At 40.3% G+C, this 72,089-nt stretch overlaps 1 long non-coding RNA gene across 1 annotated transcript; it reads right to left on the bottom strand.

Moving 5' to 3' along the window:
• Positions 1 to 20,775: 20,775 nt before the first annotated feature.
• LOC116784764 lies at positions 20,776 to 65,294 on the bottom strand. The gene is made up of 3 exons (XR_004356236.1): positions 65,196 to 65,294; positions 26,775 to 26,892; positions 20,776 to 20,899 (listed from the first exon to the last, which is right to left on the bottom strand). It is a non-coding gene; the product is annotated as an uncharacterized LOC116784764 (long non-coding RNA).
• Positions 65,295 to 72,089: the final 6,795 nt, after the last annotated feature.

Here is a 72,089-nt window from a genome sequence, read left to right as displayed (position 1 = left end):
TTATTCCACAGCAATTCAGTATGTTTTCTATCTCCCTCTGTTTTTCTGGATTGTGAGTGTTATTAGTTATATTCTCCTGTACTGTTAGACACTGAAATACACTGGGGCTGGGGGTGCAGGCAGAAGGTTGTTAATTGCCCACTCGATATTCTGACTGCCCTGCGAGGAACTGAGAGTAAATTGCTAGAAGGAAGCTGGTCATGGAAATATAAAAACAGGCTGCAGGTTTTGTTAAGTTTCACCTGTGACAAGGACCCATCAGAGGAGAGAGTGCAAGAGAGATCCTCCTCCCTGGGACAAGTGTCTTTTGGTAGTTGCCTAAGGAGTTGAGAGACCTGTGATGTTCTCCCCTGAAAATGCTGCTAATGGACATGGGATATGCTTGTAGCACTCTGAAGCTGTTGCTTGCATATTAGACTTAAACTATTAGTCCCAGGGCAAAGTGCAGATGAAATGTTTTCACTGGATGGCCCTGTATATTTGGAGCTTCTTCTTTTCTTGGTTTTGAGAAAGGCAATATTTCATATGATCTTGTTGAGACCTTGAAGTGTCAGAAGCATTTGAATCCCAGACGGGAAAACACCTAAATGTGAAGACCATATGTGCACCAGTTTAGTTTGTGATTTTAAAAGAGTTTTCTCTGAATAGCCAAGAGAGAAATGTGATTTTGAGCCTACTTTAATGAAGACAAGGGAATAGGGTGCAAGGTCATTTTTTCCTTAACAAAGGAAGAACATAGAAAACGTGAGAGTCTGAAAAATCACATGGCTGACAGTGACATTGCTATTGTGCTGGCTCCCTGTCCAAGTAAGGTTCACTGTTACCTTTATCAAGATAAGCACGATTAGTTCCCCGGAGAGTGGAAGAGAAATAATAGGCCAGGTCACCTATATATCTAGCTTTCGACATAACTAAAGAGCATCAACAAATTTTGCTTACACAGATCTCATTGGAGTGCTTTAAGTTTAGGATTATACCTTGTGGGACATGTCTTTGGTAGATGACAGTTATCTCTCTTTGTCTGATGGATAAAATAAGCTAACTCTATAGGGAGTAATTGGTTGTGCATGATGCTGATGTTGGCATTTTGAATACATTCTGAAGCATAGAGGGTGCACTGAATTGCACAGCACTCTGAAACACATCTCAGTCCCTTGAAAAGACTGGGTCAGCCACAAGCCTTACATGAGGAAGAAAGACGTATATCTGGGAAACCTCAATGGAAATTTTGACTGACGAAAAAATTGTCCCTACTACCAGAACCTATGCCTAGTCCATGGGTAGCCCAAAGAGGACTAAAGATTGAGCAAGGCTGGGACATGCCATCTGTGGGACATGGCTACTATATCTGAAAACAGCCCTGAAAAGGTAAGAACTAAGCTGGGGTGCCAAAGGTGTTTTTGGATGTGATTCATTATCTACGCCAGCATCAAAACAACATAGAGCATTTGAGGGTCATGGAGAAAACATGATGGAGCTAGTAAATTGATAAAGGTGGAGGAGGAAAATACTGTGAAAGGAAAGATCTCATCTCCCCATACAGAACATAGCTTTTATTAAGACTATGAATGTCAGTCATTGTTTATTTATGCCTATAATTTGCTAAAGGGTAAATCTAGGCAAGTCAAGACCTTGTTACCATTAGTGGTACATTAATTGAAATATTTTGTTTTGCTTCAGTATGCTGTCTGGATTATGTGGCAGAGAGCTGTATGTTTGTGCCAGGATGTTTGATGGGCCATTGAATTAGCTCAGCATTAGAAGACAGCAGCACCTCACTGTTCTTAAATCTTTCTTGTTCCTTCAGTACTTCCTGCTACATTTGTCTGAATCTGCCCTTGCTCAAGCTATTGACACAGAAAAGCAAGTTTTGCCAAGATTATTTCCTTACACCTAATAAATTCTAAAACGTCTAAAACCTTGTTCTTTGCGTGAGTTTTCTTCTGGTATAAGGAGAAAAATAGCATTTTGAGAACAAAATCCTTTATTCTTGTTTTGTGTGGTATTAATTTCCTTCCCAGACAAAATCTTTTCCTAACAGCTCCATCCCACATAGGCACCATGAAAACTTTTGAAGGCAGTGCATTTTAAATGACTTAGTACCTCCTGTTGTGTTTGGCATCTACATGTCTAAGTAGAGACGTCTGGGAATTTCTCAAGGAAAGGAGTTTTATTTGAAAGTGCCCATTCATAGGGAAAGTACACCCAAGTATCAGGAAGGACACCCAAGCATCAGCTCTGCCTACCCCAGAACCATTACTACCATAGCTGACCTCTTTGGGAAGGAGTTTGTTCCCATTTCGAGTCTCATCTTGTTCATTTCAATTGTAGCTCAGTTATTGGTATGAGGAACTCAAAAGATATGGCATGTCTCCAGTTTTGAGATGAAAAAAAGTTTTCATCCAAGTTTGAATTACAGTCCAAAAGAATGGACCTTGAAACCTACCACTGCTCTGGGTGCTCAGCAAAGGTTGTTACAAGTTCTGAAACTCTCATCCGCAGTCCGCATCACACATTAACATCCATGGTCCATTTAATATTATTTTTTTCTCAACTTTCTTAAGGGAGCACTGGAAAATGCTTCTCTTCCTTCCACTCCCACTTTTGCAGTCTTGCAAGCTGAGACTCTACTCATCAATCAGATGAGCTACTGTTATAAGTGTAGTCATATTCCGCTTTAATAAAGCTATAATGAACCTATTGGGGACCTGACTTCCAATTACATGGAGATGCTAAAGTTTTCTGCTGGAAATAGTGACTTTTGGCAGTACAGCTCTAGCAGTCATCATACTGTCCTTGACCTGGAGCTTGTTTTTTGGAACTGATGGACTCTCAGATCTCTCACATAATCCAAAATGTTGGGTTTTGGTGGTGAGAAAACCATAATAAGAAATATAAATAGATGTAGGGTGGAGGCAGTGCACACATAAAGACATGTTCCTGTGAGCAAGGCCTGAGACATGTACATACCTTGACTGATTTCCCACCTAAAATGAAATAAATGATAATGTTGACCTTGTTTTCAGTAGGATGTGGTTTTCATCTCTGCATGCTATATATCAACCATTTCAGTCTTCACTACACATTTTATTACTGGTTTTGTGTTGAGACAATATGTGGCCAAGCTGTATATCCAGGTTTTTCAACCTAGCCACATTTCTGTAGAAAAATAATTTCTGAAAAAATATGAAAGAATATGAGTCAACATATCTCATGCAAGAGATGTTAAGATTGCATATTTAACATTACTGTTTAGTTAGCCAATCAGATTAACATTTCTACCCTGTTTTTACCTCTGAAGAAACCCACAAATTTAATACTAATCAGTATAATACTAATCAAAAGATTGTATTCTGCAACAAATATCAGTGTGTGGACTGGTATCAATGAATAGGATTAAGAGAGGATTGTGATTCTGAAAATCCTGTGCGTAACAGCAAGATTGTTCTCTCAGCAATGAACATTGCCAGCTGGAGCATGAGAAAACTCAGAACTTACTAAGTGCACTGAAAGCAAAGGTTTCCAGAGAGCTGTGACAACTTCTGAAGATTAAAGCAAGTTTGGGGTCCTGTTTCCCCATGGTTTAGTAAATTTTTGAGAGATACTGTTAACCCTCAGCTCTAAGACATTTCTTATGACATTTTCATTGAAACCAGTGAAGTATTATGGAGTCTGACAAGATGCCCGGACCTAATGCTGCAGAAGAAAGAACTGGGCCAAAGAAACTTGGGAAGCATGGAAGGACCCTACTTTTAAGGAATTTACTTTCTTTAAGGGAGGTGTTCATGTGCTGTCTGTCTTTTTGTATTCCTAGTGAGAAATGGAAACTATAGCAGAGCAGACTATCAGGAGAGGAGTCGGCCCCTCCACAGCCAGTTGGGATTTTTCTGAAAAGGTCTAGATTTGGACGATTTGGTATCTCTGCAGATCAGTAAGTGACGGGTCTGGTTGTGGAAATGCAATAAGTAACAACATGCCAAATGAAGGACAATCTGAATTATTTTTTATCTACTTTGATTAGAAGGGAGCTGAGCAGAGAGCAAAGGGACCTATCGTAGATTGTTTCCCTATGCTGTTTTGTTTCTTTCTTTTTTTTCTTTCCCAAATAATGTGCTGTTTGAATAAGCCTGTTTGATTCACTGCTTGTGAGCAGGGAATATATTGCTCACTAACTATTCTGGCAGTTTGATTTGTTTTCTGTCTGGTTTTGGATGGTGTCTCAATATGATGTTAAAAGTGGTCATCTAGATGCAGAACCTGGTGCTTGCTGCTGCCAGTTGTGGTTTGGCAAATGGTTTGCCCAGTTAAGTTGTATACATTAAATGAAGCTGTCACCAATGTGCCAGACAGCTATACTAAATGTTCAATTAGAAATCCATCCAGTTTTTTAATTCCAAGGAATATTTTACAAACACATCCTAATACACAGGAAAGCATTCACCTACTGTAATGAAGTTACTTTTGGAGTGCAACACAGGAGTTGTAACCACTTGAAGCTGTGAGAAGAGAAAATATATCAGCAGCACACATCTGATTCTTCTCATTTTCTATGCAATTCCATGCCAAAATTTCTACAGCTAAGCAAATAATATCAGACAACATTGTATGGCATCTCCTTCACATGGGTGGCAAGAAGAAGCATAGCATAAGGGTTATTATAAATATTGTGAATCTGTTTGATAAAGAAGTTTTCTAAGCTAATGTTCTGAAGCATATCAAGTTAATATGACTATTAATTTTTTTCAAATACCTTTACAGCATCCTGAGAAGGAGCCAAGAAATCAATTTTTCTTATTTTGTAGCATTTGTCATACACTGAGGTCTGCAGGCAGTTTGCTAGAAATACCCTTGTAAATACTGTCTGAGTGAAGACTTTATGGAAGCAGAGTTTTCAAGTATAGCCTTGTGAAATCCTGTGTTGGTTTCACAGATGCTTTCTAGAGTGGTCCCAGTGGGCTCAGTTCACAGGATTCTTCATCTTTACCTGGAGGCTTCAAGTAGCCTCAGTATATACAAATTTAAACTGGGGCATTTTTTTCTTAACCTGCTATTGTTAACACATACCCCAAAAATCCCAGTTGTACATTTTACTTACAAGGACCTCTTAGGTTTTATACTAGAGGTCTTTAGTCCCCTCTCCTCACGTTTGTCACACCTGAGATTTTCCAAAGAATGAGTGTCAGTCCCATCGTCATATGACATTGTAGAATGGGGAGGACTGCTAGGCTTCCCCCACAGCCCCAGAGCTGCCTCACTTGCTTCCTATTTCTCTATAGGAAAAGCAGGGATGGATCCTGCTGCAGAACTATCCATGTTATCACTCTTTAAGATCTCCCACTGAGGTGGACGTATTACTTTGGATTCTCCACTAGCCTTGAGTCAAGTAAAGTCAGAAAACTCCCAGTTTTGTCTTAAAAATCTGTAACTTAATGTGTCCCAAACACTGATTATATGTAAAGTTAAAGCAAATGGACAGTCAGCGATAACAGCAGGTGATGATATAAACCAAATGACAGCACTGTCTTTCATGCCCTTCGTATATATAAATGCTGGGCTGGGGAAAGGAAGGAAAAAATGGTATTGTGTTAGAATTTGTTTAGAACGTCTTTCTTGGTTGACACTCACATGTAAGTAGCATTTAGGTGAAATATCCATTTGCCCTCTAAAAACAATGTGCTCCCATTTAATATTTTTATCAGCAGTACTGAAGTACAGTGTGCTTGCTGGAAGCCATGCAAACAGCCCCAGCTCTGAACTGAATGGGCTTTTGTCTCCTTTAGGAGCAGAAGGATTTTCCTTATCCGGGGAAAGAAAGAAGTCTTTTCAGAGAACAAGACTTTGTGCCAGGTTCTCTGCCAGGAGTCATGGGGTCTTTTGAAGGATCTGGAGAGGCCAGATCACATCGGTAAGCCTAGCAGGCCGTGAGGGCCAAGAAGATAGAGGACCTCTCTGCAGCTCCAGGCATTGGCATCCACACTGCCATGCCAGACAAGCTCACCATGAGCAACAGGTTGCCACCTCAGGGAACACAGCATCCTCTTTTGTTCCCTTCCCACTTCTTCTGTTTACTTTCACCACCTGCTCTAAACATCTCTGACAGTCCCAGTTTAATATCCCTGCCCTAGTAAATTCCCATTCTGCAGGCAAGAGAAGCAAATCCAAACTCTCTCCTGAGCCCGACAACACTGCTTATTAGTCAGCCAGACAGTTCATGTCTGAGTGACATAAGGGCATTCCTCTCAGGGGGAGAACATGCTGCTTCCAGAGAGCTCTCTTCCACCATTTACCCATATCAAATCTAGGAAACAGGATATTGGGAAGCAAATTCAGCACAGATGCATAACACATGAAGGTCTGTTGACTTCAGGGTATATTTGTATTGCATTTAGCCTCGGGAATCTAAACCAGAGACAGCCTTTCCTCCCCTCCCCATTACCACTCTGATGTAGATGTCAGTAGACACATACCATGACACCTAATTCAGATTCAGCATGATCGTCAGTGGAGTTGCATTATGTTTTTCATTTACTATTTGATTGTCTGCTTCTGCAAGGAAATAGTTCACATGGTAATCATGAGACAGGCAACCATTATAAAAACTGTGTTGTTTTACAAAATTGAAACTCAACCTGTATGACTTGGGGGGTCACAAAGCTCTTCCTGACCAGAAAATATATATCCTTAATATATAATTCCTGTCAAATGTGTTTGGAGAAGTATTTCTGAGTTACTTCTTACTCCATGCTGCAAAGGGCCATAAAACATCATCCATAGCAATGTCATCATAGCTATTGTGGTTGGATTATCTCTGGGTTTGATTTATAGAGTGTAACACATCTTTGTTAACTAATGCTGGTTTGGAAGAAGAAGTTCAAGGAATAAGAAGCATCCAGCAGACAATCCATTCTTATTTACTCATTTACTCCACCATGTCTGAGTCTGCACACATTTACCTAGTGCAAAATGTTCCTCTTTTATCTGCCTGTCTCTCAGACAGAGATATATTTTTAAAACAAATAAAGGAGAAAATAAGACATTCTCCCACATACACCTGTCCCACATAAGGTAAAAGCCCAAACAGTACGTGGAAATGTTAATTGTGTTGTTAAATACACTTCTGGAAGGAGCTCGATATGGCAGTGCTGACTATGGAACAAGCACTGGAATAAAACATATCATGAAGACTAAATTTAAGCAAATGTGAATGTAGGGGGTTTTTTTTGAAACATCCTAAAAATCCTGAGTTTTCTTTGGTTAGCACCCACTAAATTAGATTATGTGCAAACTAACTGGGAAATACTATCTATCTATTAGAGATTAAGCCCCCTTATCCCTGTAATTAAAGAAAGCATTTTTTCCAATTCAGCAATCCTTCAGCAAAAACAAAGATAGAACTCAATATTCTTGATAGATCTTGGATAAAATGAAGACGGGAAACAAAACCTTTCAGACTGATTTTATGGTCTGAAAAGAAATAGGACTGCATATCTTGCCTTATTTCAACTCTCAGTAGCACAGCATAACCTTGGAGGAGTCTGCTGAAGTCAATGGAGTTGTGACAGGGATTGGTACCAGAGCTCATGCTCTGAAACTGCCGATAAATAAAAGGCCAGATTCATATTTCTTCACTGTTTTATGTTACACAACTTGTATATGGCAGTAGAAGAGGGAAGGAATTTTCATATGCATTTTCATGTAGCTTACTACGAACACAGAAACATTGTGGTTTGGCAGATGTTCAGCCTGGTCTCTCAGAAGAGGAGCGGTGAGGGGCTTCAGCAACTGCCCTTGGCCATTTCTTGTTTGGGAGCAGGGGGGACCAGACTGCCTATTTCATTGTCTGCGGATGGGGCACGTAATCACACTGTGAGCACACCCTTTTCAGTGCCTGTGACAATTTAGCTTATACTGAATATACACCAGCTGTACATGCAGTCTCTTATTGTGCCCCTATATCTAAAATCTACTTTTGTGTGGTTTTGTGGGGGTTTTTATTTGTTTGGTTTTTTAATATGATTTCTGACTGACCGGCAAGGAAAGTGGGACTTGAACTTTAAGAAAAGGATCAATAATCAACAAAAGGAGTTTAACTTCCAAAGTTTGTGTAATAGTAGTCTTCTGGGCTTTTGGGGGAAGTGTGCCATTACATTTCCAGAAACGCTGGGAGTGGCACATTGCCTGAAATAACTGTAAGAGGCAGCAGAACAGGAATGAACTTTCAGCACCTGAGATTTATGTGTCAAAGATGCTTCAGCCCTCGTACATGTTTTATGAGCATTAAAATAGAAAGTACAGTCCCTATGTGTCAGGTGGTGAACGAGAAATACTTCTATAAGATTTAGTTCTTTGAAGTCAATTTTTGAAATTCCTTAAACCCCTGAAATTCTGAGTGATTGCTCCATAGGTGTGTGAAGGTTATAGCTAGACTTCAGGCTGAGTTTCAGTTGTTGGCTGTAATCGCAGGGGAATTTTCGGTGCCAGAGAGATCCTAGGAGGCCATGGGGAAAAAGGAGAGAAAAGAAAAAAGCAATTGTATTTTGAAACATAGTTGTTTAATAAACATGTTTTTCCAATAAATAAGTCTGGGAACCTCTTCTGCTACACTGTGCCAGTGTGGGTATGCCTGCGTTTACACACGGAAGCTTGGCAGCATGGATGCTTGACTCACTAAATATACAGTATAAACTCTGTGATATGCTGAACGTGCCAAGCTGAGATGCAGATTTTGTCAGCTTTGCTCTCAGTGAGTAGGACTATGCTCTGCAGGCAGCACCTAACTATTTGAGAAGGAAACTACTACACAACAGAAGAAGGTTGTGTTGACCAAAATAAGCATGGGTGTTTTTTTAAAACTGCTAATGTGGGCAGAGTTTCCTTAAAATGAGGAGATTTTTCAATGGTCTTTGAAGACTCTTTAATTTTTATTTGTTTCCCATGTCTATCTCATTTTAAGCAAACACCTGCTTGCTGCTAATCTTTTGCAGCCATATTCTAAACATCCTGTATGCAACACTTGTCACAAGCATGATGCTCTGGCTATGTCAGTGTGCATGACCATCTAGAGATTCATTTTTAGAGCAGGATGGTAGTCCAGGAGCTGTTCTTTCAGCTGCATCATGTGGGCTTACCCAGAGAATATGCAGACTAAAAGAGGAGGGAGGGCTCAATTAACTACCTCCAGGGACCTAATGTACAGCATTGCACCCATTTGTGGCAAGTTTCACTGCAGTTAAAAAGGAAATCTTTTCCACAGTTTTATTCAAGCTCATCAGTAATTTTATGGAGAATTAGATCTCTGGTTCAGCACTTTGAATATCAGTTTAAGTTCTAATTTTAAGAATACAATGTTGGATTTATTTCTATAAGTTCTGTTCTACCCTTCCTTAGGACTTCCCTTACTCCTGAAAAATGTAAAGGTCTGTTAACAGAAAGAATGGAGAATCCTCATTAAAAAAATACATGTACTGCTGGTTCATCTGAGAGGCAGAGGTGGAGGGGGCAAGGATTCACTGAGTGATTGCTTCATGAATGTGAGTCATCCTTGCTTAGGATGTTAGAACATCCTTCAAAAAGAACAGAAGGACAGTATTTTGAACAGCATCTACTTTTGCCTTATGGGATACATAAAAGTAAACCAAGTTCAGGCTTCCTTTTCTTTGGTCCCAGATGGAGAAGAGAAGACATCCACCTTGCCTGCTTCATCTCTCCTCTTTCCTTGGGAACCCAAAGTCCAGTTAGGGTCAGTACTGCAGCAAATGGTGTTGACTTTTGCCAGACCTGCACATCAGGTTTCTTCATCTATGCTGTTTCAGAGAGTAACAGTTGTTCGTGTATCTTTGCAAACATGATGGCATGCTCTTTTGTTCAGCAAAGGTGATAAGCAAAGGAGATGCGTTGGTTAATGATCATCCACTCACTCCTGTGCACAGGAGCACACACATTTGGACCCTTTCCTGATGGCAGTTCTTGCTGTGGAAAGGAAGGCTTTTCTTGCATGTAGAAATGTTAGTTATTCTGAGATGGAAGGGCCTAGTAGATTCTTTATATTCAAAGAGCAAACACTGCCACTATCATTATGAATTACTATTCCTGATGAGTCTAATTCTTTTTACTGCCATTACAGCAGATGCTCACATATCTATCCTCAGTGGCCAAATCAATCTTTCCAAACTTCTCATAAATATTCCAGGAAGAATACTAGATATTAAAAAAACATCTCCTGGTCTTGGCAGGAGAAGATAGAGTTGCTCCTCCCAGTTGGCTTTTCAAACAGTTTACCTGCAAAGCCTAAGGGACACCAGATATGGATCCCTTGCTGAACATTGCTGTTATACAGGCAGATATTCACAGTGACAGCATACTCCCCTGTTAACAGCCTTTAGTGAAATATTTTTCTCTCTGTGTCTATGCCTCTTTTTTCAGCTTCATCCATCTTCAAGCGTGTGAGCTCTCTTGGGGTTAATTTTAAACTTTGGAGACTTTCAATATGGGGAATTTCTCAGAACACAAGTCAAGTGAACAAAGAGGCATCCCCTGGCAGACTCTGGAAAATAGAAAGCCTTGGGAAATAAAACATATGGGTTGCTCAAAAGAGTTGATCTTCAAAAGAATTCAGATTCGTAATTTCCCAAACTAGCTGGATTATCTGCAAATAGATTTCTTCTTACCTGCTAATTTCTTTCTCTCTGTCATCTATCAGATTAGCAACCCTGAGCTGCTAATCATCACCAGTGTGTCTCCTAGAATGGTTGCTCCTATTTTCCTGTCTCCTCCTGGAAATCATGTTCCCTATGGTCTTGTTTTTTACATCACAAATTACAAAAAGCTAGAAAAAATTATTTCCTGTAAGTGTATGGCTTTATGGTGTGTGGTGGGGAAAAAAGTGCTTTTCCCCCTGGAGTTAAAAAAATAGTAACACCCAAGGGGATGGTATCACTTGATGTTGACCCCATCAGTGCCCCTGCAAAATTTAAACATATCACACCAGATTGGAAAAGAAGGATGATGATATAGTTGGAGTAGTAGTAGCCGTGTTTTAAACCACGAGGAGAGAGAGAGGGGTCAGGAGCCCCAGTGGGGGCCTAGCCCCCCCCCAGGCCCTGACTGGGGGCTGCAGAAACTCGGAAACAGTGTTAAACTGGACCAAGTTCTGTGGCTAAAGGGCTGAGGGAGTCTTTCTCCGCTGTGAGTGGGCAGCAGGAGTGGTGGCAGAGACAGCAGCAAATGGAGAACTGTGGCAGAAAGCCAAGAAGATAAGAAATGAGCAGCAAAGACAGCATGCAGCTAAACTGAGAGACACAGAGCTATCCGACGGAGAGAGAGAGAGAGAGAGGACTAAGCTCAACAAAGACAGTTTTGGGGTAAGACTGAATCAAATCTCCCTAAAATCCCTTTGAGACCCCTCCTGGGAGGAGGGGGTGGACTCCTACTTGATGGAAGTCCTAAAATGCAGCATGCAGCAGAGCGAGAGGAGCTAAGAGCTCAGAGACATCCTGGAAGTTGGATCGGGACAGCCGGATGGAATAGGGGGGAAGTGGCCTTGCCCCTGCTGCTGCTGCCACACTGGCAGTTTTGAGACAGAGCAAAGGAGCTCTGATAGGATGCTTAGGGCAAAGACTGAACTGAAAGCTACCCTAAACGTTCTAACTCAGGGGGAGCTTAAATCCCCTGAGGAAGGGACTTTCACGAGGATGCTCCTGCACTTTGTGATATGCCTGTGGTGAAGTGATTTTTGTCCCTGCTGGCAGTCCACGGGCAAGACCTTCACTTGGAGTCGAAGGGCCGAGAGGGGTGAGAGGAGACGCCCTTGTGTGTGTGTGGAAAGAGATCCAGCTACAACTCCACCTACGACTGCTGCATTGAAGAAGAGAGAGACTGCTGCCCTAAACGTGGAAAGGATCTTTCCTACTTCCCTTCTGGACTTCTATTGGAGGGAAAAGAGATTTGATCCAATGTAAATACTGCTTTACCATAGGAGAGTTAGTTAGAATTGTGTATGTAATGATCTGTAATATTTATTTGTGTAATAATTGTAATATTTATCCCCCCATATTGAATCTTGTGTTGTGTCTGGAAAACCTCTCTCACACTGGGGTGAGTTGTGGGAGGGGGGCTTGGACTCGGAAATTGGATTTTTGGGGGTCTCAAACCACCACATGGTGTTAGCTTCTGCTGGTTGCCTCTTTGATCTCATGTTTCCTCTGGTCTTAAATTGGCTCGTCTCTTCCATTGCCATCAGAAAACAAGAAGTCTTAAAGGAAATAAGGGTTGAGACACAATTAGGAATGAACCTATGGGCAGAGGGTAGGTACATGAAAATAGGCAGTTCCAGTCCCAGAAGGTTGTCAGCCTGTAATGCTGAGTCTGGAAAAGAATGGGACAGGAAAACCATGGAGTGATTTGGCTAGGGGAAGGCAGTTGCCTAGTAGCTGAGTTAAGCCCTGTTCTTAAGTGAGTTTATTGTTTCCTATGCACTAGGCAGAATAGCCTCTGAAATGCTTGGGGATAAAGGAGGTGAATGAAATATTGCCTTTCAGATCAATTTTTGGCTTGTATCCTTCATGTTCTTCAGTTTGTAAGTGTTCTTCAAGGCTGCCTGAAGCCTTGCATTGGCTGCTTTTTGGCATGGAGTTTGGATAAAACTGAAATCTAATTAAAAATATAATGAAATTCTGAAACAGTTGAGCTATTCTTAAGATTTGCTTATGTTTAGTTATAATTTCATTTATAGAATACTTGTAAGGATTAGCACAGAACAACCCAAGAGAAACATATATGTTATGAGATAGTATGCTTTGGGTTCTATAGTTGCTGCTGGCAGATTTCCCTTCTCCGTATCTTTTTGTTTTGGTGTGCTTTCTTTCAGTCAAAAAGGGATCTTTGCTGGTGCCAATACTGTTTTGAGAAAGTAATCTTATCCAATGTCCTCCTACAGCATGAAGGCACAGCACAGATAGCAGGTGTGGTTTACAAGGGCATGAAACTACGTGCAGCAAAAAGCATTTAAATCCTCTCTCTATATCTTTAATAAGGAGAAACATAATTGGAAAGCAAAGAGTGAATTCAAAGGAGATTGACTAGGTCAGATTGGATGAGGCATTGAGAAACCTGGTGTAGTGGAAGTGTTCCTGCCCGTGGCAGGGGAGTTGGAACTAGATGATCTTTAAGGTTCCTTCCAACCAGCATGATTCTATCATTCTATGACTATTGCTCCCTGTTAAACTCAGTATGTTCCAAGGCTTATGCCTCTGGAAAGTTCATCCAGTTTAGGATGTGGGGCAGCTGGATGAGTACAAGCACATAATGTATATCCAGTGAGTCTCATAAGGGCCACTTTAAGTACCAGTGATCGCAATCAAATCCAAATGGATTTGAGACTTCACCACCTAATGACGTTGCACTTGGGAAGCATTTGATTCACTGGAGTTCAAATAATGATGGATCAGCATTGTACATTAGCAGGACAAAGGTAATATTTTCTTTTTTTTTTTTTTTTAAACCAGGATGCTCATCAATAACTGAATAACTTTCTTGATTGTATCACCTCATAGTGCCACAATAACCCAGTCGCAGAGGCACAAGAACAAATATGTTTAGGTTTGTGTTCTCTCATGCTGCTGCATGTGATTCCTTCCCATTCTACTGCCAGGCAAACAGCCTGATTTGTTTTCCAGAGTTATTGTCTTCCCTTGGAAAGTGAATCCTTTCTTCTTCTTGTGATCTTGTGTTTCCAAGTTTGTCTCTATGATTAGATGGAAAATGTTGTAAGGAGTTTTAGAGGGACACTAAAACTCTAGCTGGGAAAGTTGCACCTACAAACAAGGGAGAGACTAAGGCTCATTGTTACCTGATGTTATGCGTGAATACCCCACTTTCCATGCTTACATTTATCTTTCAAAATAGATTAATTAAAATTTTTTCATAATACCTTTTGAAAACATACTTAGTTAAAATCTCCCTTGTTTAGAAATTTTTTCCACTCAGCACAAACTTCTGTGATTCTACGGTTAGGAGATTGGAACTTCCAATGAGGAAAATCTGAAAGAATTTTTTACTGTTGACAGTATGGAATCTTTACTGATGCAATATAATGAAATTTTGGAATACCTTTAGGTTTCTTGTAGCCCCAAATGATTCACAATTCCAATTTAAATATATAGGTTTCTTATGAGACATAACGATTTTCTTGTCCAAGAATTAGATCCACAAGAGGCAGCATATTGAAGGGGGAGTAGGACTGTTGAGAGAAGTCAGAAATGAGATAGAGGAGGTAATGGTGGTACCTTTCTCCTGACAAAAGTGCTCTGACCACCAGAACATCCTGAGCCAGGTGTACTTTCATTCTTGGGTGTTTCCTGACTTTGGACCATGCATACGGGACTGATAGAGGGAAGCGCTCTCCTGCCTGTATGTGAAATTGCACAAACTGTCAAAATTAAGGCAAACTTGCTCGTAAACTGTATATTGGAGGTTAGAGTGACTTTGTTGTAAAGATTGGAGAAACCTCTCAGAGCACATATAGTTAGCTGAACTGAGGTTTGAAGAATTTCGCATTTACACTGAGCCACACACAACTTGGGTCCTAAGTCTTATCCCAATCTATTTATGAATGCAACCCAAAAGCTCTCCCTCATCTGCACCCTTCCTCCTTTCAACAGGACCAATCCATGGTCCAGTGTAGGTCAATTAACATGGCTGACAGGTTTCAGATGGTGTAAATTGTCACAGGATAAAGCCACCTGAGCTTCAGCAGCATGGCAGAATGATGATTTCAAGGAAGACATTTCTCAATCATAAAGAGGTTGGAATTCCAAACCAACATTTCACTATTAATTTCTCAAACAGGAGACTGTTTGACTGCAGATCCTGGAAATTAGTCTGTAGAAATTCATTTCAGTTACCATCAGCATTATGGTGTAGGTAGACTCTAAGTTATAGTATGTAATATAATTCAAACAACTAAATATTCCATAGTCTAGTTATATCTTATGTTTCTGAAGAAACCCAAACCAAGCAAATGTGCTTCATCAGGTACATAGCCAATTTTACTGCATGTGTGTATGTAGGACCTTTTCCTCATTACTGCGGCAACCTTTTAAAATCCTAAAGCCTAGAGGATAATTCCAGCTGCCCACAAAAGCAGTCAACCGTCCCTTCTTCCGTGAGTTTATGATATATTTCCATGGCTGGATATTAATAATAGACTCGAGGAAACATGGAAAATTTGCCAGCACCTCAGAAATAGTTTCCATAGGAAATCCACAGCAATGCACTTGATACATATACAGGTGAGAGGGCATACACCATTCAGTATTTTTTGTTAAAGATCTTTCTTATTTATTTCCACTTTTCCTGGTCTTTATTAAAATCTGCATTTCATAAAAAGGAGCAAAAAGCCAGTTTGAAATAGCATAAACCAACAATGTGTTACTCATAAATTTCAAAACATTCTCACCATCCAAAGCCTCTTTAAATGGGGGCCATTTTGAGTCTTTACTGTCCCAGTCTGTTGCTGTAATTAATTTTCTAAGAGCTATGATCCTGTTCTATAAATCAGAGAGTTTGAACCCTAAAAGGGTGTGTTGCCAAATCTTGTGGGGCAAGATTCCTCTTTCCTTGCAAAAGCACAGCTCCTTATACTCGTCAGTAAAGTTACAGAGGTCAGTGGAATAAAGCCCAGGCACTCAGTGTCTCCCTGGGTCCAGAGTAAGGCCCACAGCCAACAAATGAATTTTTCCATTCCAGCATAATGATGAGGATGATAGGCTATGTATACATCAAATGCATAAACAGAGAATTAAATTAAAAAAACATAATAATTATAAAAATACATTTTTAAACTAAGACATTATGTGTGGTTTCAAAATTTTTTCATTCAGTTATTCATGGCAAAATAATGTTTAGAGAACAGATAAAGGCAAGCAGGAGGCTGCAAGTAATGGATGTCTAGAAAAGCTGTCTTAAAAACAAGTATACCTGTGAGGAACAATTGGTAGACTGTTGGGACTTTTATGGATAATTACATTACACAGGCTTTCATAATGTCAGATGTAATATAATAAATAGGCTGCTCACTTTGGTGTTCCCTATAGTCAGCTAGAGCTGTCTGGAAGACAACCGTTCATTTTTCTGGTTTGTGTGAAAATTATGCCTTTTTGTCAGGAGCTCTTTACTTTGCTAAACACCCCACAGCCCAGCAGTTGCTCATCACAGTTTTAATTAGATTATACCAAACTGTCAGTGTTAAAACACTGGTGGTGTGTTGTCTTGCTCAGTCCTAACTCTTGAGCTCCTCCAAAGCGCTGAGCTAGCCACAGTGCTGCCTGTTCGGGATGGACTTTTCCTTTGGAGGTCTTAAATACACCAGTCACCACTTCTTACTGTGGGGCTACCCTCTGCAGCTGGTGGTGCTCTGCACTTTGCAGAGAGTACTCAGAGTCTGGTAAGACTGGCTATCTACTCTGTTATTTTCCTATGGAACCAATGAAATTCTTCTTGGATTTACTTTGTGTGTGTGCACGCACACGCTTTTTTGGTTGTTTTGTTGGAGGGTTTTTGGTTTGGTTTTTTTTTTTAAGCAGTATGGGAGTATTGGTCCCCCCCCAAAAAAAGGTGGAAATACATATGGAGCCTATTTGCATTTTGCCCTTTCCTAGGCACAAATAGCTCATGAAGTCTTTCAGGAAGGCATCAAGGGAAAAGAAGTGACAACTCTCGAGCTGCTGTGAAGTAAGAATTGCATTGGAGAGGCAGATCTCAGGCCCATGCTTCTCATCGTATCCTCCCCTGCATGCCCCAGTGGTGGATACATATGGTAAAAAGGCATTGCTGGTTTGCATTCAGCTGCTCTGCACTCAGCTGGGCCCTTCTTCACACCTGAGTGCTAAAGGCAGACTCCTGGACGGATGCAGGAAGGAAAGTGGAGCATCCAGCTTCAGCTGGAGGTCCGCCAGGATGTGCTGATGCTTGAACTACTGCCCAGACAGGCACACACAAAAGACAGAATCTGGGAACAGAGGCTGGGGTAGATTTTTTCTCCCTGTTCACACAAGACAGGGCTGGCAAACTGACAAGCACCACTTGTATGGTCTTTTCTCCCAGCTTCTCCAACATGATCAAAATGGTCGTTCTACCATGATATGGAGGATCAGCTCTTTCCCATCAAGTGTCTCTATCTCTTTGAAATGGCTGCTGACTCTGATGGACTAGAAATATGCTGGACACTTAAGCATGGTGTATTTCACTGCATTTATGGACACAGCCTGAAGCAAGTGGATTTTTCAGGCAGTGGGGTGAGGAGAGTACTGGTGAGGTTTTATTGATTGGGTTTTTTGTTTTCACTTGTGTATTCATTATTACTTCCCCACCCTCCCCATCCCCCATCTGCAAGCCAAGTGCCTGTTCATGGGATAGATCTGTAAAGGGAGAAAGCTCACAGTTTGCCCAATATTTACCAGGAACAGAATCTTGCTCTAGGCATTTCTGGTTGTCGTCTGAGGCAGAGAGCAAAATAAATGTAGCCATCTTTCAGAGGCTGCTTGAGGAGCCAGTCATTTTATGTTGTAATGACATGTGCATTTAATAAAGATATAGAGTATTCTAAGGAGAGTAAAACTGCACTCTTATCTTAGAGACATATAGACATTAAGAATGAAGATTTCATTTAATTGTGGCTTGCTGCTGTGCACAATTTACCAAAATGGCAGTAAACTGCTATTGAACTGTAACATCTAAAGATGTCTAAATGCCTGGATAATTTGTGGTTTTTTCCTCCTTTGGAAGATAGTAATAAAATAGCTAAAAGATAGGAAGAAAAAATAGCATCAAGGCCTTCAAAGCAAAGAGAGCAGTAGCCACATACTCAGGGGCTCTAATCACAGGAGCCATCACCCACAGGAGAGGTACACCTTGACCCCTTTACCTTTGTTCACAGAGGCATTGTAACACAATGACCATTACAAATAAATAAAATGATGAACTTTTATCCCAGAGAGAGACAATCCAGCAGTACTGGTTCTTTTGTAAGTTTGTGAGCACTTTAAGGAAGTTCCCACAGGTAAGTTATGGGCTTAGTCTTCCTTAATTGGATTTTACAGGCCTCTTAAAAGTAGTGTGTGATCCTTTCCTCTCCCTGTCCCATGTTCCACAGCCAGAGGTAAAAGACAATGGCTGTAGTTGCACAGGATTTGTGTCCCTAGTTGAAACACTTTGCTGTCACTTAGTGGAACTCTGAGGGTCCTGGTTCTGCCCAGGTGGCCCAGGGAGCTCCCTTTGATCCTTGCTCATCAGTGGGGATCCCTTGGGATTCAGACCAACACCCGTTGACTTGCCCATGATGATTATCTGGCTGTAATATTTGAGCCCTATGGGACTGACAGAACCATTTGCATGTCTTAGGAGTGTCCAGTGGGGCTTGGTTCAAAATGACTATGATAAGATGTAAATCAATGGAGCTGACAATATTCTGTTTAAGTATAAGATGTAGGAAGCACTTCATATCCTGGCATGGCATAGAGGACCTCAGGTCATGATGAGGAGGCATGGCATCCAAGTGACTGGAAAACATTGGCCTCCTTAGTAACAAAACTGGTAGCAGTTGCAGCTCCAAGATAAGTGTGGGAGAAGATCCAAACAGGCAACCAGTAGAGGAGTTCAGGAACAGCACAGACAGAAGGAAAGAAGTGGTGGAAATTCAATGAAGGAAAAAGAGTCCTGAGTTTTATTCAGGTTTTTTCTTTCTATGAAAGTTTTCTTGTTTGTTTGGTACAGAGTTATATTTTTTTTTGTGGTTTGATGATTTGTTTGTTTGTTTGTTTGTGTGGGTTTTTTGTTTTTAAAATATAATATAAACAACATGATGCAAGCTGTGATGATCATTGTGTACACTGGGCAGGCAAACTTTAATCCCAACTGCAGCAGATTTTTTTAGGCTAAGGAAGGGTCTCCTGTTCCTTGGAGTTGGTAAATGAAGGATACCCAGCAGTCACCTCTGTGTAGGGATGAAGCATACAGAGCAGAGATTTGATAGATTGCAGTGTTATGGCATCAGTGCAGAACTGCCTGCTTACAGTGACAAAGAAAATTGACACCTGGGTAACATTTATCAAATGTACTATTTTGAAGCACAATCCCAGTACTGTGGATTATTCTTATGAATAGAAAGTGTAATCTATCTCCAGGAGATAACAAATAAGTAAAGTTTATAGCTATTATTACCTTCCGATACATTCAGTGTGAGCATTTCCCACTGAAAGTTATCTTGCATTCATGTAAATTACATTGACTAGAAAATACTAATTCTGTCCCCAAGATAACAAATGTATATGTAAAACATTCTAATCTAGCAGTGCTAATGTGTGTAGGGAGGGTTTATTACATTATGAAATTTAGATGAATCACAGAAGTGAATGCTGATGAAATTAACAGGTAGTGAGTCTTCAGTGGTGTGCCCAGGCAGGTGAATGGCAAACTTCAGAAATTAAGAACTCGCTCTGCCATGAGAATCCCTCTTTCAATGATCATCTGAAGATAGGACTGTCCACTTTCCTCTGGATTTGCAGTGGGATCAAGGAAAGACAATAAATTGCTTCTTTTATTTTTCCTTACCTTCAGACTTTTATTCTGTGTATTTGTTTTGCTGTTTGAAACGGAGCTAGGGCCTGAAGAGGTAACTCTGAATACTGAGCCGAGGAATCTCCTGCTCAGAAGAATGCAATGCTTAGCTAGCATGTACTGCTTAGCTAGAGATAAAAACCAGAGCTTAAGGATTACATAAATAAAGATAAGGGGCAAAATAGGGGCTGGAGTCCAAAAGTCTTGCAAAATTCACCATAAAGTCAGCAAAAAGCAAGAAAGTTGAAAAGTTCAGCCGAGGAAGAAGAGTAAAATGCGACCTCGTGAGGCTGAACAAACAGGAATGACCACCAAACATCACCCCAAAAAGACAACTCTGCCCCAGACTCCACCTATTATGAATATTATAACTAGATGTTGCAATTATATGAATATGCATGTGAAAATATTGTAATCACTTGTAGAAATTGTATATAATCCTGTCTTTTCACTGAAAAGGCAGAGCAGTTTGTCCAGTGCGAGCTGGCTGCTCTCCAACATTACCTTGAATAAATACCTTGCTGCTTAAAGACTAAAACTTTGTCTCTGAGCAGTTTCTCTGCGCCTTTTGGGGCAAAATTCGGCATCAGTTAGTATTGAGTTGTTCATCTCTGACACGTCTGTTAGAAAGGGATGAATAAATAGTCAAATGAGTTGAATGCGTTGTCTGAAGATTAGTGTGAAATTTACTTGAAAAATCATTCAGCAGTTGTTTGAGACAACAAAGAAAACTGAGAAAAGTCAGTTACATATTTATAGAAGTGTTGTCAGGTCGGTCTGGAGTGCCTTTCCTGATTTGCCCACATGAAAATGGGAGGGCTTGCAATTTTTTGCCAGGCCGCTGTGCAGCCGTCTATTACACTGAGTCTGAGCTGGCTCCAGGAAAGCTGTTCCAGAGCTCAGGAGAAAGATTTAAAAATCAAATTTCTTAGTTTAACATGCTACTTTCTAAAATGAGTTTTGCACTTTACTCCCGGGGCTGAGAGTTCAGAGATCACACCCACTGGCTACATTGTAAACAAAAATAATGCCTTGCCAAACTGCTGGAAAAATAAGGAGAAATTATTTACCTCTGTTTCTTTTTGTGCAACTTGCTGCATTTCTAGTGGAGGTGTAAGGTGCTGGGCTGGCATCTTTGGACAATAATCTCCTTCATCAATTTGTGTTAGTTTGCTGCAAGGTTTCTTTCACACCAGATTCACCAATGGACCACATTTCTGGCCAAAGGGGCTACTCTAGAGGTGCCAGAGTAATTCTGTCATCTGCAGCTTACTCAGTCCTTGGCCACCTGGAAACTCACAGAGCTGTTAATTAATGTCATTTCTGGTCACAGTGTTTGTAATGTATACAGCATATACCCAGGACTGTACTGAACCAATCAGGTGTTTCACACAGACTCTAAGCAGCTGTCAAATGGTGATGGTGTTCAGTCACTACTGAGCTTGACCAGATCTAAGAAAATAACCTTGAGAGCTAAGGCTCAGTATGGATTTGCAGCCTTGGTGCACAGGAGACAAAAATATTGAGAGTGAAAGAAAAAAAAAACGCTTTTAGCTAAGAATGAAAGGCAAGTGCTATGAAAAATGTCTGAAAACATTGATTCCACTTCTAAATGCTTGCTTAGTTAGCAAAAATGATTGTTCCCATTTCTTATTTGATGTTGACAAAGTCAAGATTTTCTGAGCTTGACCTGGTATCAGAAGATAGAGATATTTGAATTTTCATATCAGCAAAAAGGCAAGGAACAAGGACTGAAATCTGAGGCCATTGAGGTTAATGGAGTTTTGTCATTGACATTCAGTTGAGGCAATTTTCTTCCTCGGGTACGTTGTGGATCAAGAGTAAGGCATTAATCCTCTGATTTAATTTTTTTTTAGTTGTCTGCGGTTTAGAAAATATATTTATCAATCTTTAACCAAAAGGAAGGGGTTTACAGGCAATTGAAGCACGTTCTTTCAAGATTTACAAAAAGAATAAACTAGCAAAGCCAGTATTTGTCCATGAATAATTTTAGCTAAGAAAAAAGATGAAACAGTAAAACAAAACTGACATAATTTAGAGGATTTATTGGAATTCTCCACTAATTTTTTTAAACACTAGAACAAAACTTGCTTTAACAACAATAACGTTTTCTGGGTTATTTATATGAGTTTCTTTCTGAAAAAGCTGACTCCATACAGCAGATATATATAAAAAAATAAAAAGAACATTTTATATCTTTACCTTTTAAGCTTTATATTACTTTTTGTCTTGAATCATCAGTCTATCCTCCAAACCTTTTGTTGTCATTAGTAGTGGAGAAGAATGAAAATATGGTTCTTGAATATTATGTTCATTCTTAAGAGAACATTTATTTAAAATTTATTATATTGCATGACTTTATTTTTCAATCTTATCAGGTACCATTTACTTTGAAGAAACCTCTAATCCTTTCTTTTCTCATTTTCTGTCTCTTATTATTTTGACTCCAAAGAGGGAAAGAGATTTCTTTGTTCACATTTTTCTTGATTGACCCATGAAAATGATGTATGATAGAAACATTAAAAAGAAATATGTCTGCTACTCCCTTTGAAAATTTGTTCTTATGGTTGATGTTTTCATTGCAGAGCCATGATCTGTTATGTGTGTTTATTTTAAAGATTCAGTTTACCTTTCCTTATTCCCCTGCAACTCCCAAAGTCTGGAATAGGAGCACAAAACCTGAGAATTGGGCCTGTGAGAACCTCATGAAGTTCAACAATTCCAAATGCAAGGTGCTGCACCTGGATTGGGGTAGCCCCAGGCTTAATTACAGACTGGGAGAAGAACTCATTGAGAGCAGTCCTGAAGAGAAGTACTTAGGTGTTCCGGTGGATGAAAAGCTGGACATGAGCCAACAGTGTGGGTTAACAGCCCAGATGGCCAACTGCATCCTGGCCTGCATCAAAAGAGGTGTGGCCAGCAGGTCAAGGGAGGTGATTCTCCTACTCTGCCCTTGGGAGACCCCACATGGAGTACTGTGTCCAGCTCTGGGGTCCTTGGCACAAGAAAAATGAGGATCTGTTAGAGTGTGTACGGGGAAGGGCAACAAAGATGACCAGAGGGATGGAGCACCTTCTCTAGGAAGACAGGCTGAGAGAACTCATCATCCTGGAGAAGAGAAGGCTCCAGGGAGCCCTCATTTCGGCCTTCTAGTACTTAAAGGAAAAAAAGAGGAAAACTGATATTTTACATGGGCAGACAGTGATACGACAAGGGGAAACAGTTTTAAATTAAAAGAGGAGAGACTTAAGAGAGGAAAGAAGATGCACCATTACATGTAAATTTCTAAATAAGAACAAATAGGCGGAGTAGATAAATTCACATCTGACTGCAGGATGTATAAATTCAAATCTTCTCAGGGCAGTTATCAAAAACCTCTTTGGTCCACCACAAAGCCTATATTGCTTATAAGAACTATACAAACACATGCAATAAATCTAGATTTGCCCTTTTGAGTCATCTTCAAATCATCATCAGCTGATATTTCAAAAAAAGATGTTACCAAGTCACATTTACTTAAGTGAATTTAATATTAGTAGAACCCATACATTTCAGTGAATCTGCTTTTGTTGCAGATAGGCACTTGATACCCTTCTGTCTTGAGAAGCATCTATTCTATTGGCCTTAAGAAATCCTTTGATATCAGTAGAATTCAAGACCAATAGAGAACTAGCACCTGAAATTCACAGACACTGATGCTGAACAATTTTGATACCTTTTGATAGGCACCAATACCTTTCAAACTTGATAGGCTTCTATACCCATAGGTCAGAGAATCATAGAATGTTAAGGGTTAGAAGGGATCTAAAAGGTCATCTAGTCCCAACCCCTCCCTCCTGTCATGGGCTGGGACACCTCCAACTAGACCAGGTTGCTCAAGGCCTTATCCAGTTTGGCCTTGAACTCTGCCAGGGTTGGGGTATCCATAAGCTCCCTGGGCAACCTGTTCCAGTGTCTCACCACCCTCAAAAGTAAAGAATTTCTTCCTAATATCTAGCCTTAATTTCCTCTCTTTCAGTTTGTACCCATTACTCCTTGTCCTATCACTACAGTTCCTGACTCTCTGGTTTCCCTGCAGTCCCCTCTCAGATACAGGAAGGTTGCTTTGAGGTCTATATGCAACATTCTCTTCTCCAGACCAAACAGCCCCAAACTTTTTCAGCCTGTCTTTGTAAAGGAGGTGCTCACTTCCTCTTAGCAATTTTGTGGCCCTCCTCTAGACTTGTTCCAACAGTTCCATGTCCTTTTTATGCTGGGGACACCAGAACTGTACCCAGTATTCCAGGTGGGGTCTCACAAGATCAGATTAGAGGGGGAGAATCACTTTCTTCAACCTGCTGGCCACACCCCTTTTGATGCAGCCCAGGATTCCATTGGTTTTCTGGGCTGCAAGCACGCACTGCCAGTTCATGGTGAGTTTTTCATCAACCATGACCTCCAATTCCTTTTCTGTAGGGCTGCTCTCAGTAAATTCTCTGCCCAGCCTGTAGGTGTGCCTGGGCTTGCTGCAACCCACGTGCAGGACCTCACACTTCGCTTTGTTGAACTCAATGAGGTTTCCATCAGCCCACCTCTCAAGTGTGTCAAAGACCCTAGGAATGATGTCCCAGCATGTCGACTGCACCACATAGCTTGGTGTTGTCAGTGAAATTGCTGAGGGTGCCCTTGATCCCACTGTCCATGTCACCAACAAAGATGTTGAATAGTATCAGTCCCAGTACTGACCTCTGAGGGACACCACTGGTCACTGGTATCCGTGTGGACAATGAGCCGTTGACCACAACTCTTTGTGTGTATCCATCCAGGCAGTTTTTTATCCACTGAGAGGTCCATCCATCAAATCCATGTCTCTCCAATTTGGAGACAAGGGTGTCATGCAGGACAGTGTCAAACTCTTTGCATAAGTCCAGGTAGATGATGTCAGCTGCTCTGCCCCTATCCACCAATGTTGTAGCCTCATCATAGAAGGTCATCAAAATTTGTCAGGCATGATTTGCCCTTAGTAAAGCCATGTTGGCTGTTTCCAATCACCTCTTGAGACTGATTTTTATATTGGTAGACATCGGGACCTATCAACAGCAAGACTCTTGGATATCCATAGGTGTCAATGCCTATGAATGCAAACACCTATTTTTTAGGCACAGATAGTTACAGCTATTGATGGAAGATACAGAACAGAACACAGATAACTTATAATCTCAATAGATGACTATCCCTATTGGTCTAAAGACCAATTTTCATACCAGTAGACATCAAGAACTATAGATAGTTAGATCTTTTGATATTCTCGGGCACCAATGTCTTTCAATTTCAAGACCTACCTGTAAGCATCAGTATCAATACTGAGTGGTAGACCTGTTGTTCTCAGTAGACATCTATGTCTATCAGTCTCAAGAAATTTCTTGTTATGGCTAGACACCATGACATACCAGTAGTGAGACCTTTTGATATTTGTGGGCATCAATGCCTATCAATTCATACGCCTATAAATAGACATTAATTTCTATAGGTATTACCCAGAAGCTGATTTTGATTTTGTTAGTACCAACATCTGGTGGGGAGACCTTTCAGTATCATTAGTCACTCATCAGTTTCAACACCTACAGGTGAACATCAGTGTCAGTTAATAGATATTGTTGTCTTTTGAGTTCTGTAGGTGTCTACCTCTACTGATCTAGAGAGTGTTTTTGATCTGAGTAAGCATTGAAATCTATAGATAACAAGACATTTTGATATTCATAGGCATCAATACCTTTCAATCTCAATAGGAATCCAAACACTTTGGTGTCAAGAAACTTTTTGATACTGATAGCAATCAAGACCTGCAGATAGTGAGCCCTTTTGATGTAGATAGGTATTGGGGCCTATCAATTTTGATATATATCTAAACGTGTTTATATCAATCAGTTATTAACACATCAATGTCAGTAGATGTTTATACCTTCTCATATCAATAGGTATTTATTTCCTTCAGTCCCAAGAATTGTTTTCATACAGTTACAAATCCAGACCTAAAGATAGCAAGACCTTTTCATATAGATAGTCTTCAGCACCTGTCGATTGTTTACTTCATATTAATTAAAAGAAATTACATTTTCTACAAAATTTTACTGATTGCCTTGTAGTGTACTAAAGTTTAAAGTAAGACTGTATGGTCCCAGCTAAACAGTGATGCAAAATTGTATTTCCCCAAAAATGAAGAGCTTAATAAGAAATGATGTGAAATAATTAAAGTTATTCTTAGAATAAGAAAATTAGAGAATATATTCCAGTTAACAATAATTTTTTCATGAAAAATTATTATGTAAGTGCACATGAATTTCCTGATAAGTATCAGTGTAATTGTTAAAGATTAAATCATATAACATGTAAGAGTAATTGTAATGTAATTAACCACTGATCACTCCATTTCTTTTCCTCTGTTATGCATGTGTATAGGAAGACAGAACAATTAAAAAGTTATAAAACAGTTCATGTTGATTTGTACAGCTCTGATTCAAAGCAGAGCAAAATCCCAGATGAGCAGAAAAATTAAAATTGCACTGTGGCAAAAAAAAAGTATTAACTTTGCTCTATTTTTTTTGCCCTACTTCTGAAAGCCTGTAAATTAGCTGCTACTTAGGGTTCTAATACAGAGCAAAGCATTTGTTATCCACTTAGCAGTGCTAGTCATCTCTACTATGGAAAATATCAGTGTTAGCTCACTTCCACTAAAAAGCACTCAAGTATTTTTAAAGAAACAAACCAGAAACAATTATGTTTGATCTAAAATCCAGCACTTATACATAAAAGAAATACAACTTGAAGCTTACTAATGCATTTTCTGTGTCCCCTGTATTTGTATTGAAATAAAAATAAAGTCACTTCCAAGCAAATGCACTTATTAATTTCTCATGTAGCTGTGTTGTTTTCAGGAGGATCTAAATTTCTTTCTATTTTTGTCATATTTGTTAAGGTTTGCATTTGCTGGGCTCCACTGACAATGTTTCAGTGAAATAATACTGAAATAGCACAACCTGGTACTGTCTGTGGATCACTGGCTTTAACTCACTAGTTGTTTTTTAGGCAGTGATATTGTTCTTTTATAAATCATTACAACTTGTTACTGAGATGATGAAAAAAACCTAGGAAGTCTCATGTACCTAGATATACAAGAGGGTGAGAGAATTAGGTTGAATCCTGAAAAGATGGGAGCATCCACAACTGGCAGGGCTTTATAGGGATTCAGCTCTCTTATGCACCAGTCAGCTCACAGCCCACCTGATGGTAAGCAAATAAATTATTCATTGAAACAATAGTTTTGTTTCCAGATAAACACTGACTTTTAGAAGTGCTTTTTCTCTCTCTCTTGTTTTGGCTTTTTTTTTTTTTTTTTTTTTGTTTGTTTGTTTTTAGTTCACTTTTTGAACTGTAATTCCATGTGATTGAAGAGAGAGGGCTGAAATCATCTCTTTACTCTCAGAGTCCTAAATCTTGACCTGGGTTTCTGCTTGGAAAGAATTTCTTCACCATTTTGTTTTATTTCACTATATATATATATATATATATCCTTTTAATTAAATTAGGTACTTGCTAAAGTTTCTCAGTTTGACCCCTAATATGTTACAGAAAATGTAACTTCCTCCTTATTGTCTGCTCTGCCTCAATGCTGACTGGGACAGACAGTGTGAAGTGATCCCGATTTATGGACTGTGAAGGTGTGTTTTGCTCCTGGGTCTTGACTGTGGTGGCTCACTGGGGACATGCCAGCAGGAAGCAGTGCTGGGCACTGCATTTGCACAGGCTGTACAGATATTTTCAGGGCGCTTCCGTTAATGTGACCAGTCATTAGATGTCAGCCTTAAGTCACGATGAACTCAGCAATTCAGATCAAGATGAGCTCTGTAGTCATCTGTCATCCTTTCACAAAACTTCTTCCTCAGGATCCCTTTTATGTCATGGTATCATGGAGGGAATGTGTGTGCCAGTAGCTAACTATGTATACAAAGAAAAGACTTGTTCTCTGTGGTTATAATAAGATCATCAGGGCTGCTCTCTGCAAACTCAGCTAACAGGTCTGCCTACATGCTTAAATCAGTGCAGTTTGTTTTTCCCCCCTCATTCATATGGGCCCACTGTGAATTGCACATCATCTTTCTTCACAGTCTGTACAAACAGTATCAAGCACTTGTATATCACTTTGAATCCTGAGTGGCTTGCTCCTCTGAGGAGGTTACCTCTTACCTATTCCTCTCAGCCATCCTATATTGCTCATTTTGTCACTTGCTAATTTTGACTCACTGAGTGCTCTAAGAGCATGAGTAAGTCAGGTTGTACATGTATTCTTTATTTCATTTGAATTACTAAAACATGATCTCCTTGGATATATTACATGACAAAGCATAAACAAGTCATAGGTAATAAATTGAGTATGGTATCTGAATGCCCTCTGCAAGGTTTTCTCATCATGTCAAGAATGCCTCTCCATTTTCCCGATGCATTTACAGTTGCTGTAGTTCTATTTATTAGGAGCTATGGTAAAGTCTGTACAGCAGAAATGTTATACAGACTCCAGCATTTGGAGATGACTGAAGGAGAAACTGTTGGCTTCAATGGTCTGTTACTGAATGTGCATGTCTAGCAAGTCCCTTCAATTTTGAAAAAAAGGTCATAAATAATGCAGATCCCCCAGGTGCACCTTCTCTTCCTTGTGTGCCATTTCAGACTGAGGTACACATATATGTAACGCAGAGCACATTATGAAAAACAGTCTCTAGCTGACAGAAAGCTGTGGCTGTAGTGTGGTCAGCATCAGAAATCCAATCTAAGTCCTTCTGTTCAGACATATATGTAGACACTGCTCAGTCTGGATCTGTTTTCTTTTGCTGATCCTACAGATGCATCCAAATGAATACATGGCAAGTCTTAACAATGTACATATGTGTGAACTTCCTAACAGACAAGTTACCTTCTGGAGGTGTCACAGGTCACACACATCCACTTCCCTTGGCATATGAGGATGTGATGGCTCTGAGTTTGGCAGGACACAGTCCCCAAGGAAGAGGAGCAATTCCTTGAGTTCATCCTCTAGGATCTCCCAGCAAGAAAGCCAGTAAGTAGTGACTGATTCTCTCTCCTTTACAAGGGAGTCAAAATATGTACCTGCTCACCCAGAACTAGTTTCCAAACTGGAGAATCCGCGTGGCCATATGACCTTTTCTGGTTGTCATGGAGTCTTAATGTGTCAAATATCACTGTGAATTGTGGTTACTTAACAGGCACACCAGAGAACCAGCTGCTGTCCTCTGTGGAATTTGTGTTAGGTGCTGTACAAACACCTCAGGGAACAAAGTCCCTGCAACAACTCTCTCATTCAGTGGGGACAAGTCACATTATGCCTACTGCTGAAAGCTGCAACCACATTGTTCAGCTTTTAGTGCTCTGAAGTTTTTATTGCTAGTTAAATAAAAACAAATTCAAGTCTTCATCTAAATGAAGCCTCTAATTTTGTGGGACCCTGTGTCTACATTTTTCACATGGTTGTAGGAAGGGAATGAAATCTCTGGACAGCACTTATTATCCATTCTCCTAGGCATTCATTCCATATTCTGATAAAGATCAGCCTTAGGCTTTCAGGTTATTGATCTCAGCCAAAAGGCAGATCTCTCAGCTCCAGCAAGTGTTTCTGCTAATATATTTTCCTTCCAACATTAATACGCTTTCTAATTTCAACCTCAAGAAGCAGTAATAAATTGCAATCTGTGGTTTTAGCTTGTAAAAGCAGAGTGGACCATATGAATATGTGTTGGACAGCTTGTCACAGCCTGCTGCAAAATCCAATTATTTCTGAGGTTATTATGCCTTCCTTCATTACAGCTATTCTAATAATCTCAAATAATTAGCTGAGATGCTATCAAACTTTCCTATAGTATCTGAAAAAATGCATTGGTGAGTTTGAACTTGTTGTCTAAACTGATAGGTAGAAAATACCGATGCATTCCTCAGGAAGTCAATAACTCCAAAAGTTACTTTTAAATACAATTGGGCCAAGTGCTGGCTTCTTCATTGGATGGGACTGTTACAAATTTATACTTCGTCTGGTAAGCTATTTCCCCATAAGCCAGGTGCTCTACCCACTTGAACTCTTTGAGCTCATGGTATTACAGGCCAGGGAAGGCAACTCAACTGTGAATGTTGACTCAATCTCCCCACAGAGACCTGCAAGGAGAAATGGGTCTGTACTCTGAAAAGAGAAGGTACAGCCTTGCACCTGAGATGATGTTGGCTTAAGACCAAGATACCAAACCAAGATATCATTGTTGGCCTTGTCCTGGCGCAGAGCACCCACGTAGCCTCTTCCTTGGGATTCTGTCCAGGTACATGGGGTTTTACTCTACCTCAAGTCTTAAGCAAATCAGTTGAAAGTACCTAAAGGCAGGTTAAAAATAAAAGAGTGTTGGGCCTGCTGTTCAGTGAGTCTGATACAAAAGAGTATCAGATCTTTTTCTGCTTTTAACATATAACTTTCTGAATTAATTCTTAAATATCTGGAGGAAGGTGTTGCAGTTCCTACAGACAGATTCAAGGAGCAAATCACACTTTGGCATTATTATGTACACTGGTATTGTAAAATCACAGTTAATTACTGTGAATTATTTGCTTATTATGGATCCTTGGAATTTATGGGACAAAGATCAAGTCTAAACAAATCTTTTTGATCTTTTAATGAATTTTGTAAAGGCAAGGGTATGAAAATCCCATCTGTATTTCTACATATTTGAACATTATCAGAACTGAGTTTTTCCTAAGCTGTTGATGTAGGAAAAAAAAAAAAGAATTTTCCATAAGCTACAGAGCAAGTATCAATCTTAACATTAAATGTTGTTACACAGCTCTGTGAATTATAATAACCCTTTTGCCACGGTCCGCATGGTATGGGGGATGGGACCAGGCACTGCAATTAGGGTTCTGACACAGTTGAGGTCTCGTGTAGCAATACCGGTTTATTCAGGGGATACAAGGGTTTAAATAAACGAGGTTTGAGGGGTGGATTCCAAACCAGGGAGGCGCAAGAGATTGACAGCTCAGGGAAAGATGTGATAGGGGGACAGGGGAAAGATGGGTGGAAGTCCCGGGTCTCGGAGGGAGCTGGCCAATGGTAGCTCTCCCTGCACTGTGGTAGCTACAGCCAATCAGTGGCAGATGAGCGGGAAAACAGGGGAGACAAAGAGACAAACAACTTTCGAAGGGAAAATCTGAGGGAGGAATGGGGACAATATGGAGGTACAGCAGGATCCATAAATTTTGACAATAAACTGGGGCGCACAAGGATTCATAAGCACACAACAATAAACTGGGGAAAAACTGTCAGTCTGCTGGGTGGATTGTCCGGTGAGTAAAAAGTCCATTCAGATTCCATTAATGCTTCTCCAGGCAACATATCTCTCCCATTCTGTCTTTTCATCCATCACACCCTTTGTTTCATTATAGAATTGCATCAGTTTTTTTAGATGATACTAACAGAAATGTTTCGGAAGCAGTTAGTGTTAAACAAATGGTCTGGCCCTTGGGTGACATTAGCTAATCAGATATAAATGAGGGCTTGAAAAATAGGATAAAACCAACTTAATTTGTAGACTGAATATTAGTCAGATGGCTTTTACTTGCCCTTTATATTCTGGAGGAGTTTTGTCAGAAACAACCTAGCTAGATGAAGAAAGAAGACAGTGATATTTGTCTGGATCTGATCACAGTCAGCTGAATTTGTATGCACCGTATTCAATTTTTATTTTTATTATGCAGTTCAAGTTCACAGTCCTGAAGAAACTGAAAGGCTGGAGCTAGCTTCTGAAAATGGGCTACCAAGTCAGCTCAGGTCCATACAGATAGCCATGAAATAGGCACTTCACAATTGAAGGGCTGAGACCAGACCAGGCCTGGACAATTTCTGGTGTGGAAGAGAAGCGGCAATGGGCAGAAACTGAAACAAAAGAGGCTCTGTCTGAACATCAGGAAACACTTTGTTTTCTGCAAACACTGGAATAGGTTGCACAGGGAGATTGTGGAGTATCCCTCCATGGAGATACTCAAAAGCTATCTGGACACAGTCCTCACTAACTGGCTCTAGGTGGCCCTGCTTGAGCAAAAAGGTTGGACTGGATGACCTTCACAGGTCCTTTTCAACCTCAACAAGTCTGTGATTCTGTGAAGAGGGGTAAGGACTCAGGGAAAGAGCCTGCCTCATTTTATATTACCTGGGAGCTAGAGACATAATATGCAGTAGTTTGGCATAGTGACTCTGCCAAGAGTTGCTGTGCCATTGTCATAGCCCATAGTCCAAACTCTTCCTCAGCATGAGAAACCAACCTGGCTATCAGTAGTTCTGCAACAGGAGCCTTTGACAGAGACAAAACTTACTGGCATAGGCAAAGTTCCAGCAGTCTGCCACCCTAAGCAGCTTCATACCCTGCTCATGGCTCAAGACAGTCCAGTCTACAGTTCATTTTGGTTATGTTCTCATGAATCCAAATTCTGTTTCTTCTGGACTGTATGCGTTTTCATAGCCCTCTTCCAACCACAAATTTTTTTAGTAGCTTCAGTGTGTCCTGCCTTAAGGATCTCTGAAATCTATTACTGGATAATATGTTTTAACAGAAGCATAACTAGAAACACATTATTATGAGTGACACTTTTTTAAAACTAGAGTTACTACAGTGAATACGTGTCCTACAAGGTTCAAAGGGTTACTAAAGCTTTTCTATAGCCTGTAATTGGGTATCATGTTTTCCACAAGCTCACTATTCTTCACATTATCTGTGAAAAGTGATTTAGTGGTAGACTCAGTAGTGACTGTGTAATCCTTGCACTCAATGATCTTAAAGATCTTTTTCAGCTTAAACAATTCTGTGATTCTATGATTTTGTGACAGCTAACATGAGTTCCCTTCCTATTGAAGCCATGCATACTGCAATGACCCCAGTCACAGCATAAGGTGCTGCAACCAACAGAAATTGTTGCTGACATTTCATGGCAAGCTGAGTTCAGGTTTGTTGTGCAATACAACCAATTGATAAAAAAATTGATCATGGGGCAGATGTGACCTCAAATTGAGCTTATTAATATCCACATTTGAGAATATTTTCATATATGTATTTACAATTCTGAAGAGAGAAGAAGAATATAATCTTTGGAAAGCTGCCAAGTTGTCCAGTAAGTTATTAGTGATTGAATAGTACCACCAACCCAATCTCTTCATCACTTAGACCCCATGCAACTCTGCTTAGGCTTGATTTATGACAATTAGTTCTGTCTAATGATGATAAACATGACAAGAAATATCCTCCAAAAACTTCATGCACTGTATATGGCATCTGACCTATGTACTTCATCAGCTTGGGACTTTCAACACATCTACTTCAGATATGTTTTACATTGCTCTCAGCATGCCTCCCATGCAGCAAAAGGATGTGAGTGCATCTCAGAGGCAGGAAAAGGTTGCTGTGCTCTGATTTCCAAGTTTACTCATGCCTCTCAAGATTGTTCATACATATATACCTGCAGTTTCAGAGCAATCTCTCATGATAGTAGTCACATAGTTAAACTTTATAAATCCTGCCCTTAGATATTGTAGACAATGAATATTTACCTGGATTCAAAGAGAGATAGGAAAATTAATGGCACCTCTAAATTCATACAAACCATGGATGCATTAGGAAGTGTGTGTGATGTATAACTACTGGTCGTGGGTTAAAAAGTAACTGAGGAAGAAAATTTAGATATGAATGTCCTGATCTTCTGCTATTCCCTAGGCATCTGCTGTTGCCTACATCAAAGGCAGAGTGGTGGCTTAGCTGGCTCTTTAGTCTGACCCACTATGTCTGTGTTCATGCTATAGAGCTTCATTTACTCAAGGGAAAGACAGATGTTCCTTATTTATGCACTATGAATTGTTCCCCAAGAAATATGCAAAGGACCTGGGTGCCTGTATTAGATGCCTGCAGTTTGAAAGTGTGCCTCTACTGCAGGAACCTTGGTGAATGAAGAGCCATCATAGCAGCGGAACGAATCTGCTCAGTTTGGCCTGTCAGTGTGTTGAAGGTCTGCAGGAAATTATTTGTCCTGGATTTTAATTGCTGGCATGAGATGTTCCTTCCTTTTGTAAATCGTCTCACCCTCCTCACATTGGACCTGTTGTCAAGGTGTATGAGATGGGGCCTGAGCCCTGAATCTGTTTCTGTGACTCAAAGCTGTTGGAATATTAATCAGAGCACCACCCAGAGCAGGGACTGTGATGTCTCTTGCCTCTAGCCACTGCGTCAGCTCCCACACCCAGGCCAGGAACAGTTTCCCTCAGTGATATGAACTGATAAATGTCATCACCCTTCTTTAAGGTTAGAAAGCAATGTGAAAAGTTTTCCAGGACTGGAAGTTCAAATTTGTATGTCTGAGTTTGAATGTTTGTGACTCAGTCCTTTATAGAAACTATCTGTAAGTAAATTAATTTAATTATTATAAAAAGTTGACATCCGAAGACAGAAAGATTTAACCAAGATGACTTAGATGACATTATTCTGGGAATAAAATTCAGCTTAATTGTGATTTGTGTGTTTAAATAGAAAGACCTTTAAATTCTGGTTAATCTGATATAAAGTTTTATTGCCATTCCCAAGCATTGTAAAATATTGAGGCAGGCTCCAAACATCCCTGATAAAGTTTCAACCATTGCTTGTTCCTTTTTTCCCCTTAAACAAAGGTTTATTTTTTAATTTTCTTTCCCTTTGATTGTTTTTACCTACAGAGATCATATCTTTGTGTTCTTCTCTGATATCAAGAAAGTGAAGGGAAAAAAGGTCAAAGTCTCATATTGACAGTTGGGTTTTCTTTGTGGGAGAGGGGAAAAAAACCCCTAGAGATTTCCATGGTCCTCCTCCAAACTAGAGAATATAGCAAGATTTGTCATGAGCACTGAGAAGTGTAAAATATTAATGGAAATCTGACAGTATTGTTCTCTGAAATGGAAAATTTCATTTTCTAATGCTACCATAAGTTCTCTGAGGGGGTGAGAGGTTTGCTTTTACACTAAAAAAATATTCATAAGTAGTCCCCAGAGAGGGATGGAGGGAAGGAGGGAGAGGAGAAGGAAGGAAGGAAGCAGGCAAGCAAGCAAACAAGCAAGTAAGCAAGCTATGATCGGGCTGCAGCATGAGGCATGGAGACTTTTTCTTCACTTTCCTGGAGAACAGGAAAACACACATCACCTCAATAAGCTCTGAGCTTTATACCAATACTTATTTAGTTAGTTTAGTTAGTTACCCATAGAGTAATGCTTATTGTTAAGTCACTTGCAGAGTATTTAAACATGACAGCACAGCCTTAGCTCTGCACAGCCTTAGTTCTCATGCTACGTTTAAATTGGTTAGAAAATAAGAATGATGAGTAATTTTAACATATTTAAAGGGATGAGGAAGATGAAGATGTCTATTTCTGTGGCCTCTTGGAGACAGCCCTGCCACAGCCTTGACTCTGCAGGGGAGAGGATAGCCTGATTTCAGCACAGAGAGTGGGTGGTTCTCTGTTAAGATTGCTGCTTTGGCCAGTCCAGCAATTAATGTCACTGAGGTCATTAAGCAGACATGGAGTGGTAACAACTTTCAGTTGCCACTGACCTGTCTGGATCCTAGCCAGAGACCTAGAAATCGAAATTTTTGCAGGCTGCTACCAGACCTTTTAGCTGCCTTTTACTTAACATATTTCAAACTGTGGAACAACAGAAGAGGAAAAAAAAATCAAAGGCAAGCAGATGTTGCAGGGATGATAAAGAGTGAGGCAAAAGAAATGGGAAATTAGGTTGAGAGGTAAATGATTTGGACAGATACAGACCTAGAAAGGAGTAGTTTCAGGTGTCTGTCTGTTACTGGTTATTGGCTGTGCATCCATCCCACATAGTTTTAATATTGAAAGACCATGAGTAGTGTTTGGTTCTCAAATACACAGAGGTTATTTTTCTACAGCTGATTCTCTAATCTGCAAAGCAGACTTTTTTTTTGGTTGACAATTAGTAGTGCTGTGGTGAATCACTTCTCTACTGGTGCTTCACTCCCTCCCTTTCTTCCATAAATGCTTCTAAGAATAGCTGCTATAGAAATAACTTTCATCTAGGGAAATAGCCCAAAATAGCAAACTCTATCCCTAAAAGTTATCAGACTGGTTAGTCATTAGCAGACTATTAGACTGGAAAGAATAAAAACCTAAAAGTAGCTAACAAATGTGTTCCTTATCAGTTTATTTTACTATGATTTATGCTTAAAAAGTGCAACAAAATTTCAATACATGCATGTTTCTATAGGTAGAAGGAAGTTGATTTCCTTAAGGTACTTTACAGATTGCTAAAGTCATATGTTGACAACATTACACTTACACGCAAATTATCATTATATCACAAGAAACAAAAGATTTGAGTTTCATTATATTCTGATCCTACTGGATTTGGTTTTGGTTTTTTGTTTTGTTTTGTTTTGTTTTTGAAAAGCAGTACATGGACCAGAAACAGATGCAGAAGCTGCAGATGTGCTGAATTTTGCAGACAGCTATGGTGCTTTAGTATCTCATTACAGAACTGGCATAGAAATTTTGCCTGAAAATCACAACACAAAAGACCCTTTTTACTATAGTATCAATGAGAGGAGGACAAAAAGTGCACTTTGTCCAGCAGAGAGAGTAGTGTCCAGTGGACTGAACTTGTAGACTCAGCCCATTTGGATCAATGTAGTTTACCACGGTCCTGTGCAGCTCAGTGGGCTTGTCAGTCTCTTTAGGTTCTGTGCTTTAGATAACAAAGAAGATTTGCCATAGTGATGCTTGGCAACTGGCTAATCTCCAGGGAATTAAAACCAATTACTTTTTATGTAGCACTTTTGTTACTTTTCTTGCCCCCTTGAGAAGGCTTGAAGGTAGCTAACAGGAGTAGCTTGTTTATTTAGCTAACTAAGAATTTCAGAGTTCTCTTCCTTCTTCTGGACTTTTACAGCTAAAAAGCCCAGGTTAAGCCCTCACATGCACTGGGGTCTCAGCTCACCTGCGTGTGAGTTCAAGTCTCTGTTCTTCTGCAAGTAACTTCTCAAATGCAGTAGCAGTGTAGAAATAGCCTCATCCTCTTCTTAAAACAAGCAATCTGTGTAGGTTATAAAAAGTAACTGAGTCAAAGCAGCTGAAGCCAGGAGATAAGCCTCTTAGATCAGAAGAGGTACACAAGTGGCAAATGAACAAATGTGTGTAAATACACGTTGAAGAACATGGGGTGGCCAGTGCCATTTTCCCTGTACTTTATGCTCTGTAAGGTGTATGTCATATTCCCAGGAACGTGTCAGGGGGGAAATCATAACAAAGAGAAAGATGCACTTCTTAGCTATTTTTCTGTCTTAGTCTTGTCTCTGAACATACTCTGAATTGTTGGCCTGCTTAGGATGACTGAGTGTGGTAGCAGCACAAGTTGTCACAAATTGCTCAGTTCACCATCCTGTGGCTTGCTGTCCCCTCAGGTGCACTTTAGACACAGGCTAGCACCATCCTAGGCAAGCTGAGAGCTGTATTTAATTTCTAACATAATGATTTATTCACTGTAGTATTGCACAGTCATACAGACTGACAAGGCTGAAGTTCACACCTTGTGGTATTTTTAAAGGCAGGTTTACTAGTTCTGTGCTCCCTCAGCTTGGCAGTCTTGTTCACTGGGTTATATATTCTGCCAGGCTAGCTGATGTGAATCACCAACCAGTTTGGTGCTTTACCTCTTGATTGCTAAACCACAGTGCTTGCTGCTATGACAAATGCTGATACACTTCTCACAGACCAAACTTGTTGCTGTCCTCACAGTTTCATTGGTACAAGTTCCTGATTCAGGAATGCATGCAAATTTGATAATTAAGGACTAGCAGGACTGTGTGGTGATTCCCTCCAGAAAATTGAAGGACTGGTCATGTCAAGAGAACACAAGAGCAGCAGATGTGCTACTATGCTACAGAAAACTATGGCGCGGCAAACAGCATTTGTTTGAGGTGTCAGTGGCACCTATCCCAACTAGGGTATATGGGATTATATCTAGGGAGTGAGGGGAAGTACAGTCAAGGTCATTCATTCATCAGATTTTATATACTGGCTGTATAAAGTAGAGTTAATAGGACTGTTAGTTGCTGTAACACTGCTACCCCATTTCAACAGAGTTCAATGTTTGAAAACTGAAAATTAGGACCTGTCTCTGTATTATCCCTAGGGTCAGCACTGACATATTTATTCTCTTTTAATTAGTCACAGCTAGCTCTAGGGTGGGTCAGGGGAGGATGGAAGTGAGACTCTCAGAATGAGCATTTAAATCCTGCCTTACTGCACAGGGATAAACAGAAGAGTATCTCTGACTCTGACCTCCAACACTGTGTAGACTTAAGTATTAATTCCTAGTACAGTATTTGCTACAAAGGGACACACACCATAAACTCTCAAAGACAGAAAAGCAGTCTGGAAGTGACAGCAGAACATGTATGTACATTTATTTTTGGTTACACAAAAGGCAGGCCAGTCAGTGTGTGGACACACTGCCCCTCTCATTCCCACTATGTTCGCGGGAGGTTCCCCTCACACACTCAGGAACTGTTCCACTCACAGGTTTGTATTGTTACAGGGGTCCTGAGGCTCTTATCAGTCGATGGTAACTAGATATGCCATGTAGCTATCCCATCTCACCACGCCTGCGGTGAGTAGAGGAGCTGCAGTACCAAGAGGCCATCAAGGGGAGGAGGTTTTTCAGTTGGCACAGCAGGTGTTGAAAAGGCCAGTTTACTTACATTATTGCATTCATTATAAGGTCATCCCCAATGATAATGCCATATATGGGGGCTTCACCCTCCTCTAGTGGAGAGAAAAGGACAGGGGAGCATATGAAAGATTTGATACTAAAATTGTCTGCAAATCTCTGTTAGGTGTGGCAGAGAGCAGATCAAGTAGAAATTTCCCTCTGTGCCTTCCTTCGCATAAAGATAAATTTCAAGAAGAGAAATTAAGCACTACAGTGATTTGCAAAGAACATGGCTTTGGTTAATGTCCTCAAATTAACAACTAGAATAGGGATTCTACACCCTGCAAGAAGATAATGAACTACTGCAGTTTTTGGAAAAGAACTGGCAAAGATTTCTTCAGGGTTTTTTACTGACAGTTTTTGTGTCTATTTTATTTTTGCTTCCTATAAGTATTCTAGCAGAAATATTTCCTGGCAAGAATGTGCTTCAAAGCAGTCAATTTTTTTAAGTATTTACTGATAGCAGATTTGAAATCCCTGAAATTTGAACCAAACACTTTCACAGAGACATAATTATTCAGTAGAGGCACAGAAAAAGCTACAAAAAGCTACTCACAACCCACAGTTTTTGGAAATTATCCTCAGAGTAAGCAAAAATGAAGAATAAGGTAGGAGTCTTCAAGGAGATTTGTAGACAGGAAAGAAATTACCTACATGTCCGAGTAAACTATTTAAATTTTTATTGCTTAAAATTTAGTTATTCAATTCTACTGGTAACTATAAATCTATGAAGTATCCATGTCCCAATATGGTAGGCATTTCAAAATTATTCTTCCTCGTGTTTACCCAAGAGGTTTTCACTGAAACAAAGAGATGGTATAAATGAATGCAGGGAGAAAAATGAGCCTCCCATCACCATTTTAGTGACACTACTTTTTCACAATTTTCAACAGTGACTTCTAAGCTAAACTTGTTGTATATTTGTGTTACCATTAAACCACCGTATCAAAGCTATTCCACGTGGTACACTGGACAACCCACACTCTCTGTGGGTTTTCTCTGACCTTATGTGGCTTTGGTGTAGGTCTATCATTAGCTCTTTTCTCGAAACTGAGTGCTGATCTCAGAACATCAATGCTTCCTTCAGCAAACTGTTGATCCCAGTAGTCTCTTCTCCCTTTCTCCCATTCTCTTCATCTTTCTAACCTTTTTACTGGTTTACTTGTTCTTCCTTTCTAGCGTATTAAAACAAGCCTATAGGCCAAGCCACTTATTTCTGGTTTTTATTTTACAAGTCTTGTCAAGTTGGACAGTCTTGACAACTGAAAAAAGAAACTTCAGGTTAAGGCTGATCACTGAAGAGAGGCTTCTGTACATAGTAGCACATCACACCATTTGTGACACAGAGGTTCTTTGGGACTCTCTGCAATGTAGCTTCTGATAGAATATGCAAAACAAACAAGACACACAAGAATCAGAATTTTAAAACGTAGGCAGCTTGCACCTAAGTAGTTGAAGCTGCCAATTTCAATAAATATATAGAGATTTGAAAAAAATATTAGCTGTATCTTTCCACACCCACATTTCATAAATGCAGACACCCACACACTTTTTCATATATATTGCATGCTACTTTTCTGGAAAATATCCTGGAATTTAATATAATATGTGAGTTGATAATTTATTTTAGGCTGTATACATCCATTTAGGAGACTGGCTATTGAAACACTACTTTCATCAAGCCACTCTGTAAATTAACTGATTAGCTGTGCACGGTGCAGACAGTGACAGCACTGAACAGTGTGAATTTGAAGAAGCATTCTATTTCATGGCACAAATTGTGGGAGTGAACTAATGTAGCTTTGGTATGAACAGCACAAGTTTAATGATGTGATTTCTGGTCTGAAAATTTTTCTGACTATTGAAGGTCTTTGTGCAAGTTACAAAAAGTACAAAAACTTCAAACAACTGTTCAAGTTAAATTCCTGTTTGACTTCCTGTCTTAAAACAGGAAAACCAATCCTTTTTTTCAGTTTCACATAGTACTACGCACTTTGTTGTGAATTTGCCCCGCCCATATTCCTGCTGTCATTTCTGTCTGATTTGGGTTGAGGGTGAAGGAGTTAGAGAAACAAAAAAAAACTTTAGGTAAGCCAGCCAACATTGTACTGCCCCACACAAGTAAATTCTGTCGTCCTTTTGTACAGGAAGAGACTTTGATTGAAAGCTCAACAAAACCAGTATTTATTACCAAGAGGTGGCCAAAAAAACAAGAACTTGAGAGAGAGGAAAGAGGAGGAAAATAAGCCCTCAGTACAATTCCCCCTCTCACTCAGATGTTGCTTACGAAGTTATCTTACCGACCCCAGAATGCCTAGAACTACCCACAGCAGAAACTGCATTCTCGGAGTCAGTAGGCTCACAAGATAACGGGTGTCCCCGCAAAACGCAATGTTGTCCTTTGATGTGAAGCTTGCATTTCACTCCCAGCATGAGCTCTGCTTTTTATACAATTAATTGGTGACGTCTACCTGGGCAGGTGTGATCAGCACCGCCCAGCTAGAGGCCTTCAGTCCCTTCCCTCATTATGCAAGTGGCATCTCTTCTGCGCATGCATGGGTACTCTGGAATGTCCCCGTGCCTGCATGCTGCACCCCAGGGGGTCTTTCCTTAATGTCTCTGGGGGCTTACTTCATCCTCCTCCTCTTTACTTTCCAGTTCAAATGCCCTTGGAGGGTCATCAATCAATAGTGAGGTACCAGTTAATTATAGTTTATACAAAATGCTCCCTTCAAGGATGAAGTTCTAGTTTATTAGTGCTTGTTTTCTCATAACTTGGTGGGAAAAGAATAGATTGTCACAGGTGGCTGAGCCAACCACAGACCAAGATGGCAGCATCTAATTAAGCATGAATTCATCCCCTCATCCAGATCATCGATAAAAATATTAAACAGGACTTGCACCAATACTGAGCACTGGGAACACCACCACTGACTGGATACCATCTGGATTTAACTCCATTCACCACTGTTCTCTGGGCTCAGCTGTCCAGACAGCTTTTTACCCAGAGAAGAGTACACAATCTAAGCCATGAGCAGCCAGGTTCTCCAGGAGAAAGCTGTGGGAAATGGTGTCTATGGCTTTCTAAAGTCCAGATAAACAACAACTATAAGTCTGTCCCTCATCTACTAAGTAGCTCACTGTGTCACAGGAGGAGATCAGGGAAGCCAGGTAGAATCTGCCTTTTCTCTTCTTCTCCAAAGTGGCTTCTTGCCTTACTTCTTTTTGACCACAAAATTAGTTAATTCAGAGCCTGACCTCCTGCCATATTGCAAGTAGGAATAAGAGCTCAAATAGTTCCTAATTATCCTCAATTTAGCTCTAGTTCTCTTGTTGGAAGGCCTTTATTTCCATAGATAATGTTGCAGTTGACTCACTTCTGCCTTGCATGCTAATCCAATGCTTCCACAATCCATTGCACCATTGAAGTCAATAGGAGCTTTGCCATCAAATGAGCTACAAGCCAGAGGCAATCCCTAATTAGTTAACTCTGACTGCTAGATGCAACTTGATCTGTAGCAGCCACTGAATTATTATATTCTGCTAATCTGTATCTGACTAAACACTTTTGCCAGTGTATTCCTGAGCACTCCCCCTTCCCAGGGAGGTTAATTAAATGACAATTACTGCTATTTAAGGTCAGAAATAGGGAACAAGATAACATAAACCCCACAAAATTTAAGCTAAATAACAGCTCCAAAAGAGACAAAACCATGGATGGGTATCTACTCTGGCCAGCACAGGGTCAGTAGCGCCAAGGCTATCCACACATTTAGCATCAGCAGCAGCAGCAGCTCAAAACTCCTCCACCGCCCCCACTGCCACAGCACTGTCTGATCACTTCCTGCCTGCCTTACATCTGACTAACAGCCAGCTGCCTCAACCCTGCACTCAGAAAGACTGGCCAAAAATTCATTTAAACCAAATGCGCTCTCATTACTCTTAGAGTCCTCTCTTGGTGCAACACAGCATGACACTGGGACTAAGTATTATTTTGTTTTAATCAATGTTGCTGATATTTGAGAGAGAAGGAGAGGGAACATGAGCAACTCCACTGCAGCCTTTAATGTGACTCTAGTGAGATGCTGTTATATATTGGGCTGTGTCTCAGCATAGGGGCTTGTATGACAGACCCTGTCATCATCTACCTCCAAGATTATCATTCATGCTGCTAGAAAGACAACTTTATTGGACTAAATATTGGCATGTGTCTGTGAGGCCCACACAGGTAAAGGCTCTCCCGGGGCCATGTGTCTGAGTCACTGTGCGTGGGTGTAACAACTGCACTAGTTATTATTAATCTCTCTGAAACCTCTTTACAGTGATTAAGGGAGTACTGTATGAAAGCAATCTGCTTTGTGGGTTCTCGCCAAGGAAGACCCACTAAGCAGATTTTGTTGGATCCTTCAGCCAAACTGCTCTTTTCTTGGCAACCAAAATGCGCATCAACATAGATGTAATGTCAATTTCCAGCCTTTTTGTAAAGTACTTTATTCAGGTTATTTGGACGCTACACAAACCACTAATTCAAAGCACAGTATTTAACATAGCCAATCACTTTTCTGATGTGCCAGTGTATATAGATAAACTTGAGCAAGAGACAAGAGGTCACATTTAAAATAGAACGCAAAAAGCAGGTGTGTTCTTGTCTCCAATCCCCTTTTCATGAAGGAAGGACTTCAGTGAGAGGTTTCAGTATGAGATGAATGACAGGTATATGTCAGCAGGTGATGAACTTCCTGCAAATTGTGGCCAGAACAGCTCAGCAAATTGCCAGGGATCTGCTCATCTTTTTCTCCAAGCTGGGCATTTGGGGAATAAAAGATCCGAGCTCTCACTAAGAAAGCTGTGAAAATGAGATCATGTGGCAATGGCCTGCAGCTACATAGAATTTTTGGTAACCCTAGTTTTGGGTGAAAATAATGATCACATAGAAAGCTTTAGCCTATGTGTTCAATAACAAAGCTGGTAGCTAGTTTCTGTGGCTGAGTCGGAGGGGGGGGAACTCATGTCCTCTAGAGGAAGACTCTAGTAGGTTTTGTCTGACCTATTTTCTTTGATCTCTGGTATCTTTAACTTCTGTTTACTCCTGTATATATGTATATATATATATTTTAAAAAATCTCACCCTTTTTTCCTCTTCCCATCCCCATTTCTGGCAGTTGATCAAAGCCTGGGTTTACTATTCTACTAGGTGCCTTATGACATCTTGTTCTTACGCACCAGAAAGTGACTATCTCTAAAGCAACCTTATGAAGCTAAGTAAAACAGGGCAAAATAGCAGCAAATTGAAGTTTTTCCAGCTTAGTCTGTCCCAGGAGGTTTGAACTGGGGAAAAACAAGACACTCTGAAGGAAGCAAAAAATAAGAATGAAAAAGAAACAAGATAGTCTCAAGAAAGGAGAGAAAAAAAGAATCTAATATTAGGTAGAATGTCAAATAGATATTTGGAGTTCAGAGTGCTACACCAGGCTGACTATACTCAGCTTTGACTACCTACAGCACTTTTTATAACACCAGCTTTGTGTCATTAAGTAATTAATGTTGTGGTGATGTGCCATTTCCTTCCGTATCACTTCATTCACTACACATCATATGGTCATCATTTCAGTTTCTATAGTATTAAAATACTTAACCAGAGTCAATTCCTTTTTGACTTCATCTGTTCTGTGTACCTGGGTTGTGTTTTGTGTTTGGTGGGTTTTTTCTATTTCCAGAGAGCAAGAGATCCAATATGAGCAGATAGCCTCTGAAACTCATTTATTCCATCTAGAAGGCAAACAAACTTACCTTTAAAAAACAGAAAAGGACAGACACACAGAAAACTTCTTGCTAGCTTATTTTGTGCCCCTTGCTAAGCATCTCATAGAATCACAGAAGCATGGAAGCATAGAATCACAGAACGGTTTGTGTCGGAAGGAACCTTAACGATCATCTAGTTCCAAGCTCCCTGCCTTAGGCAGGGACATCTTTCACTAGACCAGGTTGGTTGCTCAGAGCTCCATCCAACCTGGCCTTGAATAGTTCCAGGAATGGAACATCCACAACTCCTCTGAGCAGCCTGTTCCAGTGCCTCACCATCATCACAGTAAAGAATTTCTTCCTAATATCTAATCTAAACCTACTCTCTTTCAATTTGAAGCCATTCCCCCTTGTCCTGTCACTATACGCCCTTGTAAAAGGTCCCTCTCCATCAGTCTTTTAGGCTCTTTTCAGATACTAGAAGGCTGCAAATAGGTCACTCTAAAATCTTCTCCAGGCTGAACAACCCCAATTCTCTTTCCCTTTTCCTCATAGGAAAAGTGCCCCACCCCTCTAATCAACTTGGTGGCCCTTCTCTGTACTCACTCCAACGGTCGACGTCCGTCCTGTGCTGGGGACCCCAGAGTGGATGCAGCATTCCCAGTGGGGTCTCACTAGAGCAGACCAGAGGGGCAGAATCGAATTGCTGGCCATGCTGCTTTTGGTGCAGCCCAGGATATGTTTGGCTTTCTGGGCTGTTGAGTACACATTGTTGGCCTCTCATCCACCGGCACCCCAAGTCCCTCTTGGCAGGGCTGCTTTTGATCTGCTCATCCCCCAGCCTGTACTTATCTCTGAGGTTGCCCCAACCCAGGTGCAGCACCTTACCCTTGGTCTTTTTAAAACGAATAATATTCCCATAGGCACACTTCTCTAGCCTGTCCAGATTTCTCTGGATGGCATTTCATCCGTCCGGTGTGTCAATCATACCACTCAGCTTGGTGCACTTGGTGCTGTCATATCCTTCTGCTTTCGCATACATAACCGTAAAATGATACTAACTAAATTATATTGTTTACAGTCCGAGAGGTATTTGGCCGTATAAAACTGTGCATCCTCGAGTGATTTTCAGAAAGGGCTATGCAGTCAGAGCATCAGCCTGCCCCTAGAGCAGGTAGAGGAACTATCCTTGCTTTGCTGCATTTGATATAGTGTCAGTTATCCCATTTTAGTTTCATCTGTTCCATCAATCTGCATGAAGAGGCTGCCTAATCATGACCTTGCCCCTCTCTACTACCCACAGAGTGACGTACAGCCATTGGTGCAGAAGGGTGAAACAGCTCCATTGTGGCTCTGGTCCTTGCAATAGGAAGCAAGACAATGGTGGGCAAGCCTCCTTTCTTCCCCCTAGAACTTCACAAGCACTGGAAAGAGTAAAGTCTTTTACTGGTGCTTTGGACTGATTATATTTAAATGAAAGACCATTTCTAAACTTCAAATACCAATAAAGAAATAGTATCATGAAGACTTGGCTGAAAGAAAAAAAAAAACAAACCACAGGTATTAATGTTAATGAAATCATAATATCCAACACCAACCCTTGATGAGTTGGCCTGTGTTAATGATGGAGGAACAGAGGAAGTCTTAATGACCCCTTGACCTCCCCAGTAAATCCACACTTGAAAGGGAGGGGATTAAAATGTCTTAAAAATCATGTGCTGGAAGCTGAGAGAGCTTAACATTTTCCTTATGCTGATGTCAGATGACTTTCTCAGCCCCTACATCAGTTATCTACCAGGCCAAAATGGAAACAGGAATGCTGGTATGTTAAGGTAAGATGTCTTGTAAAAAACTTCAGGTTTCTTGACTTGGCACAGCTCTACCTCACTGCCTTTGTCCAGGGCATGAAACATCTGAACTTTCTACACAGATTATCATGATCTATTTTGATCAGTTTTCCTTTTTGTGAGAGTGGGAGTGCATGTGATCACAGAATCATAGAATCACAGAACATGGCGAGTTGGAAGGGACCCACAAGGATCATCAAGTCCAACCCATAGCCCTACACAGGTCCATCCCCAAGAGTCACACCATGCACCCGAAGGTATCATCCTTCCCAGTGGAGAAGGCCCTTTCAAGGTTTACAGACCAGTTGTGCTGGGCTCAGTCGGCTCTTCTTCCTGCAAATGCAGTAAGAATACATCCAAATTCCCAGCTCTGCTCAGCAGCATGAAAAAAAATAAAGAGAGAAATACAAGCATAGCTATAACCTATCTGGTGGAAGAATAGAAATATAAAACTCTGCCAAGTAGTACAAAAAAAAAAGTAAAAATTCAGTGTGGTAAAATGGAGAAGAGATAATAATCGGTATGCTAGAAGGATGTGTGTTAACGATTACAAGGAAATATTTTATACTTTGTGAGATCCAACAAAAATAAAATTGAAAAGAGATATTCAAATTACCTATACCCTGAATCTCTCACAGAGACTTTTGCTTATTATTAGCAAATGTCTATGTGACAATGATAAAACCTTGTCTGATACTACAACAAATATGAAGAGGAAAGAGCATTACCGAAAGACATCAGCAATCTGCCTCTGTTCGGTCTTCCAGTAATACGTTATAACTTCTATGACTAACACCAATGACTGCAGATTTTCACAGCCACCCTGTTTGCACAAGATTCAACTGCAATGAAATTGCATTCTTGCTCCAGAGAGTCACAAAATTTAACTTGTAGCCATCTGAGAGCTGTTTGCACAGTGCTGCATTTGTATTGGTGAAAAAATGAAACAAAGAAACCAGGCTCACATTTTTTTGTTCACGTCCTCTGAATTCTTGTAAAATTATATCCACAGGAGCTTGGGAATGTAATTTACTTCTTTATGTTACTTAATATATATTTATATATATAATAATTATGTTGTATTTATTAGATACAAATGAGTGATAAATTTGATTCCTGGGGGAACCCCTTTACTGCCATCCACTGACTCTGAAACCAGCAGCTACTTCCTCACCAAATAGGAGGCAAATTCAAATCTTGGTTGCCCTAAACATATTTTCAAGGTAGTATCAGCTACTCCAAAGCATTTTGAGGAACTCCCAGTACATGTTTCTCTGTATAGAATGATACATCAGCTTGTGGGCTGTTATGGCTCACTGACTAGGATTTGCTTCTGCCATCCGTAGTCACCTTAAATAACATCTCACTGTATGGATAGTCTCCCTCCAGAAAAGCAACCACCTGTAGGCTTTGGAGCAGTGTTTGCAGAAAACCAGCCTGACTTCATCCTGGTGGAGAACCTGAGTGCTCAGCCACTATGGAAGCTAAACAGCACACATAGGGAAGCATACTTTTTGTTCAAAGTCTGGTTGCAGAGTCTGAACCGGGAAAGTCTGTGGTCTGAGATTGCACGAGGTTGCATTGTGGAAAAGGATTGTGCAGTGTGTCAACAGCTTAGAAGACAAAACAAAAATGGGTTATGTTTTATGCTGCAAATTTTGATTTTTTTTTTTAGAGTTGTTTTTATCAATTAGTCTCCTTTCTGTTTCTAGTGGAGTCAAAAATATTTTTAATAGAAAAGTAATCTTCCAAACAGAAAGGTTATTTATCCCTTTGATATTCTTTATCTGTAAGGTGTTTGTATTTCTGAACAAGGCACTATAATATACAATATACCAGAAGCAGTATACCTATCTCAGTAAGGCTTCAGGCCAACAGCTGAATGAATTCCTCAAAGTAACACAGAGACCTTTTTAGGATGCTAAATATTTTTCCTGTTTGAAAACTCAGAATGTTTTGCCGTATGTGCAAAGGAGATTTGGGCCTGGAAACGGCTTAATAGACATGTTTGTAACAAACATGTCTATGTCAACAATGGGAAACCCCCAAACCAGCCAACAACCTAAAAACTAGCACTCTTGTAAGTTGTATGTTTAAAAAAAATGGAAAAGCAATTGTATCTCTCTCTAACAACCATCCATCTTCAATATTAGTCATCCTCAGGAAGTCACAAAGGTTTATCTGAAAATCCTTTGAAGATCCTCTCTGCTGTCCTCCCACATGAGAAAACTTGGCCCACTCTGCTATGCAAGCACAGAGCAGAGCAGCCTGCACTTGTGAGGAAATTGGTCTTACTTTAATTACTTTGTGTACTGACATTGCTGCCTAGTGATATTCTTCCCTTTACCTAAGGGTACATACATCTCACCTTCACAAAAAATCATATTACACCAGGGCCTTACACATAATTTAATAAAAGAAACCCACTTTCACTGAGCAAGATGGAACCCCATTTGGACAATTGAATGATGCTCAAATGTCCAAAGGTTTGAGAAGTGGCTCCTGTAGATTGTGGGAAATTGGAAAGAGTGTTTCTTAGGGCAGCCATAGCCATCTTTGAAAGAAGGATGAAAGTGGCCCTGGAGCACTGGGATGTGCGTAGGCCAAAGGGCATGAGTTCCATTGCTTCTCCTGCTGCCTGACAAGAACACCCCATATGTACAGCAAAACATGACAAAACTGATGTTTTAATGCTGTGAGGACAGATAAAGCATGAAGAGCCTCTTTGTGCCCAGTACCCTGCTCTACACCAGTTCCAAGACTCAGGATCCTTTCACCTCTCACTCTTCCAATGCACGGTAGTTATGAAAAGAAGTGGAGAATCCTACAGGAGGTAAACATCACTGCTGCTCATCTGGGCTGTGAAAGCAGGCAGGAGCTGTTATGTCCAACCTGAGTGAGACACAGCTCTGTCATGGAAAAGAATTTTAGGAAGACCCTTTCAACTACAAAATTGTTAAAAACTCCACAGGACTTTCAGTTGTTTGTTTTGTTGTTTTGGAATTTTTGGGTTAGGTTGATTTTTTTTTGTTTGCTTTGTTCATTGTTTTTTTTGGTCTGAATTTCTATCTTTGTTCTCAGACCATCACAATAGTGCTGTTTAATAGAATTTGTTCATGTCTCTTGGTCTCTTGCTGTGTTTCATTTGCAGCTGTATGATGTACAATTAGCTGCTGATGCACTGCTACCTGGTCTCTAGTCTTTAGCACGGTTTATTGTACTTCACATTCTCTATATGCCATAGAAAGTCAGTCAAAGTCCTAATCTCCTTACAGAAAAAATAACTTTGAGTTATGAAGCCTGACACATACTAAAATGCCTGTTGGAATTTCTGTGCACTTGCACTTTCTGTGCATGTGAATATGTGTGCATGTGTGCACATGTATGTGCACTCACCTGTGAGAGAACAAGAGACGGAAAGCATTCTTTCAAATCCACATGAGCAATCCAGGAGAGTATACTCATTAGTGTTTGTGGTAAAGATACTAGAATGTATTGAAGAAAAAAAATTTGTTTTCTATCTGCAAGTTTCAAACAGTTGTCTTTTTCTGAAGGCGAGTTTTCATAATAACTGTGCATACTCTTCTACAGCAATGTAAGCAAACATCAGGAGAGCCTCAGTCTTGCCTTAATTATTGTGATACACTTTTTGTGTCTTGTAAACAATTATTTATTGCCATATTTAGACCAAGAATGTGGGAACAGGGAAATGTGACTGATTAAATATTCCAAAAATCAGGAAAAGTAAGACTAGAATCTTAATAATGAAAAATATGGCCAGAAAATTACTTTCATGAACAAGATTTTAGAACAAAACATAATATTTAAACAGACATACAGTAATTTAGATGAACTCCTGATCCTGCTAAAGCAAGTAGCAAAACTAATTTCTTAATGTGTCATGTGAAAGAAGAAAATATTTCAGTGCAACTTCTGTGTATTGGGAAAATAAATATTTTTTAAAAAATAGTTTCAGTAAACGCATTGCTTTTTGGTAGAATTAAAGCCTCTCTTAAAACACAAACTGAAAATACATATAGTTTTGCTGGAATCTTGGCATTTTTTTGATGTGTGTGTGATAGAGCTAAATGTAATCAAAGTGAAGCAATTTCAATAAAAAGGAAACAAAAAGAAATTTTACGTCAAGCTGCCTTTCATTGTATCCCTTGACAATAATTTCACAGTATTTTTACTTTCTGCCAACGTATGGCTGTGACTTCTCTTGAGGAACTTCAGCATCTAGAAAGGCTGACGTTTCAGTATTGCCTTTCCTGCAACAAACCTACTTCACGACCTACACATGCTACTAACAATTCAGGAAGAAGATGAGGCCATGGAGGTGACTCCCTTGGTTTCTCATGAACATGATGTTGAACAGAGGTGCCACAGCCAGAGGAGCTCCTCCCTGACAGCCTTCAGGAGGGCAGCTCGTCATGTTCACGGTTTGATAGGCATTCCCATGTTCTCACCTCCACATGTAGATGCCACACAAGCATTACCGGATTTAAGTTTCACAACAGCTCTGCAAAAGAATAATGACTGTGCCGCCTCAGATTATAAAGAGTAAATTAAAAGACAGGTGTGGCTGAAGGTACAATTTATTTGGCTAAAGGTAGCTATCCATAATATAGCTACGAACATGACCACTCTGCGATGGCCAGAAAGAAACAGTTCCCTCTGAGGGATATCTCATCCTAAGAGAGCAATAAAGTAAGTCTGATTAACTGTGCTTTTGACATATTAATTTGTCTTCATTTCCATCTTCTGGAGGGAGGACAGATGTGACAGCCTCAGATATACCTTAAGGTCATCCTATGGTAAGGTGACATCATTTCCACCCTACACACCAACCTCTTATAGAAAGCTTGCACCCCAAGGGAGACTAGCATCCAGGTCTCCCAAGTACCAAAAATCAATCTTCATCCATTTACCACAGGGCACAGGCATGAATGGACTTCTGTGTATGCAGTGTGGCGTGTTAGGAAAAAGAAGGACCATGATGGGAAGAGGGGAAAGGGTAGGATGTTATTTCAACAGTAGGACTTCCCTCAGAGGCTCTTGGAAGCCTTCACCCCAGGAAAATGGATGTCTCATCTTTAAGCCTCGCACACAGCAGAATTCAGTGTGTGCAATGGAAGCCAGGGTGAGTTTCCAGTAAAATTTCCTACAAAGGAAGAGAAACTTAAAAACCTTCTGGCTGTTATCACACCACCTTAGTTTTGAAAACAGAGAGCCAAAGGAAATGAGGGATCCAATATTTAAAGGCCTTTGGGACTCTCTGCTGTCTCTGCAGCCCTTATAACAAAATGGTTAGAGTGACTTTTTGGCAGGGAGTTGTGCTGGGCACAGCCCTGCCACCCCTCACAGCACAATCGGGCAGTAGAGACAATCCTAGTATGGTCCATCCACATCTAAAACAAGGCAGAAGCTGGCACTGTTCTCAGCAGATGATCCACATATCCAAAATCTTTTCTCATCTCTAAATCAGTTTCCTGGGACTCAGTTGAGCTGTTAGTAGAAGATTGCCATGCTGCTCCCTCCACCAGCAGTGTCCAAACCAGCAGTACCCTGGTGTCCTGAGGAGCATGCAAGTTACTATGAGTAGTGAGAGGAGTTGGATACTTTATTATTTTGTGTCTGTAAGAAAGGTTGTTTGTCATACTCACCTAAGGTAACCACGAGATGTTGCTTAGCTGTATGTCAGGATCACAAGCTACAGGCACAAAAATGTAAGCCCCAGCTCTGCCTTTGTTGCTACCCCCCATCCTTCTATCTTCTGATATTTTTCATTTAGATCAACATTAATTTTCTTTTTTTCAACCACTTTACCTTGTTTCACACTCTTTTTTTCTTCCTGCCTTCCTCATTGTGAGTAGAATGTACAGTTTTGCAGATGGGTAAAACCAACTTTCAAATGCAGACAACAGCAGGAATATCCTGCATGGACTCATCTTTCCCCTTCTCAACCAAGGAGAGCTGACAGAAAGTATGAATCATCCCCATCTTTGCATGGCTGTGTCAAGCGTACTTGGATTTGAGGCATGGTGCAGAGTTCATGTCCTATTCTCCTGATACTCCCTAGGAAAGTCAGCGGGCAAAGAGGCTAAAGGCAGCTTGGGCCTCATCTAACAGCCAAAGTGATGGGCTGTACCTCTCTAGAGAAATCAGTCTTGCCCTATCTGGTGACCTAGTGGTGTTCATTGCTCCCACTTGGGAGAACAGGAGGGTTGAGGAGACACCAAGGGCCACCTCTGAGCCTTAGGCCCCTCTGAGCACTCTAATCCCTTCTGTTTTTGCAGGCTTTTCCTACCATCACATATGCCTGCCCTGTTTTTTCTTCTCTACTCCTTTTCTTTCTCTCCTCAGGCACCTTTCCAGCAGCAGCATAGGGAGGCAGGGCAGTCTGACACTGGCCTTTCAATATATTTAAATACTAGCAATTCACTGAGCTGGAAAATTATAAATCTGCAATTTTATTGAAAAAGGTGGTCACCTTCTTTTTTGGAGCCATGTTGAAAGACAGTGAGATAATTAATGGACTTTTACGCGACACAGAAGAAAAGAATAGCAAATTTTATGATGACTGGTAAGACAATTTTTTTAATTTCTAAGAAACCAACTTTCCATATGTAGTTCTGCTTATTACAAGAAGAAAAGCTATTAAAACCATCGTGTGCAGGTGAAAACGTTGTCACATAACCTTTTTTTCTCTGCACTAGCACAGATGAGGACAGCAACTGGCATTGAGGGATTAGTAATGTCTGCTAACAGTGTGCATGTGATGCCTACTCTGCACCATGTCTAGACACCTTCCTAGCATTTCATGTAACAGCATTTCAAACCAAAACAGAGACAGACCAATGCTGTCAGCACAGCTCATTGTAGTTATGAAGGGCATCCTTACTTGATGTGCTGCTGGGAAAGTTAAGCAAGAAACACAAGCCATAAAAAAGCCTTCAGGTAGGCAATATAAAAGGGGAGGCAAAAGCCACCAAAATGGAGAATAAAGGTGAAAGGTTTCAAAGGTAGAACAGGAGTCTCTCACATAGAGGGGGAGTAGAAATGAAATGAAATGAAATAGAGCTTGTCATCATCCTTTTTACAAAATGTGGGTGGATTTATGTAGCTGTAGTGAATTATGACAGAAGTGAAAATTATGTGTGCAAAGAGCTACTATACAGGTGACACAACCCCAGTCTAGAGGAGAAAAAGGCCACAGAGCTGTGCAACTGGCCACAAAAACACAGAAAGGGTGATGAGAGATGAAGTATCATCTTCTTTAGAGAAATCCTTTTGAATCAAGGACATGATATGAAGTTAGAGTGGAGTACCTCTCCAGAATAAGTAAAAGTGATTGTCTCATTGTTTTGAATAAGAATACTTTTTCCAAGTTAGCAAATGCACTTTGGTAGGAAAAAGTCTTCCAGAATAAGTCACTAAGCAACTAAGACCTATAAGAAAATGATCACTCAGCAGAGAGAATGGAGAATACAGCAGCTGTAGAGCAAACTGTTGCTGATGGTCACTTACCTTTGCTAGATGATTAAGATTTCCTAACACCCAAATGAAATGGTTGGCTGGGGCCTAAGCCTTTAGCACTCTTGGGAACAAGCTCTGCCAAGTAAAGATAGCTGAAATGCCGGGTTAAAAACAGACTTCTTCCACCCTTTCAGTTCTCCTTATTCTGACAGTTCTGTCATTCAGTCTCTGTAACACATCCAGCATTCAGGAGCTGAGTCATGTGCTTAGTCCCTCATTTACACAGCAAGCCCTGCAAACGTGGGGCATAGTTAAAAGGGCATGAGCTAAAGATATCTGTCAAGAGAAACTATTAATTCAAACCCATGATATTTAAAAATAAAGTAGAAGAGCATTTCAGTTTATTTCCCTACTTATATTAATATATCGATCATCATTAATGAATATAGCCTAGGCACTAAAACAAGAGCATCTGCTGTTAGCTTGGAAAGCATATTATTATTGCCTTTTAACATCTTTACATAAATATTTGGGAAATTTATATATTAATGTTATATTTTGTCAAGGATTCTTTCTCCTCTTAGCCCCATAGCCTCTTCAGGTTCTTATTTTCAGTCTCCCAGTGGTTGCATATGGTTATAGTAAATCAGACCTGATGAACCACAGGCACTTTCACACTTGTTTCCATATCTGGGTGCAGCACTTTGTGAGAGGAGCCACTCAGGCATATGGCCTGTAATAAGCTGAGCTCCAGTGAATTGGAACCTCCTGTTTCAACAACTATTTGGCCACTTGTTTTCTTGCTGCAGCTCTTTGATTATTTTCTTCTCTTTGACAGAATGATGAAATCAACCACAGTGTTTATGTGCCATCTCCACCAAATGCTGCCCATAGTCCAGCAGTTGGGCAGAAAAATGAGAAGATGGTCAGGGACAAGGTGCCCATTGACTCTGGAAGTCCTGAGGATTAAAAAGCACATATTCTGCTGAGGGAGAAACTAATGTATGTGCAGTTAAAACTTCCCAAACCAGCTATGGTAGCTTGTGGTGACTTTTTTGCTGAGGTTGTCCATGCAGCAATTGGCAGCCTCAGTTTTCTCTCTTACACCAAAAATGGGATAATTATTTCTTATGGTACATATCCTCAGTAATAATTACAGAATTTCATTTAGAAGCACATCAGCTTAAAGGTATTTGAATACTTTAATCCATCTCAGTGAAAAATATCAGTTGCAACAAACAGGCGACATACCCAGTGCAATGGCAGAATAGGAAACAAGGGTGAAATTTTTCAAACAAATGAATGAACAAACCAAAGGCTTTGTGCAATGCAAAAATCCAATGAAAAAACAAGCAAGGAAAAAAATAAGCCTTATCCCTGGCCTAGAGAATGTCAACTCATGTAATTTCTGAGGAGAATCCAAGGGGACTTCTACACCTTGTTTCCCTCCTCTCAAGCCTATATCTTAAGCACACAAGTTGATCAAACATTTATTGCTACTGAGGATGCAGGACAACATCTGTGTTGCCTTTTGAGCCCCAGGACAGCACAGAGAGCTCTATATTCATCCTAATTAAAAGCAACTGAAAAGTTTTACATCAAACTGTTTTGCAACAGAGAGTCGAGGTTTCAGTTGCAGTGAATTATTCATGAAATCATTCTGCTTTCTGCAGAACACTTCAATTTTTCATTGAAAACCCGAGCAGGTAAACCAAGAAACTGCATGAAATACTTCAGTTCTGGAGAACCATCACAACATTCCAGAGACTTAAAGTCCCTCCCGTTCCCATTCTTTGTTGTGGGCTTTGCCCCTCTACCAAACTTCATTTCCCAGCAACATTCTGGCCAGACAGCAGTGCTGATGCATACCTTCCCACCCACACAAGAGAAGAATACTGATCATTATGGAAAGTGCAGTGACGTTAAGGAGTCACCGCTTTGCGGTTTTTTGGGTCTTGAAATTTTCTACCACCTAACTCAGTCATTGTTGAAGGTACAGGGAGGAAAAAAGCATGAAGAAAGGGCAGTGTGGAAGAAAAATGGGCATGAGTGCTTTCAACCTACTCAGCTGCAGCTGTTGGTTTGCGTAGGAAATGAAGCGGAGCTACAAGACCCTCCAAAAATGAACATGACAGTCACTGAAGTATGAAAAACCAAGGTGCAGAAAAAGAGGCTACTCGGTCTTGTTCAGTGACAGCCATAGGATGTGTCAGACAGCTTTCACAGAGAGATCAGCTCAGCACCCAGTCTAAAAGTCAAGGTACAAGAGAAGTGAATATGTTACGTGAAGGTGAATTTATACCCAAATAACACAAAGACCATCACAAAAAAGTACAAAGGAGATTCAGAAAAACAGTCTTTGACATCCTCAAGGCAAAAGTACGTACTGACAAGAAAAGTAACTTAAAGTCAATTGCTGACTGTACTTGCTGTCTAGAGAGGATTGCTTTTGATATCTCCAACCAGAGTCTCAGCTGGTCTAACTTAGATGGTTGATTTCAGTAAAATCCTTGACCATTTACCTGTTGAGCCTCTCAGTCTTAGAGAACTGGCATATTATCTAAGGTGAAAAATACATGCTTTGGCTATGCTTAAACTTCTGTTCAAGCAGAAATACCATGAGCTGGAGGCTTCAAAACTAACAATGCTTCCCTGCAGCTATTAAAAAAAACAGAGGTAAAAGGTCAGTTTCACTCCTGAGATCAAAAAAATATTGGCATTTAGTTTTGAAAAGAAAATTGAATCATCCTAAGCAAGGTGAAGAGTAGGGATGTTAATGTAGGGAAGCTCTTAAGTGTATCTGTAAAGAGGATCAGAAATAAACATGTAAAAGAAGTTTGACATCTTTCTCAGAGGGAGAAGTTATGAATGATTGGATATGTTTGAAAGTTGGTGCGACGACTTTCAGAACCAAAAGATCAAGAGACTCTTGATCAAGGGAATCTAGGAGAGGCAGAAAGAGAGGCAGAGGTGAAGAAATATAAGCCCATAGCAAAAAATCTTTTTGACTATGTTTCAGGCCCTTTTCCTTTCTGATTAGAGCTGTGGTGGGAAGGAAAGGACAGAAATATGTGAACACCTGTCTTTTAAAGCTGGGTAGCATCCACTGGTAACATCATCAAAAATTTGATTTGGGTTCTGTTTGAGAAACAAACCCCAATCAATTCTCACTTGAGTAGTCCTCATTCTTCTGTACAAGGAAAAATAATTGGTGAGCTGATCAGATAAGGAAATGCTAAACAAGATACCTGATTATAGCAGAAAGCTGATCTATGGGATGAATTAGCCTCTTGAGTGACATACAAAACTGGAGAAAGATAAAGAAAATTATCAGACGCTGGTAAGGAATTTACTGGATTGTTTTGACTGTGCCAAGTGATTCCCAGGGCATGGCATTCAGCGGTGCTTCTACTGCTGCTCCAGAAGAGCCTGGCATATGGTTTCACTCTAGCTTAGCATTGGTGGGAAAGTTTGTGTGTGGATAACATGGATGACTCAGTCACTGATAGGAGCTGACCATACACAGAGTAGCACAGTTAGAAATCCATGACTACCCTGCATTTAACCAATACTTTTACCTCAGTACTGGTCATGCAGAAACTACCTGTAACAGAAAAGAAGTGCCTAGCATAGCTGTAAGGGCATGTACCATCCCCATGTCCTACTGAGGTCTTTTATCAGGCTGATGCCATGGGTAGGTGCCGCTTGCCCAGCTGACACTTGTTGGCTCAGTCCCAGTGCAAGGGTTCACTGGTTCAGCTGCTGCAGGTGACCACAGCTACTTTTGGTCAGCTGAACTTGAAATATAAGTTGCTATTGAGGCAGGCAGTGACTTTTCTTTCTTCAGGATGTGGATGCTGGAAACTGTTTTAAAATTCCATTTTGATTATTCCTCTGTGTGTGTGTGTGTGTGTGCATTCTGTTACTTGCAATATCTGCTTAGAAGCATTAAAGCAAAATGTCTTTGTCAGCTTTGTCTTTTTCTATTTGACAACTGCTGATGTCATTTTACTTTTGTTTGTAAATCTCAGCCTGTTTGCTGCTGAGTCACAGAAGAAGGCAAGAGATAATAAATATAGCCCTTAATAAACCAAGAAAGCTGTGGACCATTGAAATGACAATCAGAAAGGGAGTCTTTCTTAACCAGAAATAGCAGAACAGAAGGATCCTGTTTCCTGTGCAGATTTCCCTGTCACTCACAAGCTTTGAATGATGTGGGTTGCATTCTCCAAAACAGAAATGTGAATATCAAGAGTCAGTAGCAGAGACTGCCCTATCTATGGAAACAGGAGTAAAGGAAGCCCAGTATTTCCCATACAGGCTCCCTAAAGCAACTGTCTGCTGACAGAAATTATAAAATGCAGAACAGGGACCTGAAGCACAGAAAGATGACTTTCACACCCATGTTCTGATTTTCAGTGTTTACACCTCATCCTCAGTATTCCTCAATCTTTCAACTAGTTTGACTGAGGCATGAAGTATTTAAACCATTGCCTGCATTTTTAAGTTTTAGGAAAGATCTACTATTGCTAAGACCAGCACATTTTAGGTTTACCGGAGGACAGCAACGACACAGGAGTTGACTGTGTATCTGCATGATGTTGAGTCATTGGTACTTGATTCTCTAAGACTGAGAGGATAGATCCACACACTGTGTGATGATACAATTCTCAGAAAATTGGCAGGTTATAAAGTCCACTGATGCATACCCCATCCTTGCAACCACAGAGTCATGTGAAGTGATAACTACAATGGGAGCATTGACCTAATGAATGGAAAAAACTGAGAGTAGGACCCTACTGCTGTGTCATCGTAGAGATTACAAGGTTGTCCAGCTGGTAACTTGAGAGATGGAGTGAGACAACAAGATGTATCTCTTCTCCAGTACGAATTAAATGCTTTCTTGGACTTCTACAATAAGAGAACAATATGACTAATCCAGGGGCTTGGTGATATCTCTCAGCTTTATTCAAGACAGCATACAGACTCTCCAATGTTTTTCACCAACACAGTCCAAAATATTTTCATTAACTGCAATGGTTTAAAAACAGCTACCACAAAGCCCTACCTGCTTTCTTGAGAGAAGCGGTGTTGCTGAAGTACCGTGGGGGATCGCAAGAGGGATCATGGTATGTGTCTAAAAAACGCTGGTCACAGCATGGCAACCAGTGGATTGAAACATAAGATGTGCTCAAAATGATCGCTGGAATTAAATTCTCACTACAAACACAAGTCTCTTAACTTGTGTTTTGGCTTGAAAACATTCTCATGGCCAGGTTTATTTTATTGTAAAGGATTCACTGAAGCAGGCAGCAGGGTAATGTACAGATTTCCTTCAGAGTACCAAGAGCAAGAAAGTATAATTTCCAAAACTGTGATTGGCAAATCAGTGTCTGAGGGCTGTAGTGCCAATGCAGACTCTTCTACATGCACAGCTATCAATGTAGTGTATTTGAGAGGCTTACGTCTACTATTCGCAGCTTTCTCCTTCTCTCTCTTTTTGAAGTTGCCTCACATGCAATATAGTGCTGCTACTTCCAAAGTCCATTTCCCTGAGGAAACCCAGAAAGTCATTCCCCATTTTATTTGCATCCACAGTAATTACTCAGGCAGTAATTGAAGGGACTTTGAATATTTATTAAAACTACATCAAAGGTGTAGCACTGTTTCTCCTTCCTACATGACCTGCAAGGAAACAAAAAACACCAGATAACTCCATTCAAGTTCAAGTTATTTAGTCCTATTGCTTTCATCTGAGTACTTTTTCCTAAGTGGTTATAGACCGGGTTCTGTTGTTGTTCTTGCCATGGCTAATTTAGTTCTCTGCATGTGTTTCAAGCATTTTGCTAAGGAGCTGCATTGTTTATAATGACATCGATGATGAATTTTCTTCACCATCAGCCCCTCTCTGAGGTCCTACACTGTCTGAGGGAAATGCTTCCAGACTCACAATTTCTTTGTCAGGCCAAAAGGTACACTATAACTCATTATTTCAGAGAAAAATGCCAGCAGGACTGAAATCTGCAAGTTTGCCTACTCAATGTGAGCAGCAAAGAGAGGCTGATCCCCCGCCAAGAAAGAAAGTTAAAGTGGTGAGAACATTAGCCTGCTAAGCCATAGAGCTAGACTTGATTGCAGACTAAGTAAGGATAAAACACATTTCATTCACTGAAACATGATAGCTTCAAATAGATATTCAAAATGTATGTCTGCAATAATTTCTTCTACTCATACTCTAAAAAGATGTCATTACCTCAGTGCTAGTGGAGCATACTACATTATATACTTATCTTTTTAATAGCTTTGACATTAGTGCAACAATAAGCACAGGATTGACAGCTGATTTATTTATTTATCTATTTATTTAAGAAAATTCCAAGCACTGAATAGAAAATCATTAGCCTCAGCTGGCCTCAGGGCTTTCTAACTGTTTACAACTCCTAAAAGTATGTGCAGGTTTTTTTTTTAATAAAGGAAGGAAATATGGTTTTGTCATTCAGTGTGATCTGTGATTTTCCTTTTCTATGGGTAATGGCAGCAAATTTAAATAGAAGCCCTTCTGAACTCAAAAGAAAACTAAAATTAAAGCAATTGAAGGTTTTTATGGTGACTGGTGCATCAGGGACATCAGTCCAACTTGTCGGGGGCTTGATATTTTGGTTATGGTTAAATAGTTAAAACTTTTTTAACTTTTATGGCACAGAACCTGAGATTTAGCAGAAATGCTTACCATTGTCTTCACCTTCCACAGTGCCTGATGTTGGAGTATTTTACAAATTTATTTTCTTTCTACCCCAACCACACATGAAAAACAGAGGATTTTGGCTGTTCCAGTATGTCCATTGTGTTAGAGTGCTGTTCTTTTCTTATGAACATCAACCTGGATCATAAATGGGATTAATTTCACATTAACTGCAGCTGGAAAGTAAGCTAAAAGTAGGAAAAAGTAACAAGGTATCATCCATGGTATTTGGTTTTGCTCCTTTGAGAGGACAGATATTGCCGTTTTAAGCTGTCTTCCAAATAGTTGGGATTCATTAACCTCTGGAGCTGCCTTTTGTGGTAGTGCCCCACCAGCTTTGGAAACATGAGGGATTAAATTAGACTAGAATCTAACTTTTTGACAGCTGTGACTAGTGGAGTTGAGTAACACTGTAGGTAACATCTGCTGGTTGCATTAGTCAGGGGTAGTTCCAACTCACTTTAGTACTCTGTTCCTTCTCGCCTTGCTTTTTATCCTGTATTCCAGCCACAATCAGTTAATTCTGCATATGGCACATTTTTTCTGCAGTTCTATGCTATATTTTAATAGGTTTTGCTGCCTGTATTAACCGAAAATTATTAAAACCATAAAGTGCTTCAAAACAAGCAGTGTCAGAAAGAAATCTCTCTTCTAAGTATCCTCTTCGCTGCTGGTAACTATCATTTGCAGTTACAAATTATATCATTTAAACCTTGTCTAGCTGTTGCCCACATTTCTAAAGCATCTCCTTCCTGATGGAGCTTTAACTTCCACTCAGAGTATTTTCTTCATGTTGCTCCTGTTGAAGTCTTCTCGAGAAATTACTCAGGGCTGAGGCGTCTGACAGAGGTCTGCCACTGTCACTGCCTATGCCCTAGCTGATCGCCACTGGGTTACAGGAGTTACTTAAGCTTCTGTGACACAGCACAGCCACCAGCAGCCATTGTCAGCTGAGGGCTTCCCCATCTCTGGCTTGTAAGTCATAAGTATGCCAAGGAGTGCAGCATGTACTTTTTGTAGGTGGTAGTACCAAGGAGCAGGTGGTATGTTTGTTTCCTGCACAGACACTGAGCTTTGCATTTTCATTCTAGTACATTATGTGATTATTAAATATTTTTATGCAGATGTCACAGTGGGTAACCAGAAGATGAGATGGATGTTGAGGCTAAACTATTTGAAATAGCACCCACTTCTCTGCACAGGGCTCAGCTTCTCTGTCTGCATTGCGGTCCTTGGTCCCTTAATTATCTGCACGGGGGAATGTATCGCTGGATGCTTATGGCCCACTCTATGCTCCCAACTAATTGTTGATATTTTTTTTTACCTTTTGTTTGTTTGTTTGTTTTTGTTTGTTGTTTGTTGTTGTTGGGTTTATTTTGGTTTTTTTAAAGAGGCAATAAGAGGATGGCAAGTACTCAGATCTTGTCATGACTTTAAGGGAGGGAGGAATCAGACTACAGTCCAAGAATGGAGTGTTTGGGTGAAAAGTTATCTGTCTTATGGTGTAGAAGCACCATTGTTGGAAGTAGATACACAGTCTGATACCAAGAGTCTTGTTACTCTATATTACAAGACTTCTGAGTTTCTGAAACATATTATGTGATGCAAATCAAAGAGGATTCTGTTGATGTCAGTTCTGAGGGTTCATTGTTAGATTCTGATTTTAAATACAGTTGTAGCTTTTTGAAAACTGAGGGGTAAATCCTGTGCTGTCAGAACCCATGGGTTTACACAGAGTAGTGTACGTTATTTTGATGTACAGCAAACTTTAGTTATTATTCTAATCAGGTTGCAGTGCATTTGATGTATATATCCAGTTCTCCATTTACACTGCAGTGTATATAATTGCTACAGTTGTCCTCATGTGTGTGCATATTTATACTTATAAATACATATACACTCAAACTATACATAAAGGTATATTTATATACATACACCAAAACTTTCCTTTATGCACACAAGTATATATAAAAATACAGACACACAAGCAGGTGTATATAAATCTGCAACCTCTTGTGACCTACAGTAAAGAATTACAAATTGGATAGAAGATAAATTTTCTTTTTTTTCTGTCTAGAAAAATGAATCTAAAGCATAATTTGCAGCACAGAAAGGAAATGGTTTTGATGTTTATGAATCGCTATTGTCAAATTTGTTCAAGTAAAATACAATACACTGGATATATATACACAGCAGCTCTCTTCATGTTTAAAACATTCTAGAGAGCTTAACAAGTGATAACCTAAGATAAAGCTGCTGTTGGGTCAAAGAATGAATTAAACAAGTGTTGCCTTTAGTCTTGACATGAAAGCATTTACAGAGCCAATGTTCTAAATCTTCGCTGGCAGAATATTCAGAAGTGGAAAACGAAAGAGCACTTAAGATGCATGGGCCCTTTCAGCTATGGATTTATAATGATATTTCTGTAGAGCATTTTTAGAACACAAAACCTGACTTGGGCAGTAAGGAAGTAATACCTCACCTGGATATGTAGGGCCTAGAGGTTAGATGTGCACCTGGAATACCTTTAAGAGCTAACAAAAGCCTGAGAATAGTGACCTTCTGGGGGACTGACAGCAACAGCATCTGACCTGGTGACCCTTCCCTCCCCTATGCTGTTTTCTTAAATTCATGCAACTTCAGACTTTTTCTTGCTTATATTTTGTAAGTATACATCATGATTATGCAACTGCCAGGCTGAAAGCTCCTAAATGGGTATAACTGCCACAATGGGTCAGTCACAGTTTGTCCAAGAAACTTCTGTCCTGAGTGAATCGACCAGAAGCAGAGGAGAGGGGAATTTTCCCTCTGTGTCTGGTCACAGAATTTGGCTGAGCAGTTTATTGTGTTGCTGTCATGGTGTGGATGAACACCTGTCGGTCAAGATTCAGAGAACTGGGAAGATCTTGGTGGATGCCTTTTTCCATTCAGCATTGAAAATCTGATGGATGGTTATGGCCTGCAGTTGTTCCTCAACTGATCCCAGCTGAATCCAGCTCTCTGGTGTGGACTGTACTTCATTATAGTCTTGCTCTGTTACATTGTATTAGAATAAACTATTTGTCCCTTCTTGAACCCCCAAATGTGCTTTTAAATAAATTGCATTAGTTTCAAAAATCTCTGGTTCATTTGAAAATAGCCTCCAGGAAAACCAAAGGGCTAACAACAAAGAGGAAACTCTGAGGGTATATAGAAGTAGTCAAGACTCAGGTCCCTTTCATCATTATAAATATTTCATGTAAAGTGTAGTAGACAGAGCCATAGACTAAATTGTCCTTGACCCAAATTTCATTTTTTGAACAATTTGTTTTAGGATCATTCCAATAAAGAGTGAAAGTGGCTGAAATTGATAAAAAGTGGATTTTAAATACTTAACTGCAGAGTCGCTATCCAAATCTCCCTCGTTGCCCACACTCCATCAGTGTGGACTTTTGTTTTCCTTTCTGTAAGCTATGCAAATGCCCAGGACTCCATACTCCTGATTACACTAAAAACCTCTTTCTAAGTATCTACAATCTAATGAGATTCTAAAAACCACTTGAACAGACACTTGTCATAGATTACACCTAGACCATAGGGACAGGATCAGACACCAAACAAAAGGAACAAGCACCTGTATTTCCTACAAGACCCTCCGGGTTAGGAAGGGGCAGGCACGGGGTCTGTGTCCTCTGCATCCTGTTGGAGTCCAAGCATATGACTCCATGCTGTGGAAGGCATCTTAACCTTGGTAAGACAGGCTAGACTAAGCACCAGGTCTCTCCCCTGGGCTTCCTGCATCTGCACAGGATGCATATGGGAGACAAACAAAATGCAGGGAGGGCTTGAGTAGTAAGGGCATTCACCTGCACTTGTGGAGATGTTGGGAGTCTAGGCCCTCTTACACTAAGGATAACCTGCTATCTTTGAACAAAAAATTGAATGTTACGAATCCATTCCTTTGTGTAGACCCCATTTAAGATCTATGTAAGGTGTGGTAAAACGTTTACTCAATGCGTTGTTTCATTTTACCTTTATAAATGGCTTTAAGGGAGTTTACCTGAAGAGCAGGGACTTGCCAAAGGGCTGGCAGCTGATTGCAGTAACTCATCAGCACTATATGGCAAAGGGGCTGCACCACACACCTCCTGCTGAGGAGCTCACTTCTTGGTGGTGTAAGAGCTCACCACTCCTCCACCATGCTGCCCAGCATCACTGGATATAAAAGTGGCTTAAAAGGCTTTTGCTAATGTGTACTAGAGGTTAATTGCAGGAGCTGGGAAAGCTGATGTTTGTCTGAAAACAAACACAATATATGTTTGTAGTGGAAGTTGTAAACAAGGAGGCATGCTGAGTAGGTAGCCTCAAGCTAGCAGAATTTTTTAAAAATCCTGAGATTTGTCTTTACATTATTTATAGGCTGGAGAAGATTCATTGTTTGTGAAACAACAGGCAGCCTTTGTGCTACATCTATTGACACAGTGAAACCTTCTTGGAGTGAAATTTGCTTTGATATCCTGTAGAGATTTCCTCCCAAATTCTGAGTTTCTCAAATAGGCTGTTCTCAAGCTTGCCCCTTCTCTCACACGCACGCTCTCTTGCTGTGCCTTGTATGATGTGTGCTACACTTCACAGTGAACCGAACCCCATGCGGTGGGAGAGAATTATTAAGGGTGTATGGTATCTTTAAAGAACAAATTAGTAAAACATTGATTCGTATTAACTCAAAGAAAAGCAATCTTCATGAAGGCATTAGCAAAGAGTAAAATAACTGTTATGTACACAAATTTGGTGTGTTCTGTGCAGAACACAGCGTGAGATAAAGATGCTACTTTTATAATATTATCAGAAAGCAGGGAACAAAACAAGAAAGAGTACTGAAAGACTAATTTCTGCCCCAGGGAAACAAGACAAAACACTGTGTCCTAAGAGAATAATCTGTACTGACTGCCATCCTTTATCCTTCATCCTTCATGGTAATGTGAGAGCAGACTGCAAAGGCTCAGTGGGCAAAATTCCGTTGCATGTAACTCCTCTGAAGTCTAAGATAGTACACTAGAGATTATCATAGCCCATTTCAGACTCAAAAGTGGTTTTGCACTTTATTTATTATGATTTATTGAACTGCAGTAGCCCCTAGAGGCTCTCAGTAGGACTGCTGTCCCACTGTGCTTCATGAGCTAACAGGAAAGGACAATGATGGGACACTTGGGCACTCTGATTTCACTGGGGTCTGTCAGAAGCTCAGAAGTCGTCTTTAATTCCTTTCCAGAGATCAGGTTCATGTCCTGTTTTTGTACTTATCACTGAGTGAGGCCCTCTGATAAAGACCCTCACAGCTGATGGAGTTACTACTATCCACAGCTTGCTGCTGTCTGCACCAACTCATCCTCCCCTGTTACAAACAAAATTTGCCAGAGAGAAACAATGTCCTGCGATGTCATAGATAGGCTCCACAGCAGAGATCTTCTATTAGCCAGTCCCAAGAGCTAAGGAAAAACAAGAACGACAACAAAAAAAGAAGGAAAAGTTAGCAGTACAGCTGTCAGAAAAGCAGTGGAATAGTCAAACAGGAGCTTCAGTCATTCCCTCTGGGCTAGAAAGAGAGATATCTTGTCATGTGGAGCTGTTAAAAGTAATTAGAAGCTAAGGGAAAAAAAATAAAAGAAGACCTGTAGAATTACCACCTCTAAAACAGATGTTTTAAATTTCTAGACTGCTTTTTCTTTACGTGGGGGGAAACTATCTTTTTTTTTTTTTTTTGAGGGTGGTGGTGATGTTTCTTCTTTTACCTTGCCTAAGTCTTGAAGCTGCAACATTGCCAGAGAAAGTAGTTTCACTAATAAATAGGCTTCATACAATATGAAAATACCACTACATACTGCAGGGACAGGCAAAGGATAGAAGTAGACATGACAGTAATGCTGGATTCCTGCCCATTAAACATATCTGAAAACAGCTTCTGGTACAGCTTGCTCTGGCTAATAGGCAGTTTAACTTGCTCAGCACACTGTTCAGTCTTAAATCCGCTTTGACCACCTCAGTAAATGGTCTGAATGGCTCTTCCATCCATGGTATCCTGTTGTCTTTTATATAGGTAACATTTTCTTTTTATAGGAGGTTTCTTCTAAGCATCCTAAATTGTTTTGAAAACTTTTCAAAGCTCATTAAAGTCTTACTAAATCAGTAAATATATTTTCGATTAATTTCAATACAATCATTGAAGGCATCATTGCTTCTATCATGGAGATTCATCCCAAGGTGGATTTGCTGTACTATGTTTGAAATCCAGAGGAGGTTTTATATTCTAGAGCAACATTACTCTAGAAAAATCAGTCAGGAAAGGATGTGCATGACAAAATCAAACGTATCAAAAGGACAGCAAAGAAGGCTCTTGCTTTCAGAAGATAATCTTCAAAAATAAAAATGACCTGTAACAAGTCTTTCTGAGTAGTTTAATTTGTCTGAAACAATCAAGGGATCTTCATAAACTAAAGACTGATCTTTTCAGCACATGGTTGTGTCCTGATCCAAAGGGATTAGGGCTTTCTAGTCACCAGCCAACATTAGCTCTGCAGTTTTCCTCAGTGACTTCTTCTATTGCATGTCTTTCCCTATCAATACTTATTGAGTCTGGATGTAGTTCATGTCTCGAGGTATTTGGTTATGGCAATTTAGACCCGATTCCTCTGCTGGCTCTAACATGAGGTCCTCAGAGACAGATATAGAAGGTACCTCTTTGTATCTGTTTTTCTCAGTAGCAAGCAAAGACTAGTTTCTTCTCCTCAAAGATAAGTACTGAAAGTTGTGGATGTGACAAACAGGAATAGGCAGGAAAAATCACCTAAGCACATCCACGGGAAGGTTGTAGTCAATGAGTAGAAAGAGCAAAGAAAAGGACGTGAGGAATACAGTCTGACCAAGCAGTGTTTGTTAGCGGGTTGCTGCTGCAGACATGGTATAGGCACATAGGAGTTTAAGGAGACAGGATATAAAGCAATCAAACCCACTTTTTCTGTAGCTATCTTTTCTTTTCAGTTAAAGAAACCCAAACAAACTCACTTTTCAACAATTTAGCTCTGTAATAGAGGCTGAGCAGTGAGGGGGAGGGAGGAACCCCTGTCTGTCTGCTGGGGGCCTAGACCACCCTGCTAGTCATGGAAGGGAGCACAGATACTGCCCGGTAAGGATGCTCCTTGCATATGTGTTGCACGCAGCTCTCTGCATGCTCAGTGAGCAAATTTCATACCTTGAACTACTGGGCTCAGCCAGGCATTTATTCTTGCTGAGAATATGATTTTTCAGCTTTTTCTAAAGCTGGGCTTGACCTAAAGACTGCCTGCACAAAGGTAGGGGCACAAGGCAGGAAATGCTTAGAGGTTCCACTTATACAGGAACTGTAACAGAAAAAGTAACGCAGAAGGGAAGCAGTACAAAAAATCATTTATCATATCAACCTGTGAAATGGGTGGTATTATTAACATGCCTAATATTTTTGTTAACTCAGAAAAGATGTCCTGAAGTGCTATTACTAACGACAGCACTGCATTGTTATGTAAATGAAGCTTCCAGCCAAAAGGTTGAGTGGTGCAGTTCATACTGCAGTTTTTGTGGAACAAAGACAAAACCTTTGCTTTTGGTCCCTCTGTAGGACTAACTTTTTTTTTTCTTAAAGTCCAAGATAATGGGGGCTACTCTTCTGCCTGGCATGACCAGGTTTAGCATATGGGTTTAGCAACAGCAGTTGAAAGATACTTAGAAATATAGGGACAAAATTAGGATGCAAATTCTCTGGATCCTTTCTCACATGCTTCCCACAGAAGGAAATCCAGCTTGACATAGGTTTTGCACATAAACTGAACAAACCCTAAATATTACAATTCCATCGCCACCACTGGGCTTCTTAAATATAGTTCTTTCAAAGAGATACTGTCAATGGGAGCAGAAACCATTTCTGTAGTGTCCACTTAGAACTAGCCGGGAGCTAACCAAAATATCCCCAGCAGCTGGTGAGCACTTAGGATCTGCATAGTTTCCAGGTGAGAAGGAATTCACAGGGCTCCAAAAGTCTGCCAGAATTGATTTGGTGAGCCACTGCGACTTGAATTTGAGGGCAGTCCATAGTATGTATTACAAATATATGTTTCCCTTGGGAGTTTAAATTTTCCTTCAGCTCAGGCTCTGTAGCTAGTTTGCACAATGCAATTAACAGAATTTGTTGCTGCAACTGGAGTTTGCAGTAGTGGTTCAGTCAGGACATGTGAGGCACAATTGAATCTTATTCATTTTTTCCTGACTCTATGGACTCCTCAATGCTAGCGCGAGTATACGATTGTAAAAATCCATTTGTTTGTCACTACAGCAAAAGCTCTGCCTATGAATATGTACACAAAGCACAGCAGTTGTAAAAGTAGCAGCCATTTTACATTGTCACCTCTAGAAAAGAATTTGACTTCACAGAGGGAGAGAATGCAACACAGGACAATCAGGGATTTTATTAAGGCAAGCATCTTCAGTGATAAAGTAGTGGGTGTAGTCCTTAGAGAGAGGTTCTACCATTTTAATCACAGCAGTAGAGTGGTACGACTTGGTGTGTAGGCAAGTAATAAAATAAATTTTGAGAGCCTGTTCTTAGCTACAACATTCCTATGTTCTCACTTTATACTTCTTTTTGCAGCCTCCACGAATTAGGTTGAGTTATAACAATGTTAACTTAGATGAAGGCCGATTTTGCAGGCAGAGCATGCAGAGAGGGGTTTGTGTATTTTGAGAGGGTACTCTGTAGTTCAGATCCATTCCTTCACTTCTGACTTGTAAATAGCAAAACCCTTTGTTGTTTGGTTTTCAAAGGCAGCAAAATAGTTGGTCTATCATACTCTGTAAGTCACCTGTCACTAGGAACTTCTGAAACAGCCCAGCTTCCCTGCATGGCTAGCAAATGACAACTACCAAAACCTAAATGCTTGCCTTCTATGTTCTTTGGGAAACAAGCAAGCAGAACAAAAATTTTAAACATTGACCTTTTCCAATGGAGATTCTTTCGTGTGCTGGCACTTACAGATTTTTTTCTTTCTATACTACCTTCTTCTGGCTTCATTCACTATATCACCATTAGCTTTGTGTTCTGGATAGCGTGGTTAAATCATTGTGAACACTGTAGTTACATTATTAAAGTTGCCTTGGTTGCTAATCCAGCGCTGATTGCTTGTTACCTTGGATTGTGTGCTGGCTACAGCTCACTGCCTTTTGTCCCTGTCTTCCCAGGGTACCATCTCTAACCAATTATCTAGTCTGATGCTTTTTTGTTATTCTTGCTAGTTATTAAGCAGCTCTCTTAGCTTTTCCTTTGGCGTAACAGCAACAGTTCTAATAAAACCTGGATTGGACCTGGAATAGGGAAGCTAAATTTTTATCCATGGAGCAAACCCAGCTCAGCCTGCAGCACAGTAGGCTTCTCTACTTTGCCATGTCAGACCTTGAATGAGATGCTGAAGTGGACTAATAAATGCTATTTCTGTTACTGTCACCTACACCCAGGGAGGTAAACTCATACCGCACAGTTGAGGTCGTGTATCAACTATTCCTTGTTCCCTCTAGATTCAAACCAGCAACCCGTGACTGACTCTATAGCCTGCACAAATTCCTAGAGCTATCTAATGACTTTGCCATGGATTGTTTCAGCAGGGTCCAAAATAAGTAATTTAAACCAGTGGAAAGAGACAGTTGGGAACTTAAATTTTTCTTGTGGACTATTCTGCTTTTCAATAACTCTAGTTCCCAGTTAGAATAAAAACTATTCCTAAAATAACCATTTTCTACAATTGCCAATTCTTTAAAAAAAGTCAGTAAAGGGTCATTTTAAAATATTTTCCTCTGAATCATTTATTTTTTGTTTAATATGACATTCAATGTTGTAATAATGCATCTTTAATATACCTAATATTTTACACGGATAATATATAGCAGTCATATACAATACTTTAAACAACTCATCAAAATTAAATGCTCCAGCATTATATTTTGAATTTTCCCTGTAAAACATTGAATTGCAAAACACTGATTTATATGAAACAACATTTTTAATCGAGAGTTGGTATTCGTCTGAGATTAGGTCAGTTGGTTAGAGCATGATGCTAAGAGTACCAAGGTTGTGGGTTTGATTCATGTACAGACCATTTACCTAAGAGTTGGACTCAATGATCTTTTTGGGTCCCTTCCACCTCAGAATATTCTGCGATGCTTTCTCAGGCTGTCTTTGTAGAGAAGGTGCTCTAGTCCTCTTATCGACTTCATTGCCCTCTTCTGGACTTGCTTCATGTCCTTTTTCTGTTGGGGGCACCAGAACTGTATGCAGTACTCCAGGTGGGGTCTCATAAGAGCAGAGGGAGAATCATCTCCTTTGACATGCTGGCCATGCTCCTTTTGATGCAGTCTAGGATTCACTCGGCTTTCTGGGCTGCAAGCACACACTGCTGGCTCTTGTTGAATTTTTCATCAAACATCATTTGCAATTCCTCCTCTGCAGGGATGCTGTCAATTACTTCTTCCCCCAGTCTGTAGGTGTGTCTGTTATTGCCATGACCCAGGCATAGGACCTTACACTTCTCTTTGTTAAACTTCATGAGGTTTGCTTTAGCCCACCTCCAAAGCACGTCAAGGTCCTCTGGATCATATCCCTTCCCTCCAGCATGTAGACTGCACCACACAGCTTGGTGGTGTCAGCAAACTTGCTGAGGGTGCATTCAATCCCACTGTTTATGCCACTGACAAAGATGTTGAAGAGTATCAGCCCCAGTACTGAGGGGCACCACTTGTCACTGGTCTCCACGTGGACAGTGAGGTGTTGACTGCAACTCTTTGCATGCAACTATCCATCCAGGATGTCACGGCCTGCTTTCCAAACCTTGGAAGGTAGAAGCACAGATGTGCCCATCTCAGTGGGCTGGAAGGGATCTTTTTACTCATGGGGTACAGGAGGCCAGTGCCACCCTTCAGCCCAAGAGACCATATCAAGGGGAGGTCACCACAGTGATCTCCTCTTTGCAAGGAAGTGCTTGTGCTAAGAGGGCTGCTTGTGTTTTATGACCCACATGTAATACCTTCTTGTTCCTTTCATGTGCCAAAAACTGATGGTCTAAGTGAGACTTACCCTGAAGTGATTTTCCTGTACATGTACTACACGTTCATTTCTTTATTTATCCACACCTATATAGATGTATTGGTATAAAATCCTCATTGTATTTAGATGATTTTGCCCATCTTTGATATTGAGGGAAAAGGTATTATAGAGAAGGACCAAACTGGCTTATTTGCTTTCCTAACTTATGATGTTATTCGTTGGTGTAATTGGGGAAAAAAAATTAGCAGCCTTTTTCAAACTGAGGAGAGTGAAGTGCCAGGAATGAGGACAAGCCACATCTACCAAAGCAAAGAACACATGGCTGCCTACCATCACCCTCTCTGCTGCCTTAGAAAGCCTCCCCACAGCAGCTCATGCCAACTTGGCAGAGGCATCACTCTTCTCACCAGTCTACTTGCAATCTCCCTCTGGGGCAGGTTGGTCTCCTGTCCATTCTTGGCTGGAACCTCAGCAGGGAAAGCTTCTCTACCAAGTCTTTCAGGCAAGCCAGGCTGCTCTACTTCTGAGTTTGACCGAAAGAGAAAATTAGCAAAAGTCAGCAGACAGATGTATTGCCTCCAGCTAGTATCAAAGATCCACTGCTTGACATCTGTGTCCATACAAAGGTCTTTGCTATACACACTGAAGCAGATGCCCAGTCTTGGATCTTTGGTAAGACAGAAAACCTTTAAACTTGACTGCCTGTTATGTCTTAGGTGCACT

This window comes from Chiroxiphia lanceolata, chromosome 3, assembly GCF_009829145.1.
Source record: "Chiroxiphia lanceolata isolate bChiLan1 chromosome 3, bChiLan1.pri, whole genome shotgun sequence".
NCBI lineage: Eukaryota > Metazoa > Chordata > Aves > Passeriformes > Pipridae > Chiroxiphia > Chiroxiphia lanceolata.
Note: the sequence above shows the minus strand (reverse complement) of the source record. Positions and strands in the feature narration are given on the sequence as shown.